The 72,089-nt window shown below is 46.3% G+C and overlaps 1 long non-coding RNA gene across 1 annotated transcript; it reads right to left on the bottom strand.

Annotated features, from left to right (window-relative positions):
• Positions 1-21,127: 21,127 nt before the first annotated feature.
• LOC147105184 (uncharacterized) lies at positions 21,128-34,076 on the bottom strand. The gene is made up of 3 exons (XR_015081700.1): positions 33,998-34,076; positions 21,879-21,970; positions 21,128-21,216 (listed from the first exon to the last, which is right to left on the bottom strand). It is a non-coding gene; the product is annotated as an uncharacterized LOC147105184 (long non-coding RNA).
• Positions 34,077-72,089: the final 38,013 nt, after the last annotated feature.

The raw sequence follows: 72,089 nt of genomic DNA on the forward strand, positions 1-72,089 counted from the left end.
TCACAATCCCTGTGCCAGTGGCCCTCCTCCCCGCACCTGTAACATGTGACCTTGTTCTTGGAGGGACGGCTCCCCTCCTGGCGCCACTCTTTCTTATATTGAGCCCCAGGTTTGACCTCGTGGACCTTACCCTTGTGCTGGGGGGGTCCCACTATTCCTACCGTTCCTATATGCTACCGTGAGCTGCCGGATTACAGTCTCTTTGGTTGCTAGGGGGTCTCAGGGGTCAAACCAAGTATCAGCCTTCGCTTTTATCTGGGGCAGGCAATTGGACACCAGGCAACAAAACCATTGGGTCTGCTGCTGCTGGTTCAGTTGTGCCCTATTTTGTCCCCCTGTACATGCGCTGTTGTAGACTGGCCACAGCCTGTCTGCAAATGCCTGTGGGGTCTCCCCTTCCTTCTGCAGTGTTTTCCCTATGCGATCGAACGGATTGCCGTCGTTCGCACCCATGGCTTCCAGTATTTCCTCCTTTAGGTCCTCAAAACCCTTCTGCCCTCTCTTAGCCTCATCTGAAAGGGTCTGATAGAGCGTACTATCTACAGAAAAAAGCAACATTTTGGCTTTCTCTTCCCCATCACAGCCGTTAGCACAGGCTGCCTGTTCTATGCCCTGGAAGTGCACTGAGGGGTCTCCCTTTTCAGAGAGCAGGGGAATATGTTTCACCAGGCCTCTGAGCTGTTGGGTATCATAGGTTACCAGATAGATATGCTGAACAGCCCCTGGGTCATTATCGTTCACGGGTGGACCGTACCTCCGTTGTCGGAGGGGGTACACTGGTCCTGGTCCCCGCCTGCCCAGCGGGACCTGCTGGCGTTCTCCTACCACCCCATTGTCCACCCCTTCTTGATGCCAGAGCTCCTCAAAACCCGGAGCTGTGGGCTGCGGTCTTGGGATCTCTAATTCCCTAGCCAGCCTTTCCCTGGGTGTTGCCTGTGTGGCGGTTGATTTGGGCTGCTGGTACTGTCTGACGGACTCCCCTTCGAACTTATGAGACATACCATCCCTTTAGTCCTCCTTAACTCCATACCCAAACTCTCTATCTTTTGGTTACATGGGGTATGATCTGCTCCACTAAACCTTTGGTCGCAGGCCAGCTTATAAGCTGCTTTTACCTCCCTAACCATTTCCTCCTGCTCTGTTACTTCTAAGGTGAGGCGGGCACTCTCTTCCCGCAGTCTCATCTCATTACTCTTTGCTTCTGTAAACTGGCACTTTAGGAACTCTATCTTGTGCCTCGCATGGCTTTTGCCCTCGCTAGCTTCTTGGGTGAGGTGTGCGTTTTCCTCCTGTAGCCTCATCTCACTGTCCCTAGCCTCTGTGACTTCCTGCACAAGGTGCTCTATCACTGCCTGGCATTTTGTGACCTCTAGTGTGAGGTGTGCATTTTCTTCCCGCACCCTCATCCCACTATCTCTGGCCTCATTCACCTCTCTTATGAGGCGTTCTACCTCCACCTGGCATTTTTCCAACTCTGACTCCTGATTCTTGCCCTCTTTAACCTCCTCCCGCACCCCCATCTCATCCTCCTTAACCCGGCCACCTATACTATAATAGGTCAGATTACACACTGCCGCTACCTTCCGCAGAACTGCCCACAGACTGAGAGCAAGAAAGGCAAGAGCTGATGCTTTCTCCAGATCCAGACCACTTATCATATCAAAAACTGCCTCCAGTCCTGCTGCGGTCGCCAATTTGTAGGGGGGCATCTTTTACCTGGTTTACGGTAATTTACCTTCCTTTACCTGGTTTACGGTAATTTACCTGGTCAAGCAGCCCTTTTTTTCCACTGCATTGAGACCAATACCAAACAACGGTTTCGAATTGCTAAACCCACCCTTCCAGTTCTGAGTGGAGGAACTTATAATTAACGATATATTAAAACGGACAAAATGGTCTGGATGTGAGAAAATCAAACTTTATTAACTAAAGAAAACTACACCACACGATCAAAGTAAATAAAGAAACTACACCACACGATCAATGTAAAATTGCTTAACAGGGGAAGGCAGATGGCAAAAATGAGGGATAAATGGCTACAATGTTAACCTTACAATCTTAGAACATTTCCCTTAAATTACCACCGCTTTACTTCTCACTAGGTTGCTTTGTTGAGGAGTCAGAAACCTGCTCACCTGTGGTCCAAAGAGTAAGAGAGAGCTCACCTGCAGTCCAAGGAAAATAAGAGAGCTATGCTTCTGAGAAGCTATCTTTATATCCTGGGAGCTCCTGCTGTTTTGGCGCTGAAAAGGTCTGTGTGCAAATTCGCGCCGAAATGTTCAAATACACAAGAGTAAGGCCATGAACTTCCTCCATTCATACATGAGACATCACGTAGTAGAGTCAATTTCAGTGAATGGATGTGTGTAATCAACCCAATTGTGCTTGCTGTCCGATGATTGGCTGATTCAAACGGGCTATTTCCCAGTGGCCAAACTGCTCCCATTGTCTGGAATGGGTTTCGAATAAAGCTTGGGGTGGTTTGAATGTGTTTTCATTCTGGGGCCGAAATGTTCCCGCCCAAATCCAAGTTCATCTGGCTAAAACAAAAGGGATCCAACTGCCCTATTGTCTGGGTAATGGGTGATTCAAACCCATTAATTCTTAAACTGTTCCTTTCTTAGTCTAAAAAAAGTCTCTTCCGCAGTTTAGGTGTGTTTCATTGTGTGTGAGGGGGTTTTGAATGGAGTTAGATTACTAGGTAAACAGAAGCCCTTTGTCCTGCGGTCACTGAAACCGCAGCCTAAGTGGATAATCCTTGTGTCAACATCCTGCAGCAGTTTCTGTAAACAAACCTCGATTGCCTCTGTAGGGAAGGGAAAACTCCCTTTTTGATTGACAGAATTTGACTGTCAATTTTGATCCTCCCCCTTTTCACAGACATCCACGAGCTGCTTCCAAGCCTCCTTTGTCCTTGGCCATGCTTTCTGACAGCCATTTTTGTAGTGTCCGTGTGTTGATAGAGACACTGAAGACAGGAGTTGGTTCATAGGTGTTTACTAAGCAAAGTCTGGGGGGGTACTAACGGATATAACACAATATACAGGCTTCTCTAGCCCGAGTGGCCATTACTGGCATTACAGCACACCTGGGGCTCTTAAAGGCACATACACTACAATTCCTCGCCTTTTAGCTAACCAGTACATCATATTTTAAGTTATTAATTACATGTTATAAGAAAAATAATATACACATTGCTGTAGTTAATTAATTATAAGTCAGTCTCTCAGGAGGCTTCCTGACTCGGTCCGGATAACGCCTCGGTGGTGTCGTAGTTTCTGGTGGTGTAGTAGGTTCTTTTGGCAAGGCTGATTCGGCTTGAATGCCAGTGTCGGGTTCATTGGGTTCCAGTATCACCGGATCGGAGGTAGATATGGGTATCTCTACTTCATCGTTAGGTGTATAGAGTTGTGGTGTAGGTTGTCCCTTTTCGGATGACTCTATGATTTGGTCAGCATGGCGCCTTATTATGCTTTCTCCGATGTCCACGGTATACATCAGTGGTCCTAGTCGTGTGCAGATAGTTCCAGGCTGCCATTTCTCGGTACGGTAGTCCCGGGCCAAAACTTGTTGACCTATCTGGAAGGTTCTAGTTGGCCTTTCATTCATGCCTTGAAACTGCCTGTTCTCCACGTCCCTTCTGATGTTGGGCTTGACCAAATCCAGCCGGCATCTTAGGTTTCTATTGAAGAACATCATGGCGGGAGTTTGGTTGGTAGCCATATGTGTTGCATTCCTGTATGCGAACAAGAAGTTATCCACCTTGTGCTGAAGTTTTATGTCTTCATTACCCATGGCCTTTATGGCCTTCTTGAAGGTCTGGACAAACCTTTCAGCAAATCCATTGGTGGCGGGATGGTATGGGGCGGACGTGTAGTGCTTAACCCCATTGTTTTTTAAGAACTTCCTGAATTCTTCGGACACAAATTGCGGTCCATTATCAGAACAGATCTGTTCCGGCAGCCCATTCCTGGCAAATATGGTCCTTAATACTGTGATGGTTTTTTCTGTGGTGGTGGAGGACATCTTTATTACCTCCGGCCACTTGGAGTGTGCATCAACCGCGATTAAGAACATTGAGTCCATAAATGGACCAGCAAAGTTGATGTGTACCCTTTGCCAGGGAGATGAGGGCCACTCCCATGGATGTAGAGTGGCTTGTGGTGGAGCGATTTGGACCTTCTGGCATCCTAGGCAGCTCTTGGTCGTTTCTTCGATGTCTCCATCGATACCTGGCCACCATACAAATGCCCTGGCTAGGTTCTTCATTTTCACTCCGCCCAGATGCCCCTCGTGAAGCTCCTTTAGCACTTTATCCTGGAGTTTGGGTGGAATCACCACTCTGGATCCACACATCAAGGTTCCTCGGCACACTGACAGCTGTTCTCTTCTTTGCGAGAATGCTGGCAACAGTGGTTCGCCATGTGCTGGCCATCCCTTCACTGTTAAATCGTAGACCCGTGAGAGAGTCGGGTCATTTCTTGTCTCCCTTTCAATGGCAGAATTTGTTACTGGTAGACATTCCACTATGGTAGAGTGGAACATCTCCACTGGGTCTACTGTAGGTGCCTCTTCTACCATTGGCAACGGTAGGCGCGATAAACCGTCAGCATTCCCATGCTGTTTTGATCCTTTGTATTCTATGTTGTATTGGTGTGCCCCTAGAAAAAAGGACCACCTTTGTAGCCTTTGCGCTGTCATAATGGGAACACCCTTTTTAGGGTTGAATATGGAGATGAGGGGTTGATGGTCAGTCAACAAGGTAAATTTTAGTCCGTGTAGGTAATGGTTGAATTTCTTCACTTCCCATACCAGGCTGAGTGCTTCCCTGTCGATTTGGGCATAGTTACGCTCAGCTGAGTTCAATGAGCGTGACGCAAAAGCTATCGGCCGTTCCGAGCCATCAGGGAATTTATGCGATAATACTGCTCCTATGCCGTAAGGGGATGCATTGCACGCCAGTCTGATTGGCAGTGATGGGTTGTAATGAGCCAAAACTTCTTCAGATGTGATTAAGTCTTTGCATTTATGGAAGGCACGTTTACAGTCTTCGTTCCATTTCCAAATTACTCCTGTTTGTAGTAGTTCATTAAGAGGGTGTAGAAGAGTTGATAAGTTCGGTAAAAATTTATGATAGTAATTTATTAATCCCAGGAACGACCTTAATTGTGAAACATTTTCAGGTGCTGGGGCTTTTATGACCGCTTCAATTTTTTCAGGTGACTTATGCAACCCTTCCTTATTTATTATGTGGCCACAATATGATATTTGATTTCGGAAAAATTCGCACTTGGGGCGATTTGCTCGTAGGCCCCGTTCTCTCAGCCTAGTGAGCACCTGCTCCAAATTGGCAAGGTGCTCGTTGTCATTTTCTCCTGTTACAAGGATGTCGTCCAGGTAGCATTGAGTACCCGGAATCCCTTGGAGGACTTGCTCCATAGCTCTTTGCCAGATAGCTGGAGCGGATGCTACTCCAAAAACTAGTCGATTGTACTGGTACAGACCTTTGTGTGTATTTATCGTGAGATATTTTTTAGAGGCCTCTTCAACCTCCATCTGTAGATATGCCTGTGCCAAGTCAATTTTGGTGAAACGTTTCCCTCCGGATAGTGAGGCGAAAATATCTTCTATCCTCGGAAGAGGATACTGTACCGTGTGAAGGACCGGGTTTACCGTCACCTTGAAGTCTCCACAGATGCAAATTTTTCGCTGTTCTTCAGATTTATCATTATTCAATGCTTTCTTCATGACTGGAACGATGGGTGTTGCCGACTCGCTCCACTCTATTTTGGATAATACGCCTGCATTTTCCAAATTCTCCAGCTCTGCCTCAACTGCTGGACGAATTGCGTATGGCACTGGTCTTGCTTTAAAAAACTTGGGAATTGCTGCATCTTCCACTTTTATTGAGGCGGTGATGCCTTTCAAGGTTCCTAGTTTCTCTTGAAACACTTCTTTGGCGTTGGCCAAGATGTCTTTTAATCGTTCAGGTATGATGTCATCATCGTTTTTTTTCTTACTGGTCACCGTCAGTGCCTGAATGGAGTGCCAGTCTAAACGTATTTTCCTGATCCATTCACGTCCTAACAGCGGTGGGCCACCATCTTGTAGAATGTATAAATACAACTTTTGTATTTCTTTGCTGTTGTATACAACAGGCACCCTTATTTTTCCTTTGGGATATACCTTCTGCCCCGTATATGTTTTTAAGATAATGGATGTGTCTTTTAAAGGTATATGCGGAAATAGCCTCTCGTAATCCCGTCGATTTATTACGGTCAGAGCTGATCCTGTATCTAGCTCCATTTTAGCTGGAGACCCTGCTATCGTGAGGGTAACCCAAATGGTCTGGTAATCATCTTTGGCAAGTACATTATGTAATTTGAGACAGCTTAGTCTCTTGTTTTCGGAGTCGCTATCGCTCTTCTGGTCTTTGGAGCTACTGTCCATCATCATTTGTACCTTTCTGTACTTTTCTTTATTGATTTTTTTTTTCCTGTCTGTGGATTTATTTTGTCCAGATCGGCATACCCGTGCAATGTGTCCAATCTTTCCGCATTGCCTGTATGCTTTGTCCTTGAACCAGCAGTCCCTCTGGTTATGGGTGTATCTGCCACAGCGATAACATCTTTCGAAACCCTGTGTCATTTCATGGGTGCCGAAGTCCTGTGTCTTTTGTTGTATCTCTGCAGCTCCTCTTGCTGCTGCTTCGTATGATACAGCCATACTGAAAGCCTTGTCCAGTGTTAAATCTTTTTCAGAAAGCAGCCTTTTTTGTGTTCCTTCACTTAAGAGACCGCAGACGAATTTGTCTCGAAGATAATCTGCTAGTCCTGCCCCGAATTGGCAGTATTTTGATAGCTTTCTTAATTCGGTGAGGTAATCAGCGTTACTTTCATTCTTGTGTTGATTTCTCTTGAAGAATTTGAATCGTTCCGCTACCAGCAGCGGTGTTGGGTTTAAGTGCTCCTGCAGGGTATCAACAATTTCTTTAAAATCCTTGTCCTTTGGTTTGGCTGGAGTTATTAAATTTCGTAACAGCCCGTATGCCTTTGCGCCCATTAGATTCAGCAGTACTGAAGCTTTTTTTTCATCTTCTATTCCATTTGCAGTGCAATATACCTCTACTCTTTCCACATATGTAGTCCAATCCTCTATTTCGCTATCAAAAGCATCAATATTGCCAGACTTAGGCATCTTAGAAAAGATATGGCGCTTCCCGCGCTTTGCTTTTTTTTCCTGCAGAACAGATATGGCGCTTCCCGCGCTTTCCCGCCGCTGCTGCCGATGACAACGCTGTTTCCCGCGGTTTTCGTTCCTTTTTTTATTTTTTATTTATTTACATTTGGAGACTCGTTCCTGCCGGACTGTCTCTCTAGGTCTGAACGCCGACCTGCTTGCCGCACCGGCCATCTCCCGAGTGCTCCCTCCCCGTCTGTTATTGCTTGCCTCCGATTTTGCTGCTTGTCCCAGCTGTAGAGCCAGCCTGACGCCCAGGAAGGATTAGCGCAGTACCTGCCACCAGCTTGGCCAGCTGGTGAAACCACAGCTTCTTTCACTTTCTTGAGTCTTCTGGACGCCCGAGGAATCGATGTCCTTGAGGTGCTGCCGAATTGCAGGTAGGTCCGTTTCCACTTCGTCGCCACTGTAGTGTCCGTGTGATTAAGTCTTTGCATTTATGGAAGGCACGTTTACAGTCTTCGTTCCATTTCCAAATTACTCCTGTTTGTAGTAGTTCATTAAGAGGGTGTAGAAGAGTTGATAAGTTCAGTAAAAATTTATGATAGTAATTTATTAATCCCAGGAACGACCTTAATTGTGAAACATTTTCAGGTGCTGGGGCTTTTATGACCGCTTCAATTTTTTCAGGTGACTTATGCAACCCTTCCTTATTTATTATGTGGCCACAATATGATATTTGATTTCGGAAAAATTCGCACTTGGGGCGATTTGCTCGTAGGCCCCGTTCTCTCAGCCTAGTGAGCACCTGCTCCAAATTGGCAAGGTGCTCGTTGTCATTTTCTCCTGTTACAAGGATGTCGTCCAGGTAGCATTGAGTACCCGGAATCCCTTGGAGGACTTGCTCCATAGCTCTTTGCCAGATAGCTGGAGCGGATGCTACTCCAAAAACTAGTCGATTGTACTGGTACAGACCTTTGTGTGTATTTATCGTGAGATATTTTTTAGAGGCCTCTTCAACCTCCATCTGTAGATATGCCTGTGCCAAGTCAATTTTGGTGAAACGTTTCCCTCCGGATAGTGAGGCGAAAATATCTTCTATCCTCGGAAGAGGATACTGTACCGTGTGAAGGACCGGGTTTACCGTCACCTTGAAGTCTCCACAGATGCAAATTTTTCGCTGTTCTTCAGATTTATCATTATTCAATGCTTTCTTCATGACTGGAACGATGGGTGTTGCCGACTCGCTCCAATCTATTTTGGATAATACGCCTGCATTTTCCAAATTCTCCAGCTCTGCCTCAACTGCTGGACGAATTGCGTATGGCACTGGTCTTGCTTTAAAAAACTTGGGAATTGCTGCATCTTCCACTTTTATTGAGGCGGTGATGCCTTTCAAGGTTCCTAGTTTCTCTTGAAACACTTCTTTGGCGTTGGCCAAGATGTCTTTTAATCGTTCAGGTATGATGTCATCATCGTTTTTTTTCTTACTGGTCACCGTCAGTGCCTGAATGGAGTGCCAGTCTAAACGTATTTTCCTGATCCATTCACGTCCTAACAGCGGTGGGCCACCATCTTGTAGAATGTATAAATACAACTTTTGTATTTCTTTGCTGTTGTATACAACAGGCACCCTTATTTTTCCTTTGGGATATACCTTCTGCCCCGTATATGTTTTTAAGATAATGGATGTGTCTTTTAAAGGTATATGCGGAAATAGCCTCTCGTAATCCCGTCGATTTATTACGGTCAGAGCTGATCCTGTATCTAGCTCCATTTTAGCTGGAGACCCTGCTATCGTGAGGGTAACCCAAATGGTCTGGTAATCATCTTTGGCAAGTACATTATGTAATTTGAGACAGCTTAGTCTCTTGTTTTCGGAGTCGCTATCGCTCTTCTGGTCTTTGGAGCTACTGTCCATCATCATTTGTACCTTTCTGTACTTTTCTTTATTGATTTTTTTTTTTCCTGTCTGTGGATTTATTTTGTCCAGATCGGCATACCCGTGCAATGTGTCCAATCTTTCCGCATTGCCTGTATGCTTTGTCCTTGAACCAGCAGTCCCTCTGGTTATGGGTGTATCTGCCACAGCGATAACATCTTTCGAAACCCTGTGTCATTTCATGGGTGCCGAAGTCCTGTGTCTTTTGTTGTATCTCTGCAGCTCCTCTTGCTGCTGCTTCGTATGATACAGCCATACTGAAAGCCTTGTCCAGTGTTAAATCTTTTTCAGAAAGCAGCCTTTTTTGTGTTCCTTCACTTAAGAGACCGCAGACGAATTTGTCTCGAAGATAATCTGCTAGTCCTGCCCCGAATTGGCAGTATTTTGATAGCTTTCTTAATTCGGTGAGGTAATCAGCGTTACTTTCATTCTTGTGTTGATTTCTCTTGAAGAATTTGAATCGTTCCGCTACCAGCAGCGGTGTTGGGTTTAAGTGCTCCTGCAGGGTATCAACAATTTCTTTAAAATCCTTGTCCTTTGGTTTGGCTGGAGTTATTAAATTTCGTAACAGCCCGTATGCCTTTGCGCCCATTAGATTCAGCAGTACTGAAGCTTTTTTTTCATCTTCTATTCCATTTGCAGTGCAATATACCTCTACTCTTTCCACATATGTAGTCCAATCCTCTATTTCGCTATCAAAAGCATCAATATTGCCAGACTTAGGCATCTTAGAAAAGATATGGCGCTTCCCGCGCTTTGCTTTTTTTTCCTGCAGAACAGATATGGCGCTTCCCGCGCTTTCCCGCCGCTGCTGCCGATGACAACGCTGTTTCCCGCGGTTTTCGTTCCTTTTTTTATTTTTTATTTATTTACATTTGGAGACTCGTTCCTGCCGGACTGTCTCTCTAGGTCTGAACGCCGACCTGCTTGCCGCACCGGCCATCTCCCGAGTGCTCCCTCCCCGTCTGTTATTGCTTGCCTCCGATTTTGCTGCTTGTCCCAGCTGTAGAGCCAGCCTGACGCCCAGGAAGGATTAGCGCAGTACCTGCCACCAGCTTGGCCAGCTGGTGAAACCACAGCTTCTTTCACTTTCTTGAGTCTTCTGGACGCCCGAGGAATCGATGTCCTTGAGGTGCTGCCGAATTGCAGGTAGGTCCGTTTCCACTTCGTCGCCACTGTAGTGTCTGTGTGATTAAGTCTTTGCATTTATGGAAGGCACGTTTACAGTCTTCGTTCCATTTCCAAATTACTCCTGTTTGTAGTAGTTCATTAAGAGGGTGTAGAAGAGTTGATAAGTTCGGTAAAAATTTATGATAGTAATTTATTAATCCCATCCTCGTCGCCACTGTAGTGTCCGTGTGTTGATAGAGACACTTAAGACAGGAGTTGGTTCATAGGTGTTTACTAAGCAAAGTCTGGGGAGGTACTAACGGATATAACACAATATACAGGCTTATATAGCCCGAGTGGCCATTACCGGCATTACAGCACACCTGGGGCTCTTAAAGGCACATACACTACAATTTTTATCCCTTTGCAATTTACACAGTTCAAAACTCATGAGTACATTTTTTAAATAAAATGTGCTGTCTTAAAGTGTGTGAATTTTTCCATGACATTCCTCGATTCCGGTGTTGTCCACGTGCTGCCCAACTCAACGCAGCCCCCCTGCAATTCTGGGTATGTTTAAAACATTGTCCAACCCAGAGGCAATTTCCACAATGTAGATTAAATATTTCCCGATCTTCGGGGACTATGGGGATTTTTGCGAACCCCTACAGGCACGAGGGGCCAAGTGGCCTATTCCTGCTCCTATTTCTTATGTTCTTATAGCAACAGAAATTGGATTAACTAGGCATGGCAGAATCACTGAGAATCACAGCATTCACACAGTCCAATCAGACTCACAGCCACAGCCCGCACATTGAAGTGATCGTCACAAAGAACTTTCACCTTCCATGTCCTCAGGATGTCGCAAAGCACTTCACAGCTAATGAATTACTTTTGAAGTGTAGTCACTGTTATTTTGTAGGCAAATGTAACAAACAGCAATGCGATGAATAGCCGGTTAATCTTTTTTACGTGGTGTTGATTGAGGGATAAGTATTGGCCATGACATTGGGAGAACTCCCCTGCTCTTCTTTGAATAGTGCCATGGGACTATTTACCCTTCACACAACTCTTTTTTTGGGGGTGGGGGGCGGGGAAAGGCCTTTTGAATACTGAGTGGCATCATAAGTTAGCACAATGTGCTAACGGTGGCATAGTGGTTAGCACTGTTGCCTCACAGCGCCAGGGACCCGGGTTCGAATCCGGCCTCGGGCGACTGTCTGTGTGGAGTTTGCACATTCTCCCCGTGTTTGCGTGGGTTTCCTCCGGGTGCTCCAATTTCCTCCCACAGTCCAAAGATGTGCGAGTTAGGTTGATTGGCTATGATAAATTGACCCTTAATGTTAGGGGGATTAAATACGTGGGGTTACGGGGATAGGGTGGGATATGTGTTGGTGTAGGGGTTACAGGGATCGGGTGGGATATGTGTCGGTGCAGGCTCGATGGGCCGAAATGGCCTCTATCTGCACTGTGGGGTTTCTGTGATCTGTGAATGTCCTTTCAATTCTGGGGCTTGTGTTTGTATCCAGCCTAGACTGAAGGGCAAAATGTTTCTTCTGGCTGTAAGGGTCCTATGTACAATGAACCCAGTTGATTGTGAGGGTAGGTGGAGCTAGCAACACTAAACTGCCCATTTTTCAGTCAATTTGACTTTTCTAATGATCGTCAACTGCCAGCTTCAGTAGCCCGGATCTCTTGCAGCTGGCAAGCAGATGAATGTAAAACTACTGGGATTTTTTATTTAGATCCGTGGCAAGGAAGGCCTATGTTTTCTTTGGTCTTCGTGCCCAACTTAAGTGCTACACTGGCTGAAGCAAAATCTTCCCCTCGAGTCTAAGCATCCCTTGGAATGACTTTGCCATTGGCACTCGGAGAGACCACTGGCACAACTTGCAAGCTAAATTTGGGAAAATTACATTCTTAGGCCATGTTCCCCAAAGGTAGCATTTAATGTGCTTAAAAAATAATATTTTGTTGCTTGTGGCTGGTATAGGGTCACACAAAGATGACTGACATGCTCATGTTGTACTCCAAATGAGATGGCATTTTTTGTCCTGGTTATCTCGGGAGGAAGATTAGTGAACAGAACACTTTTGTATTTTGTCAACATTAAACACTCTGCACTACAAAAGGGCCTTACGGCAGACTGTAACGATTGCCGGTTTGGGAAGTGAAAAGATCAACATAAGGGAGGGGGGGTGGGGTGGCAGGGTGCTCTTCTAAAGTTCGTGCTGCGACACATTGCTTGAATGAGTGAAGGTAGTTTTAGACCACATTTGGCGGAGGCGTACCTGACCTGCAAAGCACTTTTATGTAAATTCAATACTGACATAAGCCTTTCCGGACCCAGAATACAAGGAACCAATTCCTGAACAATTGCGCAGAATCGAAGATGGTTGGCAACTCCTAATGTATTGGATGAACAGAATTTTCAAAGAAAATTCAATTCTCAATAACATTTTGGACACTAAGAGAATGGGAGGGATAGGGTGGGAAAGTGGAACATAAGAATTAGGAGCAGGAGTAGGCCATAGGGCCCCTCGAGCCTGCTCCGCCATTCAATAAGATCATGGCTGATCATCGACCTCAACTCCACTTTCCCACCCAATCCCCATATCCCTTGATTCGCCCAGAGTCCAAAAATCTCTCCATCTCAGCCTCGAATATACTCAATGATTCAGCATCCACAGCCCTTTGGAGTTGAGGTAGGAGATCAGCCATGATCTCATTGAATGGCAGCGCAGGCTCAATGGGCCGTATGGCCTACTCCTCCTATTTCTTACGTTCTTATGTTCTTAAATTACAGTCATGTGTTGGAGACAGCAAGAGTTTCTAAAACATCCTATCCCTTTCATCCTAATTTAACCACTGTGAATGTGGCACCATTACAAACATACTATTGGCTTGCTGGATAGAAATGCTTTTCAAAACTACGCACACACACCAGATGTTGGAGTGAAATGATGTCACTTGACACATTTGCGAGCTGAGCTCATACCTTGCACAATCTGGGTGTTTTAAGATTGAAGTTCTAAATGCTTAGACAACATTAAATTATTTCAGACACACCCAATGAGTCATGTTTTCCAGCAGAATGCAGCTCCATTAAGATCAATTTTCACTTGCTGGGGAAGAGGCAGATGGTAAATAGGATTTTATCCTGGGAGGGGTCGCTCAGGTCTCGCTCTATTAATAAAAACAAAATAAAAGTGATGCAAATAAGCCTGCAAATTACAAAGAAAGATATGCATTTATATAGCGCCTTTCACAACCATCGGACATCCCAAAACGCTTTACAGCCAATGAAGTGCTTGTTGGAGTGTAGTTGTAGTGTATGTACCTTTAAGGGGAGAACTACTTTTTACAGCTCCTGTACACTGTAGTACTGGCAGTGACCACACCTGTATATAAACCCTGAGTAGGGATCTGTACAGTTAGTTTTAGAGTAACCCTCATCCAGTAAACACCTGTTGATTGTTCCCTGCAGTCTCTTGTCTCATTATTGAAGGAAACACAACATCAAGATACCCGGATCTAACAGTAGTCACTGTTGTAATGTAGGAAATGCGGAAGCCAATTTGAGCACAGCAAGCTCCCACAAACAGCAATGTGATAATGACCAGATAATCTGTTTTTAGTGATGTTGATTGAGGGATAAATATTGGCCAGGACACCAGGGATAACTCCCCTGCTCATCTTCGAAATAGTGCCATGGGATCTATTACGTCCACCTGAGAGAGCAGGTGGGGCCTTGGTTTTAACATCTCATCCGAAAGACGGCACCTCCGACAGTGCAGCACTCCCTCAGCACTGCCCTGGAGTGTCAGCCTAGATTTATGTGCTCAAGTCTCTGGAGAGGGACTTGAACCCACAACTTTCTGACTCAGAGTCAAGGGTGCTGCCCACTGAGCCACTGGTTGACACAAACTAGGTAATCTGAGGCAGAAGTTTCTTCCTTCTGCATTGTTGGATAAGTAACCAGGAACATTATTCAAGATCATTTTCGAAAGGGGATCTTATGATTATTGCATCAAGTTTTTAGTAAATTCTTCCGTCACTGATGGTGTGACATTGTGGAGGTTTTTCCAAGTTCAGCATGAACTTGAAGGCGACGCAACAAATTGGGTGCATGTTGAATAGCCTAACACCACCCACTGGGGTAGATTTTCATCTTTATCCCCTGGGCATTCATGGTAGGCAGCGACTGCTGCCAAAAAAGTTCCAGTTGTTGCGTGCGTGCGCAGTGTTTTATTGGTTGTTCGCTAACTGAAAAGAAAATATTGTCGCCATTACAAAGAAAACATTTCCAGAGAGAAAGGAGGGGAGGGGAGGGGGTGGTGAAAAGAGATCGCTACTGCAGAACACAGCCGCATCAGGAAAAGAAAATCTGCTTCAGCAAAACACAGCAAACATCCATTTTTGTTGGCCCAGAAATTCGGGTCGGGAGCTTCCCGCGGGTGCAAGCCCCCGACCTACACTTACCTAGCGCGCCGGCAGTTGACCTCTTGGCCTGCGTGGAATTCCTCTCTGAGGCATGTCCCAGAGGCTGGCGCGCTATGCTGGCGTGTCCCGGGGGCGTAGTTAGTGCGATGCGTCCCCTGGGATCACGTGAGCAACAGGCAGCCAATCGGAGCAGGGAATGCTCCATTCATAAGTCTTGACAGATAGACCTGTCAAAACGTATAAATGCTGAGGCTGTAAAACTGTACTTTACCTTCAAATATTTATTTTTTTAAATCACACTTTATAAATAAACTATAAATGACATTAAATACCTATTTTAAACAAAAATTTAAATTTTTGAAAAAAATAATTTTATAAAAAAACAGGGCTAAAAATAAACTTACCTTGCTTTAAAGTATTTAAAAGTAAAAAACCTGTGGAAAAAATGTTTTAATTTTAAATAATTTACCACTTACCTTTGAAATTGAAGTCCTTACGGCTGCTTTTTACATTTCTAAAATGTACAGACTTACCCGCACGTTAAAACCTGTAAAATAAAGGAAGTTCAACGCGCATGCGCAGACTCCCGCGTGCACGCGTTCGACCTCTGAACCCCTTGGTTCAGAGGATCGGAAGTGCCGGTTTCCCGCGCATGCGTAGTGCATGCAAGATTCCGGCACTTCCATCGGGTCCACGCGTGAGTACTCCGTCCGTACTCACGCGTTGGGACCTGAATTTCTGGGCCATTCATTTTCTTCTCTTATCCCTTCACACGGAGCTCACGCGCCAAACAAATAAATCTCCGCAACTCCCCCCCCTGCGAAATTATTATACATTAAAACTTAATCCACCTGCGATATTATTATTAAACCAACACGGAGCTCCACAGATTTATGCAATATTACAATATTATAATACATTAATACTTAAACCGCCGCAGGTTTTTGCACAGAATGCTTCTGCACAGCTTTAGGTTGTCGGCAGCAATCACTCTGTTCATTTTAACGGACGTAAAATCGGGCTGTGGTTGCGTGATGGGCGTCTGAACCTTGCTGCCATGAGTTACCTCAGTCAATGCTTAAAGCGCAAGCGGGGAATGACGATAATCTACCCCACTGTCTCTAGACGAAAGGCCACTCGGGCGAGATACTGGAATGCTGCTGGCATTGGTGAATTCATTCCCCAGCCCAAGTCAGGGGGAAAAACTGTATCACACACTTAGAAATAATTATACACCAATGGCGGCTCATGCACTTACATTTAGGAATACAGTAGTATCGTCCGTGGCACCTTAACAAATGACACTCCCCTTTTACACAAGTTTGAGTGGATTAAGTTTAGCAGGGTTAATTGTAATTTTTTAACAATTGAAATGATCTCATTTTATCTGTGAACCCCGATTAATCAAGAATGCATGAATTAAACACCAGGTAGGATTTAATAAACTAAAAAAAAATCGACTCATTGGTAGATTCCAACCTTTATATTATAAAGCTAAAGGGACTATTGACTTTCGTGTTAATTTTTCTAATGGGAGTACAGTCTCTCCAGTATAATAACTGATTGAAACAAGAGAGATTATTCCCTTGATCACAGGACCAATTGGCCATGTTCAGCAGAAGTGAAAACCATCCATTAATAGGTCATGTTCTAGACTTTAGCCCTTAGAGTACTGCCTGTCTTTTTTTACCTTTCAAAATACATCTCTATTCTTCAGCATATTTAACAGTTACAATAAAGAATATTCTTGCACTGAGCATTATCAGCTATCGTCACTGGACCTTGCCACAAATTGTCCTTTTGTCACTGGCTCGTTCTCAGTTTATTCACAACTTTGGCATCCTGTTCTAAGCTAAGCTGCGCTGTGAACTCCACATCTGACCCATCACCAAGACAACTTTCTTGAAATTCTGCCCCATCTCAGTCCCAATTACAATTGGATAACCCCAAAAAACGGGCACAGGGGTCACGATGCGCGATTAACTCGTGCCTGTTGTTTGAAATGCAGGCAGGATGCCAACTGCCTGCTGTCTGCTCTTTACCATGATTTCTGCGTGCAGCCAGTGCTCCCCGCGCTGTTCATTAGCTAAACACATCAGCACGGGGCCCAATATCTTGAGTGCCAAGCACTACTTAAAGCTAGCCTGCACCCCTTAAAGGGGAGGTGCATTGTGGCTGCTGAAAGTGCCGACATCATTCGGAATAGTGCTGTGCAACAATCAACAATGGCTGACCACGGGAGAGAGCGTGCACCAAAGTTTTCGGACGCTGCACTGGAGGTCTTGGTTGAAGAGATGGAATGGAGGAGAGGTGTCTTGTATCCTCGGGGGTGGGGGGGCAGGAGGCCCTCCAAGTACTTGCTCAGAAGGCTGTGGCAAGAGATAGCCGCGGAGGTCAATCCCAGAAGTATAACTCCAAGAACATGGATTCCATGCAGACAGAAGTTTAATGATCTGACACGAGTGGTCATGGTCAGTGAATGCATCTTCTAATGCCATATCCTACCAACTGTATCACTGGCCTCAGCCACTGCTCAAATCACCACACCACACCACCATCACTCACCTACCAACAATCTCTATCAATCAGGATTTATACCTAACATTCATATGCTTCACCTCACCCTCACACACTTGGCACTGTTGCATGCCTCAAACTCCCATCTCGCAGCTTCCACACACAGCCAGCTATTCAACCATGACGGCCACATCACCCAAACATATTGCACGACACTCACTGACACACTTCCCTCTCTCTTGCAGGAGAAGCTGGCGCAGAACTGGAGGCAACAGGAACTAACCAGAGGGGGAGAGGCGCGCCTGCATGTTCTAACCCCCATGGAGGAGACGGTGCTGGCCATTATGGGAAGGGCCATTGCTGAGGTCGTGGCCAGCGGCGGGGCTGAAGTGATTGAAGATGAGGGTATCCGCATACCTAATCCTCCTTCTCTCATCCCACATCTCCCTCATCCCACAATCTCTTCTGACTGAGAAGCTGCTGATGGTGTAAGCACACACTTCTTACTTTCTCCTCTCCCCTCACCACAACCTTACCATTGTCCCTTTTTCCTTTCAGATATGCAAGAACTGCAACCTGCCCAGGCAGTGGAGGGAGTGCAAGAAGACAGTAACGATGAAGACACACTGTCACTTGATTTCACAGTCGCAGCCACCCGCTCAGATACTGACACTGCGCGTAATTAGAGGATAGCATAGAGGTGGGATCTGCGCATGGTGAGATGCCAGGCACAAGTCCACTGCAGCCAGGGCAGGAGGAAAGGATAGCGCAGGCGCCAGCTTGCTGGAGGGCGAAGTTGCATACTAGTTCAATGGGTGAGGGTACAGAAGAAGGCTGGTGCGCGTAAACACCCAAATGCTTAGTGCACTGGAGCACTGGAAAGCCTGCGTTCAATGTCAAGGAGCCTGGTAACAACTTGGCACAGGGCTTTGTGCAGAGCTTGGAGCCCATTCCTTCCACGGAGTAGGTGCTACCTCCAGCAGCACACCTGTGGAACCAATCATGATGCAGCGTCTGATGGCCGATGTCTCAGCTTCCATTGCAGCACAAGCAGCTTCCACCCAATGTCTGAGTGCTGCAGTGGAAGCTCAGGCTGCTGCCATACAATCTCAGCTTGCTGCCATCATGGCTCTGGAAATCTCTGTTCAAATGGGCTTAGAGGGCATCACAGCACACCAGCAATCTGCTCTCCAACAGAGTACTAGGATTGTTGAGGCGCCGCCCCGGGAAAGTGGCAGCGGCTCCATGGAGTACGAACCTGCTGTCCTCTCAGGATGACAGCAATCGTGCTCCCACCCCTTGCCACTCCGCCAGTGCCCTTGCCGTTGCCTGTCAGCCAGCCAGCTCAGACTGCTGCAGCCCAGGCCAAGATGGTGCAGTCTGCAGCCGAGCCTTCTGGGCCTAGAGCTGCTCGAGGTCACCCTCCAAGGCCATCTGCAGTCTTCTGCACTGAAAGTCAGCAGCCTTCCACCAGCCATGCTGTAGCCATTGGGGAAGCACCTCGCAGGAGCACTAGGACAGGCAAAGGCACACAGAAGAGACACTAAGGGAATGTACAAGGCTGATTTATTTATTTTTGTATGCACTATGGCGTGATTTAATTCATAAATTTGGATTGGAATGTCTATTTTGCATTGGCTTATATTTTTGCATTGTGGAAAAGAGGATGATGTGATGGTCAGTGACAAAGGAAAGGTAAGGAGTGTGGGACTGTTGGTGAATGGGGAATTGGGGTTGAAGTAACGGATTGCTCATTAATTACTTGTTCATGTAGAAAGGGGCTGTCTAAGTTGCAGCCTCGCCTCCATCACCACCGCCTCCACCTGATAGGTGGTGGTGTAGGAATTGACGAATTCCTAACGAATAACTGAGGTCGACTCAGGAGATCAACTCAAACAGGCCTTTAATGTAAAACTAAACGAGTTCAAACAGTTTGATGAGATCGATACAGGAGAACCACGAAACAGGTCTTAACAAGATGGAGCTTCCACGAGGACTGCCTGGGCAGTCACGTGGTTTGCGACATGACGTCATTGCGTTTGCCCACGTTCTCCCGCGCTCTTAAAGGGGCCACGCCCCGTGCATACAAACACTATATACAAAACGAAGTCATGTCTAATACAATGGTACCGGCTTAGGCTGGTGTTAGAACATCGTTAAAGGGAATTATATACAGTTGCCCAGAGTCATTCAGTGGCTCCGCCACAGTGGCAAGCGCTGTTCCCTCATGATGGCAAGGTTGTGCAGCATGCACCATACCACCACAAATCTTGAAATCTGCTCAGCTGAGTGCTGCAGGGCTCCTCCAGAGCGGCACAGACAGTGGGATCATTGCTTTAGAACGCCAATGGTCTGCTCTATAAGATTTCTTGTGGTAGCATGGCTCTCTGTGTATGCCTGCTGTGCACGGGTTTGCGTAGGTTGCGGACCGGAGTCATGAGCCATGTGATCAGCGGATAACCCTTGTTGCCCAGTAGCCACCCTTTGGTTTGCCGGGGTGGTTGAACTACAGCTGGTACAGGGGACTGTTGCAGAATTAATGCATTCTTTGATTACTGCCAGGATCCCGGGCATTGACCTGCATGATGCGCTGCCTGTGGTTACACACCAGCTGCACACTGAAGGAGTGGAATCCCTTTCAGTTCAGGTACATGGCAGAGTTGACATGAGGCGCACGCAAAGCAAAGCGTGCGCAGTCAATGGTACCCTGCAACATGGGGATGTAATCCTTGCAAACCCTAGTGCTCACTCCACCTGCTTCTATCTGGCAAGAGGGAATGAGATGGAGTTGTCTCTATTTGTATAGAGAGCCTCAGTGACCTCTCTTATGTAGCAGTGCACTGCAAACTGAGAGAAGCGGCTTATATCTCCAGCAGCAGCTTAGAAAGAACCAGATGCGTAGAAGTTCAGAGCCACGGTGACCTTGACAGCCACAGGCAATGTGGTCCTGGTCCTGCTCTGAGGTTGGAGTTGTGGCTGCAGCAGGTGGCAGATTTCAGTGACGACCTCTTTAGTAAAGCACAGACGTCTCAAACATTGGTCATTGCTGAAGTTCAGGTAGGAGAATTGCTCCCTAAACACCCTCTGCATATATGGCTTTCTGTTGAGCACCCTCCTCCTCCTCCCTCTTTTAGCAGCTTGTCCTGCTCTACATGGTGTCTCTTTATTCTCCCAGTCATGCTCAATGCCACGAAGAAGGCCTTCTAGTCCACCCATGTCTGGGAGCAACTGGTCTGTGCAGAAGCCTTTTACTAACAGAGAGTTAACAGGTTATTGGCTCTCCCCTAACATTGAAAAGATTCAGCAATATACTTGTTTCAGTTTACATGAGTATGAAGATTTTCCTGCAGCTTTTAAAATCAGCACCAGTGAACTGAGGAAAATATACACCTTTAATATGAAGTCAAAAAAGTTCCGAGCTGTTCCATTGGACTGCCAGGGATGTTGTAAACTTTGCTTTGTACTGGAATGCAGTTATCCTGGAGCTGGGTTGAAGCCAAATGGTGTGAATCTACCTCTTATCTAAGTCAAGAAGGAGTTAGATATATTTCTTAAGGCTAAAGGGATCAAGGGGTATGGGGAGAAAGCAGGGACAGGGTACTGAGTTTGGATGATCAGCCATGATCTCATTGAATGGCGGAGCAGGCTCGAGGGGCCGAATGGCCTACTCCTGCTCCTATCTTCTATGTTTCTATGTTTCTATGCACCTTGGATCACAGTGTAGTTTGTGTGAGTGTGGAACCAAACTGCTTCAGGAGAACATGAACTGTGCAATATAACTTGCCCTGTTACTTGTCTGTTTAAAAAGTTAGAAAACAAATGCGAGGCAAACTCCTTGTTGTTGAAAATGATGTGGTATTTTTTTTTCAAGGTGGAGACAAAAAGACGTCAACCGCATTTAAGAGAGCCCTGTCGGATCCAACATCTGCTGTGGTGGAAACCATACATGACAGCCAACATGGCAGATCTCAGCCTGAGCTCTCGGGGCAGGGTGCTCCTGTGGACTGAGCCTCTGTTACAACTCCCTGAAATGGAAACACAACTCGTCACCTTTTGCAGCTGTTGCTGTCATGAACAACATTGTCAGCTTAAAAACATGTTCAGGGCAAGCACTATTCTTTAGGATTCGAATTGGACACCGATTGCAAAACAATCGGGTACTGCAATGCATGAGTTTGTTTCGTTCTTTTCATGTAGTTGTCATCTGTTCGTAACTCCGAAGTCATTTGATGCGTTTGTTTTTTCTATAATTCGGATCAACAATATTCACTCAATGTGTAACCTGGAATCATCAGTATATCGTCTCAAATAAAAACAGGAAATGCTGGAAATACTCAGCAGGTCAGGCAGCATCAGTGGAGAGAGAAACCGAGTTAACATTTCAGGTCGATGACCCTTTGTCAGAACTGGGAAAGGGTTATCGACCTGAAACATTAACTCTGTTTCTCTCTCCACAGATGCTGCCTGACCTGCTGAGTATATCGTCTCCTTGTATTTTAAAAAAAATAAAAGTGTTAAACTGATAGTAATTTACTAAAACTGGCTTTCCTGATTGATAAATAAAGGTACAAATCTGCCATTCTTTCAGCTTACCCATAAACACAACTACCTTCAGTAAAACATACCCCTCATAAAGTTCTTGGGTCTTTTCCAGCCTCCCCACTCTAAATCATTTTGGCTCCCATACCTTAGATCACTCTCATGGGTGGGGTCCAAATACCCGTACTTTCCAGAGTCTCTATCCTGCCCTTGAGATCCAGGTAAGCTTCTTGTGACATGCTAGAAACAACAAGAGAGAAAACCCCATCAGTTAATTATTTTTAGTTGCTAGATTTATCCTATCTATGCCTTCATCAGATCTGTCTTGTCTTCTGTGAGCAAATAGAGCAGAATTGGATAATTTTTAGTTTAAAACCATAAAGTGAATTTATTAAAACAGAAAAAATAGTGAACTGAGTAACAGATATAATAGTTAGGTACTTATAGTGGAAATCATTCCACTTAACTCAAGTGAAATAAAATCATAAAGGATCACAATTCTGAGGGGTTGATTTTCCCAATGGGGGCGCGTTGGAGGTGGGACTGCTGCTTGTCGGATTTCATAGAGTCCTAGAGATATACAGCACAGAAAGAGGCCTTTCGGCCCATCGTGTCCGCGCTGGCCATCAAGCCCTGTCTATTCTAATCCCATTTTTCAGCACTTGGTCCGTAGCCTTGTATGCTATGGCGTTTCAAGTGCTCATCTAAATGCTTCTTGAATGTTGTGAGGGTCCCTGCCTCTACCACCCTTTCAGGCAGTGAGTTCCAGATTCCAACCACCCTCTGGGTGAAAAAGTTTTTCCTCAAATCCCCACTAAACCTCCTGCCCCTTACCTTGAAACTATGCCCCCTGGTTATTGACCCCTCTACTAAGGAGAAAAGTTCCTTTCTATCTACCCTATCTATGCCCCTCATAATTTTGTACATCTCAATCAGGTCCCCCCTCAGCCTTCTCTGCTCTAAGGAAAACAAGCCCAGTCTGTTTCAGTCCCGCCTCCATCAACTTCTGGCCAATCCACACTATTTTCCCTTGATTGACCTTGTTAAGCCCGCCCAGTGGGCTCAGCAGGCCAATTAAGGGAAAGCCAGTGACAGAGAACGTCAGCGTATGATGTTTCATCTGTCAAAAATGTTTGACAGATGAATTGTCATCGTTTGACAGCTTTGAGAAGCTGTCAAACACTGACATTCTCTGTTGTTTGGTGAGTTCTTGTACTCAAGGCTCACCAAACCTATTTCCTGAGCAGAAATCAGAAGGCTGTTGCATCGGAGAATGCAGCAGCCATTCCGTCATCTCTGCCATTGAGATGCCGGAGTCTCCGGATCCCCAACGATTGAAGCCTGCAGGAAGAAACAAAGGTAAGTAAACATTTTCTATCACTTTTCACTCACCTCACATACTTACCTCTCCACACTTGCACCCATCACTCACCTCCACAGCGCACTTTTGGACCCCTCCGAGCCCCGCAGACCCTCTGCTCGCCTCGCTGACCCTGGCGGGGTTTCCCGACGTTGGGAAGCCCGCGCCTCTGTTGTAAAAATGGGGATAATCTTCTTAACTGCCTGTTAACTACCTGTTAACAGGCAGTTAAGTGGCTGTAATCCCCTTCCCGCCTCGAGGAGATGGGAACCGGCGCGTGTTGGCTACCCGCCTCCTGGGAAGATGGCACGGAGGCGGGTTGGGGGTGGGATGGGTACCCGCCCCCAGATTCTGCTATTTTCCCGGCAGTTCCGCCTCTAAACCCGCCTCCCCAGGGCTGGCAACATCGCCCCCAAGTGTCAGCATAATGCTTTGCAAATAATTTTTATACAGCATAATGTTTCTTTTCTTAAATATCATACCGCTGTGGGAGCCTTTATTAATCAAAACTATTTGCTGGAAGTTTCCATTTTTTTCCCCCTCTGAGTTCTTTCAAATTGACCATTTGCTTCTTTCAGGGATTTTCAAATTTATTTCCCTTCTCTCAGAGATTTTCACACTGACTCCCAGGTTCAAACACAACGGCCCATTTGATCAATGAGAAAAGAGTTACTGGAACTTCCTGGATTTTTAATACCTGGCTATTCAAATTATACAAACTGGACCAGTTACACAGTATTGTTAACTGCTCAAACCCGCATGCTACTAACTATCCTAACTAGTTCTACATGGTGTTAAAGTAGAAAACAGCTGAGCTTTCTATTAAAACTAACATTTGATTATTTTTCTACATAAATCAGTGCAAACAAATACCCCACAATGTAACAAAAAACAATATTAAAAAGTAAAATGCAACACTTCAAGCAGAATCCAAGTTACTGTTAAGAGGACAGGTAAGTCCATTTATACTTTTAAAACATTTCTTTGTGAAATACTGCTCGACTGCATTCAGCTGCAATAGTTATGGTCATCCTATTTTTAGAAAAACAACCAATGATTATGAAATAAAAACAGAAAATGCTGGAAACACTCAGCAGGTCAGGCAGCATCTGTGGAGAGGGAAACAGAGTTAACGGGCAGGATTTTCATTGGGCCGTGGAGGCGGGATTGGAGGCATGTGGGGGGTTAAAATCGCGAAATCGGGGGCACAAACCCATCCTGCCCCCAACCCGCCTCCATGCCAGTTTCAAAGCAGGCGGATACCCGACCTGTGCTGGGACCCGCCTCCCCGAGGCGGGAAGGGGATTAGTGCCAATTAACTGCCTGTTAATAGGTAGTTAACAGGCAGTTTTTTAGCATAATCCCTATTTTTATTCCTGAAGTGTGGGATTCCCGACGGCTCCAAACCACGCCAAGTTAGCGAGGCGGACCGTCAGGCTGAAGGGCTTGGAGGGTTCGAGATGTCCGGTGTTCAGGTGAGTGATGGGTGCATGAGTGCAGAGGTAAGTGTGTTTGGTGTGTGTAAAGTGTTTAAATAAGTTTTAATTACCTTTACTTACCTTTACAGCCTTCCTTCCTTCAGGTCTCGGGAGTCCCTCATCTCACCGGCACAGAGAGCAGAATGGCTGCGAGCTGTCAAAAGTTGCAGCCTCTGCTTTCTGTTCTGGAGAGATCTCTAAATCAGCCTGAGAGGAATTAATTAACTTATTGTACAGATTGTCAGGGCTGGATTTTCATTGAGGAGTCGGGCAGGAGGCGGGACTACAACTTTTGGGGTTGTAGTCCCGCCTCCATCGAGTTCTAGCCAACCCGCGTGATTTAGACTTGATTGACCTTGTTGAGCCTGCACAGCAGGCTCAGCAGGCCAATTAAGGGCCACCCAGCAACAGGTGATGTCACAGATTGAAATTTCATCTGTCAAGACCTTTTGAAAGATGAAATATCAGTATTTGACAGCTGTTTGAAGCTGTCAAACACTGACAATCTGTACTCCAGGTTAATTCCTTCCTCTCAGGATGATTTAGAGATCTCCCCGGAACAGAAAGCAAAGGCTGTAGATTTTGACAGCTGGCGGCCATTCTGCTTTCTGTGCCGGTGAGATGAGTGACTCCCGAGACCTGAAGGAAGGAAGGCTGTAAAGGTAAGTAAAGGTTAGTAGAACTTCTTTAAACACTTTACACACACCAAACACACTTACCTCTGCACTCATGCACCCATCACTCACCTGAACACTGGACATCTCGACCCCTCCAAGCCCTTCATCCCGACGGCCCGCCTCGCTAACTTGGCGTGGTTTGGAGCCGTCGGGAATCCCACATTTTAACAATGAAAATAGGGATTAGGCTAAAAACTGCCTGTTAACTACCTTTGAAACTGGCATGGAGGCGGGTTGGGGCGGGACCCCCGATTTCGGGGTTTTAAACCCCCACACGCCTCCAATCCTGACTCCACGGCCCAATGAAAATCCAGCCCTCAGTGTTTGACAGCTTCAAAGAGCTGTCAAACGCTGATATTTCATCTGTCAAAAGCTCTTGACAGATGAAATGTCAATCTGTGACGTCACCTGTTGCCAGGTGGCCCTTAATTGGCCTGCTGAGCCCGCTGGGTGGGCTCAACAATGTCAATCAAGTGAAAATCACATGGGTTGGCCACAACTCGATGGAGGCGGGACTACAACCCCAAAAGTTGCAGTCCCGCCTCCTACACGCCTCCAGAATCAAAATCCAGCCCAACGTCTCAGGTTGATGATCCTTCATCAGAACTGATTGTGATCCTTTACTCACTGTAATGCTCTACACAGTACATTTTATTACAACAATGCGGCATAAGAAGATTATCTGCTACACACGCACAATCACCTTATAGCACTGCACCTGTTATCCACAAGATATATTAGCAAATTAAAATGTTAAGGACCATACTCAGGAGCTCCCTGGCGTAACAGTGAGATAAACTGAGTCGCACTAAACGCAAGAAGAGGGTCTTAGCAACAAGTGTCGCCTTGCTAAGTTGCCGGTTAGTTTTCATCCATCTCGTTTTAAAATTAAGATATTTATCTTCTGGTGTTTAAGTTAGTACCTCCAGTGAACGAGCATATCAAGGAATTCAGACTCAGTGGCAGAGAGGAGTTAATGTCCCCGAGCATTCTTATTTGATAAAGATGAACTGTTCAGGCAAGAAAGCCATCTTACAAGGTTTAGAGTCTGGCACATCTCTTCACACTTACAGACAATTCTTGAAAAGTTGCTGGATTTATTTTCTCAAACTTTTGAAGATCTGAGAATTAAATATTCTTGCCCCCCCCCACCCCCCCGCCTTCCCGGTGATTACACCTGTGGCTAGATGTATATGTGTGGGGAAATACTACAGACTAAAAGAGCTGCTATAGCTGTTATTTTTAGATTTATTTAATGTGTATTTTTCCACTGATATCCAGACCCCCTTCCACTGGAATTCAATTCTGACAAATGAAAAATTAATTTAGCGAGAATGGTAATAAGCATACAATTCCATCAGAATAATGCATTGTAATTTTGATTAAATGGAACAAGAAAGATATTTAATTAGAGATTATAGTAGAAGGGATCCACCTTATCAAATAATGCAATTACAGCCTACAACATCAAAACACTCTAGTTTATTTAGAGAGATTAGTCACACCATTGTTCATAGAGCCATCCAGGAAAGGATTTATGGAAAAGTTTCAGGAATTAAATAGAAATTCCAGTATAATCAACCATCTAGGAGCCAAGTGAGGTTTAAAGTAAGCATTGGGGTAGAAATTGCGACGGAGGCGTACTTCCGGAGTACGTCTCCGACCCGCGAAACTATTCCGAAAGTACCTTCTGGCACCCAGGCAGCGGAGAGTTTCGGTCTCGGGCCTCGAGGCGGACAGCAGCGCAAAGGCCCACAGATCCCAGGGACTCAGGCCCCTAATGCTATGCAATGGAATCCCCAAATAATCATATAATTTACACACTTCTAATAAATATAAATCTACTGAATTTCAATTTTAGTCATAAGTCCCTTCGTTGCACCAACATCGCTAAAAATTTAATTTGATAAATAATTTTAAACATCTTAATCTGGGCCAATATTTGCATAAACTAATTTAAAGTGTATGTGCATCATTTTTGATTTTTAAATGTTTAATTTAAGGCTTATAGATACCCTTACGTTGATGAAAGCAGGCCCTACGCCTGCTTTTACCAGCCGTAAGAGTTTTGTGGGCAGTTGTTGGGCAAATATATCAGCAATACAGTGTTCCCATGTGGTTTGGATGATCTGTAAAGGCGTACCTTGACAGATCGCAAGTTCTGGATTTAGCGCATGGGCAAGTGCATGCGGAAACCCGGAAGTTGCTGTGGCTTTGAAATGGAGACCGCAATTTCAGTGCAATTAAGTTTAAGCAAGATGTGTGATTTGAGGAAAGTGTACTTGTACTGCATCATTCAGTAATCTGTCAGAGGCTAACAAAACTTCCACTGTATATGACTCCATAGCTATAACAGATGAATGTAGAAAGAATAAATTCTTAATTAAAAAAAAACACAAATTCTTGGGAGATCATACTCAGAGCTCAGGGTCAAAGTTTTACACTTTGACTATAGTTCTTCCTGATAGCTCTTAAATTTACTTTTCACTCACTTTTATTTATTCCTTCTGGCTCTGTTTACTTGTCTTATTTTGAATGATCAATCTGGTCACTAAACAGATACACTATCACTAGAGAGGGCACAGATAAGAGCAACAGGACTGATCCCAAGCATAAAGGGGATAAACTATGAGAACAGAAATAACAACAGAAAATGCTGGGAACACTCAGCAGGTCAGGCAGCATCCATGGAGAAAGAAACAGAGTCAACGGGTCAAGGTCCTCTGACTCTGTTTCTCTCTCCTCGCTGCTGCCTGACCTGCTGAGTGTTCCCAGCATTTTCTGTTGTTACTTCAGATTTCCAGCATCTGCGGTATTTTGCTATTGTAACTATGAGAACAGGACTGTTTATATTCTTGACAATGTGCTTCCCTCGCTCCCTTTGATGACGTCATTGACTGAACAACCAGTCAGCAAGCCGCCTTCGGGACGAGCAATTTTAACCAACCGGCCCCTGTCCAGCGGTCTCTTTCTGCCCGATTCGGGCGGGCAGCTGGCCGACAGAATGTAAGTGAGGCCCCGGAGTTAAAACAGCCCAGGCCTCAAACTGATGACGCCAGGCGTGCCTAACGCTCACCCCACTGAAACCCACTAGCGGTTAATATCCTCTCCCGCTCTCACCAAATATCATGTTAACAAAATGTCGATGACTGACTCTAATATGAAAACCTGTGCAAAAGATTGGAAAAACAATTGAAAAAATAATAAATCTGAGGGCACTGACCCTCCTTCTCCCAGCAGCACCTCCACCATTTCCACTAATTCAGTGGAGAATAGCCACTGCAGGTTTTATCCTGCAGATGTTTACTTGAGAAATGGTGTCCATTTGAGGAGCCAATATTTAATTTGGCTTTTATCCGAGGAAACGAGACCTCGAGTTTGATGATTTACTCCTTGCAGCCAGACTATACAATATACTCTTGGTTGCATTACACCCGCCCCTGACCCAGGGCACCAAGTCCTGTTCAGGCTCACGGGGCCAGAACTGAACTGTTGACACAGAAGACTTCGCTCTTTTTCAAATGAAGTGAATATGGAGGAAGACATGGAAATATCTCAGCCACCTGACAGCTTTACGGCTGATGTGCACGTTTTCAGAGCGTTGTAAATCAGATGGTGATTTAAATTTACGATGCTCATTTCAGTATTGTTTACTGACCTGGTTAGGTTCAACAGACCCAACCCGAGCCAAATTAAAGCAAGTAAATCATGTAATCAATATCAACCATTCTCAACGTCTCCACTCAAATAATAAGCATGAAGTACAGACTTTATACTTGAAATCTTTAATTGCACCTGATAGTTTCAATTAAAATATTAACCTGCTACATTAAAACCTACAAGTTTCTGAAACTCTCATTGGACGTGGATTTAAAATAACCATCAATCTCCTTTTTAAATCATTTGTATTTTTTAAAACAATCTCTATTTCTTTTGTTTGAAAGATTGTGGGACAATTTCCAAACTTTGAACACTTTAGGATCAACTCAATAGCCTAGGAACACACGACCTCCTAAGCCCCGAATATGGAGGCCAGAAAGCGCACGCGCATTACGAGCCAGAAGTGCGCCGCCCGCCATATTGGTAAAGGCTAAAAGGTCAGCGCGCAGCGCCCACGCCTGAATCATGGGTTAAGACTTTGCATATGCCTGTTTGAGGCCCCCACTGCAAGACTGGTTTGCCTTGAGGCAGCCGGAGCTAACGCTGGCTGCACTCAGGAAAACCAGATCTACATGAGGCTTAAGAGGCCGCAACCAACGAACCTCCCGATCCCACATTGAAAGAATGCTGCTGTTGCTGACCACCTACCCACCCCCCCACCACTGCGATTGCTGCTGCTGCTCCCACCCCATCCCCGGCCACCTCCTGACCCATTCATGATCCAGCCGCCCCCCTTCCTCACTTACCCGAGGGCCACTGCTCCCAATGCAGCAGGCCCGATCTTCAATCCCTCTTTGCCGGTGCGCTGCCTGTTACTGCCCGCAGTTTGCCAGCTCGATGGGAATGAGGGCTGAGGCCCAATGTCGGGGGCACCTCCCGAATTTCTAGGCCAATTACACTTCTCTGCAGAGTAGTGTCATGATATGCTTTGTATTTAAGTTTCTCTCTCTCACCTGGCAGCTGTCCTTATCCTGCCAGTACACTTCACACCTAATCTCAGCTGCCTTTTGTCTCCACGGGCCCATTACCATCTCATCTGGCTTCTAATACCTTTTATTGTCTCCTTTTCTTCTTTTGTTCGATCGCAACTTTGCCTTTGATCTTTTTATTTTCTTTCCAGTTTTGAAGAAGGGTTTCAACCCGAAACGTCAACTCAAATTTCTCTCCACGGATGTTGCCTGACCTGCTGAGTTTTTCCAGCATTCCCTGTTGTTATAATGAAAAAGTGAGTCTAGTATGATTTTTCTTCATCCTCTGTTGTGCAAGAACTTTCAAATTAAAAAAAAAGTTCATAATAGGCTAAAATGATTCTATTGTAGCGGTTCGTGTAGATCGCCACTAAATAAGAGAGTTTGGCTTCGACAAACTATTAACAAGTTGTTTATTTACAGGAACAGGCTAATTACAGCAGGTAAGATAGCAGGTAAGATGGCTGACTGTAGGAGCACCGTGGTGTAGGTCTTATCCCAGTGGGGACTCCACGAGGACTGAGTTCGCAGTCCTGTGGGGAGCGTGATGACGTCATCGCGTTTGTGTTGTGACGTCATCACGTTGCTCGCGTTTCCCGCGCTTAGGGCGTCACGTGATGCGCGTCGTTGCGTCGCTGGCCGTTGAGGCCGAGGTCGCGAGGCCGGGCTGTGCCGGTGCTTGCCGCGGGAGCGGAAGATCGCGTCGCTCCCGTCGGCTGGCCGTTGAGGCCGAAGACGCTAGGCCGGGCTGTGTCGGTGCTTGCCGCGGGAGCGGAAGATCGCGTCGCTCCCGTCGGCTGGCCGTTGAGGCCGAAGACGCTAGGCTGGGCTGTGCCGGCGCACGCACATCACCTTGTACGTGACGTGACGTCAGCGCACTAGGGCGCGTCTTAAAGGAACAATGGCCCCAACAGGTAAGTTAAAAGGGCAACGGCCCCAAAACGTAAGTTAAACATAAAGTAAGGTAAGTTAAAGGGAATTATGTGTCTCTATGTAAGGTACAACCGGTGGTACCGCCACATGGGCCCCCCCAGAATTCGCTTTAACGAAAGTCCAAGGATGAGATGGTCTGACGAGCTGGTGGTCACGGCGGTCGTGCTGTCTCGACTTGGTAGGTGAGGTATGAAGATGCTGCTCGTGAGTGGATCCTTACGCGCGTCGTGGCAAATAAAACGTATCCGTCAGGTGAAGGACCGTGGAGACGTGCGAAACAGCAGGCCTTGTCAGAGTGATGGGCAGGTTGGGCGGACGCGGGCGATGTCTCCGTTGATGGGTGGGCGAAACCTTCGGGAGGCTGGAACGCACGGAACGGTGCGTGCCATAGCGCTACGACGTGAACACAACAGAGGGTGAAGAGTTGCTGCGTTGACCAGTGATCGGTGAGGCTAGCAACTTTCATGTGGCTGATCGCGGCCGCAGGATGCCCGTTGGACCCGTCCTCGATGTGTGCAGCTTCAGTAGACGTTTGCGTTTGTTAAAGGGAAAACTGGAGAAAGGGCGGCAACAGTCCAGGTTGTTGTTGCTTTCAGGAGGGGTTAACTCTGCCTGGAGGGCGGCAACACTTGTAACAGTTGTAGATTTAGGAGAAAACAGCCGGGAGGGCAGCACGCTTTTGTTCACGCCGAATCGTGTAGTAGGTAACACAACCAGCAAGCTGAAGGGCTGGTGCGCCGTCGGCGGAGAAGGAGTCGTCGGTATTCATGAGGGATGAGTTCTCGTGGTTCGCGAGGGATGGGTCCTCGTGCGCGAGGAGTGCGTCCTCGTGTTTTGCGGGTGTGAGTCCTCGTGGTATCCCCGCGGGGCACGCTCCGATCTTGTGGGCCCGAATATGCTGTACTCCGCGCTTGGAGAGATGTATACTTGCCGTTGCTTTGGATGTAGAGGCGGACGATCCGTGTGGCGGTAGAAGAGTCGAATACGGAGACTGTGAGCACGTGCGTGGTCTGTGCCACATCGATGTTCGCGGCGAACAGGGCTTCTTCCTTCATAAAGCACGAGGGAGACCGTGGCTCCCTAGATTGCGGTAGCGACAGCAGAATGGCTGATGCTTCCATAGCGTGCTTCGTTTGTGAAAGACGTTCACAAACCCACCAATTGTAGCGCTGGTGGATGACGGTTGCCGTTGGTCGTGCTCTACCTCTGTGAAATCATTCGTGAAAAATGGGCTCACCTCCAAGCTGCGCTTCCTTTGCGAAGACGTTCGCAAAGACGGGGTCGCTTTTGGTGGAATCGGTGTTAGGCGGTTGCTGTTCCGTGGTTGTTCGTCGGTTGTACGTTGGTCGTCTTGTGGGAAGACGAGGGTCAGGCTGCGCGTTGCTACCGTGAAAATCGTTCACGGATACGGGTTCACCAATTGTAGCGTAGGAATTGATGAGCTCCCGTACTCACGTCGTGGGGTCACCAATGTAGCGGTTCGTGTAGATCGCCACTAAATAAGAGAGTTTGACTTCGACGAACTATTAACAAGCTGTTTATTTACAGGAACAGGCTAATTACAGCAGGTAAGATAGCAGGTAAGATGGCTGACTGTAGGAGCACCGTGGTGTAGGTCTTGTCCTAGCGGGGACTCCATGAGGACTGAGTTCGCAGTCCTGTGGGGAGCGTGATGACGTCATCGCGTTTGTGTTGTGACGTCATCACGTTGTTCGCGTTTCCCGCGCTTAGGGCGTCACGTGATGCGCGTCGTTGCGTCGCTGGCCGTTGAGGCCGAGGTCGCGAGGCCGGGCTGTGCTGGTGCTTGCCGCGGGAGCGGAAGGTCGTGTCGCTCCCGTCGGATGGCCGTTGAGGCCGAAGACGCTAGGCCGGGCTGTGCTGGTGCTTGCCGCGGGAGCGGAAGATTACGTCGCTCCCGTCGGCTGGCCGTTGAGGCCGAAGACTCTAGGCCTGTGCCGGCGCATGCACATCACGTTGTACGTGACGTGACGTCAGCGCACTAGGGCGCATCTTAAAGGGGCAATGGCCCCAACAGGTAAGTTAAAAGGGCAACGGCCCCAAAAGGTAAGTTAAACATACAGTAAGGTAAGTTAAAGGGAATTATGTGTCTCTATGTAAGGTACAACCGGTGGTACCGCCACACTATTTTATTTCCCTGCAGGTAGAAATAAATACTTCTGCACCTAAAATGTTAACTTGATCCTTTCTCTTTTTCAGATGCTGATATATTTCTTTTTTTATTTCATCCTATATTTATTTACTCATCTGCATAGGTGGCAGATAGCATGGATTTAGTTATGCACAGTACTCATGCATCTGAATTCTGATGTATGCAAGTTCCTGTAGGATACAAGTTTCTTCCCCTGATTCTTAGGGTATTTTATATTCGACCATCAAAGAGATTCGGTTAGAGGCAACCTTTTTTGGCTATCTTGAGTTCTTGCATGTGAGGGAGGGGTGGGTGGGTGGAGGGGGGAGGGCACTGCATAATAGGGTATAGATTTCAGTACAGGACTCATCATCATTTGACATTAGGGCACGACCATTCATTCCAATGCAGCCTGGGACTGACTCCTAACTAAAATGTGCAATAGCTAAAAATGTGAAAAAGGGGTTGGCTGGAAATCACGCAAGTAACATTTACTGGTGCACTTGCACCCCCTTGTGGAAGTATAAAGCACACCCACCTATTTTGAAACAGGCACTTTTCCTCATTCAAAACTGGGTCGAAATTGGAATTCTCTACCTAACACAATCACGGGAGCACTACCGTCCCAAGGACTGCGACAGCTCAAGAAAGCCCCGCCGACCACCTTCTCATGGCAACTCGGGATGGGCAATCAAAGCCGCTTTGCCAGCATCACCCACATTCCAATAAACAAATCCATAAAAAAATTAGGCCGACTAGTTAGAATTTCAATCTTGCAATTGGCTTTTGGAAAAACATATTTGTGTTCCAGGTTTTGTGGTCAAAACCAAGGGACCCTGATCGGAGCCTGGCAGACAGCTGATGCAAGTGATCATGCATCTTGCACGAGTTACAATTACCAGCTACAGCTGTTTTACAATCTCAGGCCTATGCGCAAAGTTAGCATCTGAACAGCTAAGCTGAGGTTGTTTCTGTTATCTTGTACCTTGTTAAAAGCTGTTCAACTTTAATTTTTTTTTCCAGTTCTAATGAAGCCTCATACCTGGAATGTTAACTTGTCTGTTGCTCCTACAGATGCTGCACAGGTTGTCCCAGGTACATAAGAACATAAGATGTAGGAGCAGGAGTAGGTCCTTTGGCCCCTCGAGCCTGCTCCGCCATTCAATAAAATCATGGCTGATCTGATCTTGGCCTCAACTCCACTTCCCTGCCCACTCCCCATAACCCTTGACTCCCTTATCGTTCAAACTTCTGTCTATCAGAATGGTAATTGTGTGGTTTTACAATATTCTCAGATGCTGACTAGATCTTTTCTATCGGTGCCATTTAATTCCTGCGATTTCCTTGTATTTTAGTTTTATTTGACGAGATATAGCTTTCTGAACACCTATACATGCAAATGAAGCAGGGGAAATGAAGGGCAATAGAAACATTTCCAAGCTGTTTCCTTTGTATTTTTACTTGTTATCAATGCAAGTCTTATTCTTTCTATTTAAAAAGAAAGTAATTTAATGTCGGAGACTGGTAGCTGCATTATGGAATCTATGTTTACACTGCTTAATTACTGCCTGGGTAGAACTCCAATTCATCTGCCCAGGAGAGAGTTCTGCATATGGTTACAAACTCAACACCCCTTCCAAACAACTTGCATTTATATAGCGTCTTTACATAGAAACATAGAAGATAGGAGCAGGAGTAGGCCATTCGGCCCCTCGAGCCTGCTCCGCCATTCAATGCGATCATGGCTGATCATCCAAATTCAGTACCCTGTTCCTGCCTTCTCCCCATATCCCTTGATCCCTTTAGCCTTAAGAAATATATCTAACTCCTTCTTGAATATATTTAATGAATTGGCCTCAACTGCCTTCTGTGGTAGAGAATTCCATAGTTTCACCACTCTCTGGGTGAAGAAATTCCTCATTTCTGTCCTAAATGGCTTACTCCTTATCCTTAGACTGGGACCCCTGGTTCTGGACTCCTCGGCCATCCTTCCTGCACCTAGTCTGTCCAGTCCTGTCAGAATTTTATAAGTTTCAATGAGATCCCCTCTCATTCTTCTAAACTCCAGCGAGTATAAACCCAATCGACCCAATCTCTCCTCATACGTCATGAAATGTCCAAAGGCATGCCACAGAGGTGAAAATGAACACTCAGCAGGAGAATTGCAGGGGGTGTGGTGGATGACCAAAGGCATGGTGAAAGTGGTAGGGTTTGAGGAGGCTCTTGAAGGAGGGGAGAAAGATAGTTAGACTTCAGGGTTTAAGGGAAGCTTTCCAGAGTACAGGACTAAAGAAAGAAAGGCTTGCATTTCTACAGTGCCTTTCACAACTACCAGACGTCTCAAAGTGCTTTACAGCCAATTAAGTACTTTTGAAGTGGAGTCACTGTTGCAATGTGGGAAACGCGGCAGCCAATTTGCACACAGCAAGGTCCCACAAACAGCAATGTGATAATGACCAGAGAGTCTGTTTTTGTTATGTTGGTTGAGGGATAAATATTGGCCAGGACACCGGGGATAACTCCCCTGCTCTTCTTCAAAATAGTGCCATGGGATCTTTTATGTCCACCTGAGAGAGCAGACGGGACCTCGGCTTAACGTCTCATCTGAAAAACGGCACCTCCGACAGTGCAGCGTTCCCTCAGCACTGCACTGGAGTGTCAGCCTAGATTTATGTGCTCAAGTCCCTGGAGTGGGACTTGAACCCACAACGTTCTGACTCAGAGGCGAGTGTGCTACCCACTGAGCCACAGCTGACACCAAAAGTATTTGAGGTCCCACCGAGATTAAGAGGAATGAAGACTCTGTGACCAGAGGTAAAGAAAGAAAGACTTACATTTATATAGCACCTTTCACGATCTCAGGATGTCCTAAAGCGCTTTACAGCCAATTAACTACTTTTGAAGTGTAGTCACTGTTGTAATTTAGGAAATGCGGCAGCCAATTTGCGCACAGCAAGCTCCCACAAACGGCATTGTGATAATGACCAGATGATCTGTTTTTTTTTAAATGGTGTTGATTGAGGGATAAATATTGGCTAGGACATTTTGAAATTTGAATTTTGAAACTAATGCCAGCTGTGTATTTTAACCAATAATACAGTGGTTGCTTTTTTGTACAATTAAACAAAATCATGCACTTTTCCCCCCCAAAAAACCTCGCCCATTATACCATTTGTGATGGAATTTAGTTGTGGGTGTGGGGGGTTGTGGGAGTTAAATGGGATCTGTAACAAAGAGGAAATTGGGAGAAAAAAAACAGCTCAGGTAGAGTGGAGATGGAGGGGAGGCAAAGGAGGCTAGAGTTGGAAGAGTAGGGCAGCACACTTTCACATAGCACTGGAGGAACTGGTAGAGTTAGGGAAAGATGGAGGGGTGTAGACAAGGACAAGCATTTTGAATTTGATGCACTGGAGGATGGGAAGCCAATGGAGATGGCGACCGGGAAACGGGAATTAATGTTGAATAAGGTGTGGGTGGCAGAGGTGTGACAGGTTCAGAGAGGGTGGAGCTTGGGAGGCTGGCGAGAGGGCCTTGGAGTATTGGAGCCTAGAGATGATGAAGGTGTGGTATCTTGAGGTGGCCATAGATGGAGACGGACACCGGTTAACTCCGTAACATGGTTTAATCAACACTTGCACATAAAAGCTTCTGCCATGAGGCAGCAAAAACAAAGAGTACAACCAGTACAGATCAGACTTAACTCAGGAGACCAATTGCCACAGCACCACCTGGTGGATCAGGTTACTCATAACCTCCCAGGTTACTACACTCCTCCTCCCTTAAGATTGCCGTATGCAATTCTTAAACAATAACACTTACTAGGTACTACGTTCTAATTAACCAGTATGCTCTAACCATGGTTAACCCCTGACTAACTTAATAGGTTTGTATAAGTCTTTCTGGTTGCTTGCGAATCCTTTGTGAACGTCTTAATTCCACTTGTGGTGGATTCTCAGATTCATTCGCACTTGATATTGGAGTAGTCTCTGATGTTGGTTTTACTCTGTCCCGCTGTGGCCTGGCAGTGCCAGTATCCACTGGCACCTTATAAGCCGTGCTGGGTCCTGGAACAGCCTCCTCTACTGCCCTTTGTTCCATCTGAGGCAGTTCCCCCTGCTGCCGGCTGAAAAGCTGATCCACATGCCGACAAACCCCTCGACCATCCCCTAGTAACACGGAGTATGACACAGGTCCTGTAATGTCCTGGATTAGTCCTGGTATCCATTTAGGTCAATAGCCGAAGTTCCGGGTGTACACAGAGTCCCCTATGGCGAAATGGTGAGCTTTAGTATGTTTGTCATGGTACGCTTTTTGGTTTGTTTGTTTTGTCTCAACCTTGCTTTTGAGATCTGGGTGTATCAGGTCTAACGTGCACCGCAACTTTCTCCCCATCATCAACTCAGCCGGAGAAAGCCCCGTGGTAGCTTGGGGTGTTATACGATAACTAAACAAGGCTCTATTGAGCTTGGTCTCCAGGGTGTCACCTGAGCTCTTCCTCATGAGCTCCTTAAAAGTCTGCACGGCTCGCTCGGCTAACTCATTTGCGGCTGGGTGATATGGAGCCAAGGTGACATGTGTGATTCCATTCCTTACCATGAATTCTTTGCTCCCTTCACTAACAAAACACTGTGCATTGTCGGATACAATCATTTCTGGAATACCATGCGTGCTGAAGCTGTTCCTGAGACAATTCAGTGTGGCATCAGCCATTGCAGAGCTCACTGGATAAACGTCGATCCACTTTGAGTGAGCGTCTACCAGCACCAAAAACATTTTGCCCCTAAAAGGTCCCGCATAGTCTATGTGAATTCTCCTCCAGGGTTTGCTGGGCCACTCCCAGGGATGGAGTGGTGCCCCAGCAGGTGCTTTCCTCTGTTCCTGACATATAGTGCATGACTTTACCTTTGACTCAATTTCAGCATCCAAGTTAGGCCACCACAGGTAGCTCCTAGCCAGTCCTTTCATTCTAGTCATTCCTGGGTGCGATTGATGCAACTGTTCCATCAAAGTAGAGCGTCCCCGCTCTGATACTATGATGCGTGCTCCCCATAGCACACGTCCATCTTGGACACTGAGCTCGTGCTGTCTCTGTCTGTACGGCGCAAAATCTGGTCCCTCGCAGTGATCTGGCCAGCCTTTCAACACATACTCACGGACCCTTGACAGAACGGGGTCCTTGGCTGTCCAGCCCTGGATTTGCACTGAAGTCATCAGGGGACTGATCTCCTGATCCAGCATCAGGACGTGCTCCTCAGGGGAAGTACTGCGAGGAGATTTTGAGAGGGGCAGGCGGCTGAGAGCATCCGCGTTCCCGTTTTCCTTGCTGGCTCTGTACGTGATCACATATTCATAGGCTTTTAGTATTACTGCCCATCTCATTATTCTCTGTGATGCCATTTGAGGCACCGCTTTCATCTCATTCAGTAAGCTAATAAGAGGCTTGTGGTCAGTACTGATTACAAACTTCCTCCCATATATGTACTTATGGAATTTCTTTACTCCAAATATAATGGCTAACCCCTCTTTATCAAGCTGTGAATAGTTCTTTTCCGCAGCTGTGAGCGTGCATGAAACAAACCCGATGGGCCTTTCCGCTCCATCTGGCATGCGGTGGGCCAACACTGCCCCCACTCCATAGGGTGATGCGTCGCAGGACATTATCAGCTCCTTCTTCTCATCGTAATGCACCAACACCCTGCTGGACTGAAGTAGCTCCTTTGACTGCTGAAACGCTTTCGCTTGCTCTGGCCCCCAACGCCATGGCTCCTCCTTTCTCAGCAGTTTGTGCAGGGGTGCCAGCAGCATCGATAAGTTTGGAAGAAACCGGTTATAATAATTCAGGAGTCCTAGATAGGCTTTCAGTTCAGTCACTGAGGTGGGTGCAGGTGCATCCTGCACTGCCCGCACTTTCCCTGGTAATGGATGGAAGCCTGTGGCATCTACCCGATGTCCCAGGAATGTAACTTCCTTCTCCATGAAACTACACTTATTCCGTTTCAGGCATAGCCCCGCCTCTTCCAGCCGCTGTAGCACTTTGTCCAGTGTTTTTAAGTGATCCTGATCGTCACTTCCTGTTAGCAGAATATCATCTAAGTACACGGCCACCTTTGGAATGCCCTGCAGAATGCCCTCCATAGTCCGTTGGAATATTGCTGGGCTAGAACTGACACCAAATGGTAACCTGGCATACGTGAACAGCCCCTTGTGCGTGTTCACCGTGACAAACTTTTTTGATTCTTCATCTAGCAATATCTGCTGATACGCATGACTCATGTTCAGTTTGCTGAATCTTTCTCCCCCAGCGAGCGATGTTAACATGTCCTCCATTCTCGGAATGGGGTACTGTTCCAGTGATGATACTCTGTTCACTGTTAACTTATAGTCACCACACACCCTTACGTTACCGTCGGGCTTCAATACCGGGACTATTGGTGCCGCCCAGTCTGAAAATTTCACTGGTTCTATTACTTTGTCCCTTAGCAGGCAATCTAGTTCCGCCTCAACCTTGGTTTTCATTGCAAAAGGTACCAACCTTGGTTTAAAGAAACGAGGTGTGGCATCACTGGCTACATGAATCTTGGCTGTGGCTCCCCTTAAGGTGCCCACTTCATCCTTGAACACTAACTCATGCTTCATCAGCACTTCTTGCAGCGCCTCTGTACTGTCCTCCATTTTATTCATTGCCTGCCAGTACACACTCAACTCACTGATCCACCCTCGCCCTAACAGGTTTGGCCCTGACCCTGCTACCACTACCACCGTAAGCTCTTTGGTGACTCCTTTGTGTTCCACTTGTACTTCGGCCGCCCCCAAAATGTCCACCTTCTGTCCTGTGTAGGTTTTGAGACTAATGGGGCATGTACCTAGCTCTGGTACTTTTGCTTCCCCCCATAGCTTGGTGTACTCAGTCTGCGACATTATGGTTACACTACATCCGGTGTCAATCTCAAACTTTACTTGACCTCCGTTCACTATCAAATACTGAGTGAGAGGGGGTACGTTGGGCCTTGAAGTGTCTATACTGTATACAGTGAAAACCTACTCACTAGACTCTTCCTCCTCTTGTATGTAATTTGCCCGCTTTGTGTACTTCTCCCTCCCCCCTTTTGCATGCTTTGCCCCTTTAGCACTGCTTCTCTCACTCACTGCCCTTTTACAGACTTTCTTTAAGTGCCCTATTTTTCCACAATTGTGGCACTTTGCCTTTGCAAACCTGCAATCCTTTGCATAATGGCTCATCCCGCCACATCGGTAGCAATCCCCAACCCCGACTGGTGGACTTTTCACGCCAGCTTCCATCTTGAAAACAGCTCCCCCCACTGGTTTACTCCATTTCTCCTTGCTCGTACTGTTTGGCCTAGAAATTGAGTGCCCTTAGCGCCGATTTTGCGGCGCTAGAGGGCCTAGCGCTGCATTTGGCGCCGGCGCCGAAATTGCCTGGGGCCCTTACGCCGCGGTAGACCGGTAGCGCTGCGCCGGCACCGATGACGTCATCGGTGTGCGCAGCGTCCCGGTTGCCATGCCGACGGGCCCCAGCGCCGAAATTCAGTTGCGGCCGCCTCGCCCGTGACAGCCGCAACTAAGACTCTGGCAACAGAGTCTTACAAGTCTTTGCGCCGGCGCATTAAAGGCCCCGCGGCGGCCGGCCGCTTTCCCGCCGGCCGCCTGGCCGCAGCTCCCTCCCCGGACTTCCCCCCGCCCCCCCCCGGAACAGAAGCAAGCCCGGCACTTGTCCGAGGTGCCGGGCTCATTTTTTAAAAGATTTTCGCGGGCCGCGATCGGGTGCAGGCAGCTCCTCCTTAAGGGAAGGAGGAGGCCTGCACTTCCCGAGCCTGCCGCACCGCATCGGGTGCCGCAGCGCCGGAATTGCGGCGCGAAACGGCAGTTAGCGCCGATTTACCGCCGCTAAGACCCTTCAGTAGCGCCGGCAGCCGTTTGGGCGCGGCCCTGCTGAATTTTTGGCGCGCGCAGGGGGACTTAGCACCGGCACTAACTTCCGGCGCTAAAGCCCTGGCTAAGCCAAAACTCAATTTCTAGGCCTTTAAGTCCTTAATGTCCTTGTTAGCCATCTCCATGGCTTGTGCTTTTTTAAGTGCCGTCTCAAACGTTAATCCTTCTTCTGACAGCAACCTTTGCTGTATACTGTCGTCGTTAACTCCGCATACTAGTCTGTCCCTTAACATGGCTGTGAGCGCATTTCCAAAATTACAGTCCTGTGCGAGCTTCCGAAGCTCCTCCACATACTCAGTAACGCTTTCTTCCGGCCTCCTAATCCTCGAATTGAATTTCCATCTCTGTACTATTTCACTAGGTTTCGGATTGAAATGATTCTTTAGTAGACTCACCAACTCGTCAAAAGATTTTTCTCCTGGCCGCTCCGGGCTCAGCAGATTCCTCATCCGTGTATAGGTTTGCGCTCCCACACAACTCAGTAAAATGGCCCTTTTCTTTTCAGCACTGTCCACCTCGTTTGCCATAAAGAAATGGCTCAGTATTTCAATATACTCCTCCCAAGACTGCGACTTGCTGTTAAAAGGTGCCACGGAGCCTACCGTTCGTGCCATCCTTGGAGTCCGGTCACTTCAGCCAAAAAATCAAACTCTGTTTCGACTCCCGCGGCCTAGCCTCGTGCTTTTCCGACTAGTTTGCTAACCAACCCGAGCACCTCTTCCGAATACTCTAAAACTTTTCCGTCCTTTATTCTCATCACCATATGTGGTATCTTGAGGTGGCCATAGATGGAGACGGACACCGGTTAACTCCGTAACATGGTTTAATCAACACTTGTACATAAAAGCTTCTGCCATGAGGCAGCAAAAACAAAGAGTACAACCAGTACAGATCAGACTTAACTCAGGAGACCAATTGCCACAGCACCACCTGGTGGATCAGGTTACTCATAACCTCCCAGGTTACTACAGAAGGCATGGCTGATGGTTGCAGTGGGTCTGAGCATGAGGTAAAGGGAGAGGAGGGTGATGTAGAGGTGGAAATAGGCAGTCCAGCTAGTGGCTCAAATGTATAATTTGAAGCTCAGCACAGGATTAAACAAGGCTGTTCACCCCAGCAGTTTAAATTTAAATGTTCGTACAGCGTAGATTCAAGCATCTGCACTTTGCAAACATTTTAATTAAACCAGGATAGGTTATATTCCATGGAGTTATACACCATGCGGCGTCAAACCCAAATACCTTGAGGCTGCCCCCTCTAGGGAATCTCACATCACTTCTTATCAGAATCAGGATTCTGAATTTATCCTGTAATTTTAGTATCGCAGTGAAGTGGAAACCACTTTGCAGCTAGGCTAAATTTGCAGCTTAAATCAACCATAATCTAATGATAACGTAAAAACTCACTGTTCACTTGTATCTTTTCTTTTCTCGGTCTTGTCGCTGCTTTCTCACAGCTGTTCTTGCTGTAGTCTGGGTTTCCCTTTCATGTTATTTTTTCTTCTGCGATATTGCTGCAACAAGAACTGCCTGCAGCTCCTTCCCTGCGGCAGAACTTCTGAATACTTCAGCCTGAGCTCTTTCTTCAAACCTCTCATTTAATTCCAGGAGGGATTGAAAGCCAACTATAAAACAAAAATCTGAGCCGTATCATTCTGGCACATGTGTATGGTCGAATTCCAAACCATCTCTCGTTTGCTTCCATTCCCCACTGCATCCAATTATTCTGCAAATCGCAGACCATTACACTGCATCCCTGTTGCATATCATGCGATGATTTGGCACTAATGGGGGTGAAATGTACCCAGCTTCCCTTGTGTTGCAGAAAATCCTCTGTAATCATCTCATTGTAAATGATGCCAGGGATGGCCAACTATAGTTACGAGGAGAGACTTGAGATACTAGGATTATTTCCGCTGGATGGCTAAGAGATCTAATAGGGATTTTTATCAAGAAATTTGACATGTAGGATGATGTCAACTTAAAATGGTGGTTAAGAGAGTGTGGAGCTGGGTTAGAAGAAATGTCTTCACACATTGGCTGTTGGAGCATGTCATGTTTTGGCACAGGGAATGGTTGAGATGGAGACCATTGCATTTTTTCAATCGCTCCACCATTGGCTGTCGTGCCTTCAGCTGCCTCGGCTCTAAGCTCTGGAATTCTCTCCTTAAACGTCTCCACCTCTCTCTCCTCCTTTAAGACACTCCTTAAAACCTATCTCTTTGACCAAGCTTTAGATAATCTGTCCTAATATCTTCTTATGAGCCTCAGTGTCAAACTTTGATTGATAACGCTCTTATGATGCACTTTGGGATGTTTTACTACGTTAAATGCGCTGAATAAATGCAAGTTGTAGTTGTTGTTGGAAACTGGATAAATATTTGAAGTAGAGAAAGATACATAGCTTTGGGGAAACAGCAAGGCAGAGGGATTAATTCTGGATTGCTCCAGTAATGAGCTGGCACAGTCCAGTTGTCGTGAAAGGTGCTATATAAATGCAAGTCTTTCTTTCTTTCTTTAGTCCTGTACTCTAGAAAGCTTCCCTTAATCCCTTTGGGGTGAATTTTTCAGGGGTCAGCGGGCGCGCTTGGTGGCGGGTCAGGTGGGAAAAAAATTCTTTGACATCGGGTAGCGAACCCGCCTCCCCGCTAGTTTCCCAGATGTCGGGTCTGTCATCGCTGAACAGACCCAACAGCAAGTGGTGGGGGAGGCAATTTAGATGATTAAGAGCTTGTTAACAGGCACTTAAAAACTATTTTAAGCTCACCTTTAAATTTTAAGAGGTCGCCCACGGGTTCCCCGCTGCTTGGGATCACGTCAGGTAAGGAGGTCAGGTGTTGTGTCACCATGGGATTATTTCTTAACTTGACAGCTGCAAATGGTCTATAAAAGCTCCCATTTCACAGCTGTTCACTTTCCAAGGTCAAAAGCTGTTGCGAACTGCATTTGGAAGACAGATTGAGGTTTATGTAGCCTGTAAGTATTTGGAGCAAACTCTGTATCCAGTGTCACCTCATTGGAACAACCTCTCTCACCATTGAAAGATCACTTCTGTCATCTCAACTTCACCTGCCATCTATTCCATCAGCATCGGTGCCCTTGAAACTGTCTCACCTTGGTCCTCAGAATCCCACCACAATTAGCCCAAACACCAGCAGCACCAGACACACCAGTAGCACCAACAACAACACCAACCTTCTCCGCAATCAACTGATGCTGCACAGGACAGAGGGCATCAGCACCTGAGCACATTGCTGGCTGGGAGGCCAGTGATGGCCTCACCATGGCCAGATTTACTTCACTTGACGCTGTACACCCTGGCTTTCACATGATGCGCCAGGTTGGCACCACCCCACACCAACACCATAAAGCATCCCTACAAAATGCCCAAGCCATTCCTTTCACACTCATCACCATTGCGGGGGGTGCTGTTATGTCTCACCATTCACTGCTACTCACTAAGCCACTTCCAAAGGTGCATACTAATCTGTCCAAGAACGCAAAGTGTTGAAAATAAAGGTTTCAATGTTTGACACCACATTAACAGAAACTTTACATAAACATTAGCTAAAACACCCAAGTGCCTACCCTTGTGTGTTATTAGTTGGTATGATTGGACTAGGATGAGGGTGAGTGTGAGGGATGGCTAATGAGATGGGGAAGTGATAATGTAGATAGAGAGGGTGGGCGGAGGTGCAAGGTAAGTTGGTGTGAGTAAGGATGTGCAGGAGTAGGGTAGGGAAGGCAGAGTGATTGGGGATGTGATGAGTGACACAGCAGGATGAGGTTGAGAGTGGCTTTGCAGTAACGTTTCGTGATCTACTGAGATCATTGAAAGGTTTGCGCCACTGCAGCCTGGTCCTCCTAACGACATCTCTGCTTGTGTCCTCCTGTACAATGTGCAACCAGGCTGCATTGGTCTCCTGGGGAGGTCTCTTCCGCCCATGGGAAGGGAAGAGAACCTCCCTGCATGCTGTGACTCCCTCCATAAGCAGATGGAGGGAGTCATGGGAGAGCCTGGGTGCAGCCGTGTACCTCTGTGCAGTGCTTGTCAGTGTTTGCAGCACCTCAATGCTGTAGAACACTGACAGCACAAACGTCAAAATCAATTAGCGCATGGTCCCTTTAAGGAAACCAGCTGATGACGCGTCATCAAATGATGTCATCAGACCTGCTTCCTTCAATTGGCCGGGAAATGCGCTGGGCGGGCTTAACAAGCCCGATCAGCGTAAGATCACTTTGGACAGCGGGCTGGAGCCAGCAGCGAAGCCGGGACCCACCACCGAGACCGGCCACACCGGACCCGCCAAGGTAAGGGAAATCGCGGCCTTTAAATTTGCTGCGCCGCTGCGCATGCGCCGCTTCTTTTCCAATGGCAGCAGCTGGTGAGCGTCCTGCACGGGATCTCCTGACTGGTGCAAGAAAAGCAAGACTTGCGTTTATACAGCACTTTTCACAATCTCAGGATGTCCCAAAGTGCTTTACGGCCAATGAAGTACTTTTGAAGTGTAGTCACTGTTGTTTTGCAGGAAACGCGGCAGCCAATTTGCGCACAGCAAACTCCCACAAACAGCAATGTGATAATTGACATAAATCGTGCCATTCATGTAGAAATGACTTATGAAATATACTGGGCGGCCTGCTGGTGGCACTGTCCAGGGAGAATATAAATACTCGGGCACAGGCCCAGCTTGCTCAGGGACATTTTGTAAACAGGAACTAGTGAAGGATAACTAGACTTCCATGTTGTGAAACAGTCGATTAAAGCCTTGTTTAATACTCTGACCAAGTGCCTAGTAATTTTCTTATGTCAATAATGACCAGATAATCTGTTTTAGTGCTGTTGGTTGAAAGATAAATATTGGCCAGGACACTGGGGAGAACTCCCCTGCTCTTTTTCAAAATGATGCCATGGGATCTTTTACGTCCACCTGAGAGAGCAGACGGGGGCCTCGGTTTAATGTCTCATCTGAAAGACGGCACCTCCAACAGTGCAGCACTCCCTCAGCACTGCACTGGTGTGTCAGCCTAGATTTATGTGCTCAAGTCTCTGAAGTGGGACTTGAACCCACAACCTTCTGACCCAGAGGCGAGGGTGCTACCCACTGAGTCACAGTTGGTTGTAGGAAGTTAGGGGGAACATTGGGCACAAACACAATGGGCTGAATGGCCTCTTTATGTGCTGTATGCTTGTATAGTTCTGCGGTGCTACAGAAAATTCAAAATGGCCCTGTAGAAAAGATGTCGGGCTCACATGCCTGTCACTATTTGAGTTGCTGACGGTTCAATTACGCATACCACAATCCCCTTCAAAGTCAAATAAAAGAGCAGGACCCATTACGTTGTGTGTGTTCGCTTAATAAATTAAACCTAAAACTGCAGAAAGTGCCAGAGGACCAATCCACACTGACAGAAAGTTAAACCTTCCTGAAAGCTCACTGAATATATCAGTCCAACACAGCAAGTTTGGATTATAACTCAAGAATGCTTTCTCCGTGCCTTTTTTTATGATCTTGCATGAAGTTCTTTCCTTTTATCTGCCCTGCTGGATTTCCCCACTCTTTTGGTCGATATACTCCAGAGTATTCTGCATTTGAATTTGTGATATTGTAATTTGTGAAGATCTAATAAAAAAAATGCTTGAGGAAGTCATGCAAATGAATATTTCATGATTGTGTTTTCCAAAATGAACCTTTCTAACACGGGAGACATTTACAGTTCAGTGTATTATGGACAACTGAATGAAAAACAAAATTGTTTGTCTCATTTTAGATTTGACTCTCACAACTATCTTGATTACACTTCCTCCCACCCTGCTTCCTGTAAGGACTCTATTCCATTCTCCCAGTTTTTCCATCTCTGTCGCATCTGCTCTGACGATGCCACTTTCCATACCAGTGCTTCCGATATGCCTTCCTTTATCCTCAACCGAGGATTCCCCTCTACCGTGGTTGACACGGCCCGCGACCGTGTCTGTTCCATTTCCTGCACTTCTGTTCTCACCCCTGCCCCTCCCTCCCTGAACTACGATAGGGTTCTCCTTGTCCTCACCTTTCACCCCACCAGCCCCCAAATTCAACGGATCATCCTCCGTCATTTCTGTCACCTCCAGCTTGATCCCACCACCAAACGCATTCCAAAGGGACCGTTCACTCCGCGGCACTCTGGTCCACTCCTCTATCACCCCCAACACCTACTCCCCTTCCAACAGCACCTTCTCATGCAAGTGCAGGATATGCAACACCTGCCCTTTTACCTCCTCCAATTCCCACCATCTAGGGCCCCAAACACTCATTCCAGGTGAAACAGTGATTTATCTGTGCTGCTTTCAATTTAGTATACTGTATTTGCTGCTCACTATGCAGTCTCCTCTACATTGGGGAGACCAAACGTAGATTGGGTGACCGCTTTGTGGAACACCTCCGTTCAGTCTGCAAGCGTGACCCCGAGCTTCCGACTGTCTGTCACTTTAATTCTCCGGACAACTCCCACTCTGACCTCTCTGTCCTCGGCCTCCTACACTGTTCCAATGAAGCTGAAGGTAAGCTCGAGGAACCTTGCTTACAACCTTGCAGACTCAACATTGAGTTCAACAATTTTAGATCATAACCTCTGACCCCAATTTTTCAGACAGCAGCTGTTGCTGGTGATTCTGATATTCCCATTTACACCTCCTCTAGACCCATCTTTTGTTTCTTAACTTGTCCCATTACCATCTCCTTTCGTCTTGCACCACCATCCCTTTTGTCATTTAATCCCTCCTGCCTTCCACCCTATCACAGACCTTCCCTTTGGTTCTTTCCTCCCCTCCCCCTTTCCCTGCCCCTACACTTGCTTAAAATCTGTTACATCTCCAACTTTTTCCAGTTATGAAGAAAGGTCGTCGACCTGAAACGTTAACTCGGTTTCTTTCTCCACAGATGCTGACTGACCTGCTGAGTATTTCCAACATTTTCTGTTTTTAAATCATTTTAGAGGTTCAAACAAGCCCATTCTGGAATGTAAAATTTAGACTGATTTTAATCATCATTTTATGAAACAATTTAAATCACAAAGCCTCCACAGAACTCATAGAAGATGCAGGCCACACTAAAGACAATGGAAGGATCTAGCTTTGTACATTTTTCGGAGTGATGTAAACTAAGTAAACTGCTGTTGTCCTCAAAAGGTTAAGCCCTGTTCAGGTGACTCTCACTAATTTCAGCCCCAAGCACAAAATATCCTTAATTCATCCAACATTACAAGGCAGTGCGGGGCTGAAATAGAGGTACTGCGAAGAACACATACATTTTTTCCTCTGGCCTATAGGTGTCTCTCACACCAAGTATATGTGAAGATTTACTAAGTTGCTTTTTCACACCGACATTGCAAGAGATTTTTTCAGTTCGTTTTGTTTGTCAAAAAAGTGTCTCTGAATATATCGCATTAAGTTCTGATGGCTGGATAGTAGGTTTGAAATAAGTGCAAATCAAACAGGAGAGAATTTAAAGTTATTTGAAGGTTTCAACATAAGGCCCAGAAGAAGGGCCACTGCGATCTAAGAATAATGCCTGTTGATGTTGAAAGAGAAATTACAGTTGAAAGTATTTGTTTTTGAATCTGACTTGGCCTATCCAATGAAAGTACAGGTAATGATTTTATATTTTTACTGACTTTTCCTGATCTGTGGCCTTGCATATCTTCTTGTTCCAGATGTTGACCTTGTTTGTGTCCTCAGTACCTTATACATTGGCCCTGAATCTGCGGGCGGGGGCTTCCCGCGGGGAATAGCTTCTGATCCGCAAATAAAATCCGCGCCTACCTGGGGCTCCCCGGGAGGTACGGAGACTCGCGGTCCTGGGGCTCCCCGGGAGGTATGGAGACTCGCGGTCCTGGGGCTCCCCGGGAGGTACCTGCGGGTAGAGGCCCACGTACCTCAGGGCGCAGGCGGTTCGCAAGTGCTCCTGGGATCACGTGGGCCGGCCCAAAGAATGACAGAAGGGAATCTCCATTCATACTTAGGGGGATTCCGTATGTACGGAAACCCCATAAGTATGAATGGGAATACCCCAAAAATATATCTACACATCAAATAAATAAAAAAAAGCCATTACATATCTAAAATTAATTAAAATGGCATTTAATTAAATGTTTGAAACAAAAATTAAATTTTTTGAAAAATACTTTTACATGTTTTGAAGGGGCTAAAAATAAACTTACCTTATTTAACAAGTTTTTAAATGTATAAATTATTGATAACATTTTATTTTTCTGTTTTTTTTTAGAACACTTACATTGGTAAAAACAAGCCTTACGCCTGCTTTTACCAAGTGTAAGAAGTTCACGGGCATTCGCTGGGCAGTAGTTGAGCAAATAGCCCAACTCTCTGCCCGCAGATGCCCTTTTCCTGGGGAGTCATGCGATCTGTCAAGAAACCAGATCGCAAGTTCCGGGTTTTAGCGCCTGCGTGTCGCCTGCCTGAACCCGGACCTCGTACGCACCCGTAGGGGCCGCAAAATACAGGCCAATATCTTTTAAAGTTTCTAAAGATTGCACGTGTCATCGGCAATTGTCCGGTAAAACTCATCGGGGATGAAATTGGTCGCGTGCAGTGGTGGAAAGCGGTCGATAGCGAATCGGCAGCCAGTTTTACACCCCGCCTGATTTTATTTTCCGTTGACTGCTGATTCACTATCGCCGAAGGCCAATTTCACTCCCATCGCTTTTCCTTCATCTTGTAGGATGAATTTTCAAATGCCCCATTGGATTCAACATTTGTGATAAATTACATAGAATTAACAGCACAGAAACAGGTCATTCGGCCCAACTGGTCCATGCCAGTGTTTATGCTCCCTACGAGTCTCCTTCCACCCTCCTTCATCTCACCCTATCAGCATATTCTTCTATTACTTTCTCCCTCATGTACTTACCTAGCTTCCCCTTAAAGGCATCTATGGAACTTGCCTCAACTATTCCCTGTGGTAGCGAGTTCCACATTCTTACCACTCTTTGAATAAGGAAGTTTCGCCTGAATTTTTTATTGGATTTATAAGTGACTATCTTATATTTATGGCCCCCAGTTTTGGATTTCCCCACAAGTAGAAACACTGGCCCCGATATTCAATGGGGTGGGGTTTCGGAACGGGGGGTGGGGGGAAGGAGATGTGCTCGGGGGACCCGGGAGTGCAGGTTTCCTCAAACATTGTGGAGTTTTAACTTCAGAGAGTGCATGTTTATTTTTTTAAAACAGATTCCCCGCCAGAAGCCAGCCTGATTGACAAACTTGGCTGCCTGTCAGGCAGGGAAGGCTCCAGAAAAGAACACAGCCGATGATCAGGTAAGTTTTGTGGTTGTTGGGGGTAGAGAACGTGGTGGGTGGGTGGGTAGAGCGAGGTTGGGGGAGGGTCGGGGTGATTGCGGGGGTCGAAGATCGCGGGGGTCGGGGAGAGATCAAAGGGGTGCGGAGACCGGGGGTAGAGAGGTTGGGGGGGAGGGTGGATCGGTGGGGGGGGAGATGGGGAAATTGGTGATAGGGAGAGATTGTGGAGGTGGGGAGTGTTTACAGGGTAATGTTGATGGGCCCGGAGAAAACACTCCTGCTCCTCTTGACCCACAAACAGTGCTGTAAAGGCACTCACCTGGTGGATCCAATCCAGCCCTTCTCGTCTCCTGTTTTACCTGCCGGGTTTCCCAAAGCCCGGGAAGCCTGGCCAACGTGGGTTAAAAATAGAAACCCTGTAAAAATGGAAGCACGCAGCCACCTTAAAAGGTTTCAATGACCGACCCTCCTCCTGGGAGCAGATTGGTCACCCGCCTCTCATCCCGCCTCCGTTAAAAGCAGAAGTGGGCGAGTTCGAGGTTGGTTGGGTTCCTATTTCAGATTTTTTAACATTATAACCTCCCACCCAACCCAAACCCACCCATTTTGGGGGGTTAAAATTACCCCCATCATCTCTACGTACACCCTGTCGGACCCCTTCATAATTTTAAAGACCTCTATTAGGTCACCCCTCAGCCTTTTTTTTCTAGAGAAAAGAGCCCCAGCCTGTTCAGTTTTTCCTGATAGTTATGATTCAGTATCAATGAGAATCTGAGTGGAGGCTCTAATTAATTGTGCTAGGATGGATTATTTACATGTTTACCCCACAGGAACATTTAAAATCACAATTCCTTTCAAAGGGAACCATCTTGATCATTGAGAAGGTGAGCTAGAACAATTATGCAATATTTTTATTGGAATGACATTTTTTGTGGCATAATTACTCATTTTTGATGCACATTGTGCCACCGTATAAAATCTTTGGCAAATAAACAAAGGTTTTTGAAGTCTGTCCCTTTAAGTCTTCTTGCAGACCTGCTTTGCATACCAGGATCATTTGTCTTTTTTTGTAGCTTATTTTAATACACATTTCAAACTGCATCATTTGGGATAGAGCTCACTTAATTTCAATGGAACACTATTACTCAGTTGTTGGCACAATGAATATGGATGTTGTGGACTATTGATGATGCAGCGCAGAACTTGACCCCCCTGTTTGAAGGTGGGTACAGGAGAGTTGCCCTAATTGTGACTCCAGAGCACCTTCCTCAGGAGGCAACATTCATGGCAGGAAGTGGCTGCCAGATCGCAAAACAAACGTGGAAGGAAATGGCACACTTTGAGCAAGTGGGAAAGGTCAGCCTACCCAACGGTTCCATTACAGGTGAACTTGTTGCATATTTACTGCTGCTGAGCTATGCCAAAACCTCACACCACTTTAAGACTCTTCCACTACTATACACACATACCCGTAGGGCACATACAACTGGCAGGCTCGAGGGGCCAAATGACCTACATCTGCTCCTACGTCTTATGTTCTTATGCTCTATGTTATTATGACAGCTTTGGTATACACACATCTGCAAAGCACTTCACACATTAAAAGCACTCTAATGCAACATGGCTGCATGACACATGTGGTTGCTAAATAACACCAAGGAAGGTCTGCAGTTTCTACGCATGTCAATCACTGTGCATGTGCTCTTTGAACTTACGACGTCAAAACTACTTCTCTGTTTGAACAAGATGGCACCTAATACAAGGAGGAAAACTTGAACAGAAGGAGGGCTCAGAAGCCTCGTGTCCCTTGGATGAAGCGACCATGGACAACCTTGCCTATAACAAGCTGCCAGGAGAGGCATCAACGCCAGATTCATCAGCCGCACTCACAAGGCAGTTCAGAATGTCACCCGAGCACAACGCAATGTCATCCACACTCTCAAGACTAACCGCAACATTGTCATCAAACCAGCAGACAAAGGAGGAGCCATCGTCATACAGAACAGAACGGACTATTGCAAAGAAGCATACCGACAACTGGACAACCAGGAACACTACAGACAGTTACCCGCAGATCCGACCAATGAACACACCCGCCAACTCAACAGACTGATCAAGACCTTCGATCCAGACCTTCAAAGCATCCTACGCGCTCTCATCCCACGTACTCCCCGCGTGGGAGACTTCTACTGCCTCCCAAAGATACACAAAGCCAACACACCCGGACGTCCTATCGTATCAGGCAATGGAACCCTGTGTGAGAACCTCTCTGGATACTCAACACCAACAACAGCCAATCTCCAGACGCCATCCTACAACTCATCCGCTTCATCCTTGACCGCAATGTCTTCACCTTCGACAACCAGTTCTTTACCCAAACACACGGAACAGCCAAGGGGACCAAATTCGCACCCCAATACGCCAACATCTTCATGCACAAGTTCGAGCAAGACTTCTTCACTGCACAGGACATCCAACCAACGCTATACACCAGATACATTGACGAAATTTTCTTCCTATAGACCCACGGCGAAGAATCACTGAAAAGACTACATGATAACATCAACAAGTTCCATCCCACCATCAAACTCACCATAGACTACTCCTCAGAATCGGTTTCATTCTTGGACACACGAATCTCCATCAAAGGCGGACACCTCAGCACTTCACTCTACCGCAAGCCCACGGACAACCTCACGATGCTCCACTTCTCCAGCTTCCACCCTAACCACGTTAAAGAAGCCATCCCCTGTGGACAAGCCCTGCGAATACACAGGATCTGCTCAGACGAGGAGGAACGCGATGGACACCTACAGACGCTGAAAGACGCCCTCGTAAGAACGGGATATGATGCTCGACTTGTCGATCGACAGTTCCGACGGGCCACAGCAAAAAATCGCATAGACCTCCTCAGAAGACAAACACGGGACACAACCACAGAGTACCCTTCGTCGTCCAGTACTTCCCCGGAGCGGAGAAACTACGCCATGTTCTTCGTAGCCTTCAACATGTCATCGATGACGACGAACACTTCACTAAGGCTGTAGTGTATGTACTTTGCAGAAGGAACTATATTCTGCAGCCCCTGTATACTGCAGTACCAGTAGTGACCACCCCTGTATATAAGCCTGTGTAGTAACTTTTGCATAGTAGTTCCAGTTTGTCTCCACTCAGTAAAGACCTGTTATAACCAGCTCCTGCAGTCCGTGTCTCAATTACACATGGACATAATAAAGGCCATCCCCACGCCTCCACTACTCGCCTTCAAACAGCCGCCTAACCTCAAACAGACCATCGTTCGCAGCAAATTACCCAGCTTTCAGGAGAACAGCGACCACGACACCACACAACCCTGCCACGGCAACCTCTGCAAGACATGCCAGATCATCAACACAGATACCATCATCACACGTGAGGACACCACCCACCAGGTACATGGTACATACTCACGTGACTCGGCCAACGTTGTCTACCTCATACGTTGCAGGAAAGGATGCCCTCCGGTACATCGGCGAGACCATGCAGACACTGCGACAACGGATGAACGGACACCGCGCAACAATCACCAGGCAGGAGTGTTCCCTCCCAGTCGGGGAACACTTCAGCAGTCAAGGACATTCAGCCTCCGATCTTCGGGTAAGCATTCTCCAAGGTGGCCTTCGAGACACATGACAACGCAAAATCGTAGAGCAGAAACTGATAGCCAAGTTCCGCACTCATGAGGACGGCCTCAACTGGGATCTTGGGTTCATGTCACGCTACATGTAACCCCACCTGACGTAGGGTCATCCAGACTCGAGTCGTCGTTAGCTTGTTCTCTCTACACAGATGCGGCTGGACCTGCTGTGATTTCTAGCAAAAAAAATGTTTTTTAGTCTGTTTTTTGTTTTTCATACAGACCCCAGTATCTGCAACATTTGGCCCCTTGTGACCCCACCTCATTGTTCTTTGATGTAATGTTTTCCTGACTGACCTGTTTGGACACCATTCACACCTTTGATTGCTGTGATTATCTCTCTGCCGAGGTGTGATAAATGGCAGTTAGAAAGATTACCTGTAATCATCTGACATTATTCTCTGACTATATAACGTCTCTCCACTTCACCTGACGAAGGAGCAGCGCTCCGAAAGCTTGTGATTTCAAATAAAACTGTTGGACTATAACCTGGTGTCGTGTGTCTTCTTACATGGGTAAGAGGAGGTGAAGTTACATGCCTTCTCCAAGCTATGGGCTAGTACCATCCAGTTCTCATTTCTTGTCCAACTTCTCACTCCCATTGTACCCGCAACCAACGTACAGAGTTAAAGCTTGTTTTATGAGATCTGTTGGCGGCAGCATTGGAACATTGGTCATTATTCTGCCATTGTAGGCCTGAAACAGCAGTCTGCCAGCACTGCCAGTGGACCAGAATAAGACAGCATCCTGGCGTCATTCTCACCAACCTTTGCAAGCTACACACATTCCAGGGAATGCAGTTAATGAACTGGAGGTTACAGTGCTGGGTGAGTCACAGTGCACAAGTGAGGAGGAACAAGTGTTCATGCCAGAGAAAAAAGAAAGACTTGCATTTATATAGCGCCTTTCACGACCACTGGACGTCTCAAAGCACTTTACAGCCAATGAAGTACTTTTGAAGTGTATTCACCTTTGTAATATGGGAAACACGGCAGCCAATTTGCGCACAGCAATGTCCCACAAACAGCAATGTGCTAATGACCAGATAATCTGTTTTTGTTATGTTGGTTGAGGGATAAATCTGGACCAGGACACCAGGGATAACTCCCCTACTCTTCTTCGAAATAGTTGCCATGGGATCTTTTAGGTTCACCTGAGAGAGCAGACGGGGCCTCGGTTTAACGTCTCATCCGAAAGACGGCACCTCCGACAGTGCGGCACTCCCTCAACACTGCACTGGAGTGTCAGCCTAGTTTTATGTGCTCAAGTCCCTGGAGTGGGACTTGAACCCACAACCTTCTGACTCAGAGGCGAGTGAGCCACAGCTGACATTGTAACAAAGGAGCAGTAACATGTGCCAAGATGGAAACATGGATGTCATCAGAAAACCCCTGTACTTTGTGAAATTCAGAAATGCGGTGCTACTGGGACCTTACAGTGATGATGATATGAAATGTGCACTCCAGCATATAATTGTGAGCTGAAGGAATCACAAATCACGTCACTCCTAATTTTCCTGTACAATTAGTACAAATGACTCAAAATTCACCTTAATGTGCCCAAATCACTGCCTGAAAACTATGATCTGTAGGAAACCCAAAACAGTATATTAGAATAATAACACCATATCATAGATTTTCTGGTTGGTTGGTGCAGGAGCAGAACATTTTTTTTATTAATTCTTGTGAGACAGGCATCGTTAGCAAGGCTGGCATTTATTGCCCATCCCTTGTTGCCATTGAGAAGGTGGTGGTGAGCCGCCTTCTTGAACTGCTGCAGTCCATGTAGCGAAGGTACTCCCATGTGGCACAGCACTGTCATGACTTCCCCTGTGAATTGCCACCTCGGCATGTGCTGCTCCTCTGACAAATCAAGGTATGTGCGACTTAGCTGTGGATGCAGGTATGAGAGCACTGGTGGGTACTGAGCGCATCTGGTGCAGCCTGCTATCCTGCCATTGGTCGTCGTCTTCTTCCTCCAAAAGGCACAAGTAAAGGAGAACTCCAATGGAGAAACCCATTATGGTCAATGCAAAAACCAATTGGTAGTTCCTCAACAGTTAACACAAAGGCTCCTGACTCTGTCTATGGATGATGCTGCCAAGGAGCTATATGTGGATGATGCTGCCAAGGAGCTATATGTGGATGAGGAAGAGGAGGGGGCTAAGGATACATCCACCAAAGTGGGAAGAGGGGAAAAGAAAAACAAGAAAAAAATACAGAAATAGCCTTTTAAGGCTCCTTCCCATTTTCATATGGTACTCTTTAGATCCAGTAGTGAGTTTGTCAGATTGTTAGGCTATTGTTGAAATGTTTCTCTTGTGATTTTTGTTGTTTTCCAGTTGCCACTGAGACATTTGAAAAGCCTGTGGTTATTGCTCTAGTGCTGCCTTTTTTAACTCCTGTTGCCACGGTGACACAATAGATTTCTGATGTGAATGCCCCTTTATCCTTGCTTTTTGGAAGAAGGAAAGGAGGCCCAACAGGGGGATCTTCTGCAGGTCAAGCTGCACCTGAGCTATTCTGCAGCCAACCACAAGTACCCCAGGCAGTGGCACTACAAAATTATGAGGGGCATAGATAGGGTAGATAGAAAGGAACTTTTCCCCTTAGTAGAGGGGTCAATAACCAGGGGGCATGGTTTCAAGGTAAGGGGCAGGAGGTTTAGAGGGGACTTGAGGAAAAACTTTTTCACCCAGAGGGTGGTTGTAATCTGGAACTCACTGCCTGAAAGGGTGGTAGAGGCAGGAACCCTCACAACATTCAAGAAGGATTTAGATGAGCACTTGAAATGCCATAGCATACAAGGCTATGGACCAAGCGCTGGAAAATGGGATTAGAATAGACAGGGCTTGATGGCTGGCGCAGACACGATGGGCCAAAGGGCCTATTTCTGTGCTGTATAACTCTATGACTCTATGGCACATATACGTTCACTTGTTCAGGGAGCAGTGCCTGTGGAAACTTTGATTTATCAGAGAAGGCATGATGGAGTTATGCCATAGGGTGCAAGCAGGCCTTCAGCCAAACTCCAACGCATAAAGGCTTTGGGGAGTCAGGAGGTGAGACACTCGCCGTGAACACCTAGCCTCTGACCTGCTCTTGTTGTCACAGTATTTATGTAGCTGGTCCAGTTAAGTTTCTGGTCAATGGTGACCCCCCCAGGATGTTGATGTTGGGGTTTTGGCGATGGTAATGCCATTGAATGTCAAGGGGCGATGGTTAGACTCTCGCTTGTTGGAGATAGTCATTGCCTGGCACTTGTGTGGTGTGAATGTTACTTCCCCTTTATGACAATATGTGAAGATTTTCCTCTTAACCCTAATCTGGTGTTTCATCTAGGTGCTACCACAGTGGCAGGAGTTTGTGGGGTAGCCAATTACTGTGCATCAATAAGAGGCTCTTGGGATTGAGCTGGCCCTTGCCTCAATGTAGCTGAGTCCTCAGATAGACCTGCTGCAAGTTGTAGCAGGGCGACTACTGCACTTCCAGCCTGGGACCTTGTGTTTCTGACCTGACCTGTGCAGGTGTCAGAGGGAGTTAGCAAGAGGTGCCAGTAATGTTGGCACACAGAGACAGCACCATCATCTGTGCCGAAGAATGCCGTGTCCCTACTACTGGCCACTATCTCAACACAGCCACTATCTCACCACAGCCACTGATTGGCATGACAATAGTCCAAATGACACCAATGTGATTAGTGAAGCCCTCACTCAGGGTTTCCTGTAACCAATTATCAATCCAGTTGAGGCTGGGAGAAATAGCCCGTACCATTCTGGAACCATAGGCTTCTATGGCTACAGTCTGAGTATCAGTTGGAGAAGTCCTGATGTCCACAAAGCCTTTGTTATGCAGAAATGTGCTGTAGATGTCTCTGGAGTTGCCATTGCTTCATGGTAGACTGCACTATTGCAAAGTAATTTGCACAGTATTGCAGATGTGGATCGAGGAATGTTCTCCTGATATCTGCAGCACACTGTTTGGCCTGGGGCCCCGTGTCTGCACCAATGCTTGGTCTTCAGAAAGCATCTTAATTTACAAGCAGGACCCGTGAGATCCCCAGGCTCATTATCTGAGGTATAACACAATCAGGCAGCAAGTTCCTCCTCCTCCTCCTCCTGTGCCATCACTGATCATTAGTGCTCATTATCTAAATTCCCAGGATGGGTATATCTAAACTGGGAGGCAGAGAGTAAGTGACACTTTATTAAAATTAGGCTCAACCAGAAAGTTGGCCAGGGTCAGTGTACTATGGGCAGGGGGTGGGGAACACACCAACCATAGAGAAAGATTTCCTCTGCATGGCATGTGAAGCAAAATCATGAATGTGTCTTTATAAATGAAGTTATAATTTCACTACACATAGGACACAAACAAAGCCTTACCCCACGATGTGGGGGTCTGGGGGCACAAACTCACATCCTACAATTCCATTACCCAATACTTTAATACTTGCTGAGGGTCTTAAATAGTTAATGCATGAACAGAACATTCACTTAAATAGGACAGAAGGAAAATGGAATGGAAAAATGGAATATACCAATTGAGACCCATCACAGCCAATGATTTACAATTGCTAAAATATTTAGTGGTCTCAATATTTGTTCCTAATCTCAGCATTGGAGATTTCTCCTCGATTTATTTGTACACTGAACACGAGGCCAAATGTGTATATAAATGATTTATGATCTTGCTTTGCTACACTGCCCCATCATTACCGCGCCAGGAGCACTAACCCTAGCCAGCTGGCGTTTTAGCACTGAAATTCTTTTTGCTGGTTTCCAAATAGAAATGTGTTTGCTGTTCATGATGTCTGCAAAAATATGTTTTATCTTTCAACATTCTGGAATATAATAAGTGAAATAAACATTGTCTTCAAAAATACTAGTGGATCTTCGGTGGAATTGCTCATGGTGAGACAGGGGGATACACTCTTCAGTAAATTGAACACACAAAGCTCGTACAGCAACTGTCCCTTCGAAACACCCCCTCCCTCACAAACAGCATTTTGCTCTCTTGCTTATCTCTCCCTTTTCAACAGGGTGTCTCTCCTCTTCCCTCCCCTCACAAATTCTCTTTCTCCAGTCAACAATGAACGGAGGGAACAGAAATTACTCAGAGTTGAAGGCGCCATGGATCTGTTATGGAGATCTTCCTCTCTTGTAAGGGAAACTCTGTATTCCACACTGCACAAGAGGGGTATCACTCAATCTAATATTCCAAATGATTCATTTGTTTCAAAATATTTAATCTAAATTTACAATTTTTAAAATGATCTGTGATGAGGACTGCTGTAAGCATGGAGAGCATTGTAGCATTCCTCAATACATTATGGGAGCTGAGTGGTCACAATTTTGATTCCCCTCAATGGAAATGAAGAATTACAGTCTATTTATACAGTATTACAGAAGCTTCAGGAAATAGTTCTACAATATTAGATTTGGACCACTGGTGCTGTAGGAATGTACCATTTATGCACGTACCAAAAGAAGGCCAAGAAAAGACCATTAGGCCCATCCAGTAGGTGATACAACCCCGCACACTGTCCTCCCAACCCCTTTCCCTGTAATGCTGCCACCAAGGAGATGCAAATAACCAGAGGGAAAAAAAAATATTGGCTTGGACCTTGCTGGAAAATAACGGCGAGCAAATCGACCAACAAGTCAGGGAATTAAGAGATAAGTCGTGAGTTGCGAATCGCCAGAACTTGCTGGTGGCTTTACGCCATGCTTCCCACAAACACCATCCCGCCCTTAGCGTCCCCGTTATTTTTAAGAACTTGCTGGATTTGCATATTAAATTTCCATTAAATTCACCATATAAAGTTAGGGCTGGTAATTAACAATGTAAGTACCCTTTTAACGTGATAAATGTTACGGCAATGCCAATCAACCTCTCTAGATCAGCAACTGAACAATTTAAACTGTAGAGTCTCATTTCTTCAGGTGGTAAATTGTTGTTAGAGATTTTTTTAAATTCTAATTTTTAATTATTTTTTACTTTTCCTTTCTGTCTTTTTTTTCCTCTCTCTCTTAATCCAATCTTTCTTTCCCTGCTTTATTTCTTTTTCTGTACCTGACTTGACTCTAATTCACCCTCCTTCTCTGTCATTCCTCTGTTTCTATCTCAATCCTTCAATCTCATTGGTTAAGGAGACAGACTGCTGGTCCTGCTGTTCACTGAGGTCTCAGATGCCCAGGGGCCTCGCCGCACTGTTATCAGCTCGCACTTCCAGCAAGTTACGGTGCAAAAAGTATTTGAGCTGAAGGGTGCAGAGAAAAGTCTAACTAATGGCCTGCTCCAGCAAGATCCAACGCCTTGTGCTCAATTCAGGAACTGAAGTGGGAGAAAGAAGGTGGCAGTTTCTACCACAGCCAGTTTTGCAGTTTGCAGTTATGTAGAGTGTAGTGGTACTTTCCCCAGTGGCTGTAGAAAGCTTTGGTGGTGATCAGCCTGAGCCATTCAGCTCCCAGACCATTTACAAAATGAAGTATCTGTATTCACATCTGTCACCAAGCCTGTGTTCCGTTTATACAGTATTGTGGTGTTGAGGAATACACAGAGACCACAGGGTGGGTTTTCCTTTATGGGTGCAAACTGGGCACCCACAGGCGCAGTGCACCTCAGGTGTGAGGAAGCCTGTGAGGGAGCAGGTACAATATACAAATATTTTCTTGCCCTGGGGCATTTGCTTGGTTTGATTTACTATTGGTGCAGGCCAACCCCCTGGCTAGTCCTTCCATCGCAACACTGGGGAGGAATGCAGACGGCAGCTGAGCGCTTGGCTACCACCGTCGAGGCCTACCAGCTGCTACTGGAGAGCAACAGCAGGCAGGCCCAAGGCCTTTAAATCATCCTGAAGGAGAAGGGTTTAAAAAACATTTGAAACTTGCTTCTGACCTGCCCCCAGCACACCCGACAATCCTTTCGTCCTCAGGGGTCCCAAGGCAGCTCCAGCACCAAGTTTCTTCAGGTGCCCCCTCCACTGAGGTGCCACTACCAGCCAAATGAGGCGGGAGGCCAGGAGTGACCCTTTGGCTCCATTAACAGGGGACAGCAGGACCTACACTTACTCCAAGTGCAGACTCACCGGCATCGCTTGGGAAAGCTCCAGGGATATTCCAGGCCAGCATGGAGGAAGGGGGCTGGGGGAGGGTTAGGAGGCTTGACTAACTCATCTCCATCCTGTTTCACTGTGCCTGGGGAACACTGAAAATCTACCCTCACTTCTTTTAAAAATCAACCTTTTTAAGACCTTCTTTAGGGGCAGTACTGCCTTCTTTGTACTTTGGCTGCTGACAGGAGACATGGTATCAGTGGAAAAAACAATCCAAGCACACCATAAGATTTATCAGTGCATCCAAACTTAAAGTAGAATTTCTTACAGCAGACAAACTAACTGTTAAAAACAGAATGCAGGCACTTTACAGAAACCCACTGCTACAATATTCTGTTTTTTATTTCCATATTGCACAGCCACATTAAAATATAAAGCCTAAGCCCATGAGTCAATGCTGCAATTCATTTTATTTTAAGACGGTCTACAGATGTCCTTCCCCATCCTTTTTGTGGAGGTGGTGCTGTAATCCCTGGAGCAAGTGTCGGGTTAGAAGCAGTCCCATTACCATCTCGCCGTAGGTTCATGCAATAAATTCCATCATCTGTGTCCACAATCATCCTGAAGGAGAAGGGTTTTTACACGTTGGATTAGGTTATTGGAAAGTGGGAAAGCATGGTGAGAAGTTGAACTAAAATCAGCAAATCAAATTCTCCATTGCGCTACACTGAACATGGCTTTATGGAGAAGATTGAAGATTTATCTTTCTTGGTATGATCACAGCCAATTATCCTTTCTGCCAATATTTTCCATTAAATAGCTTTTCACACCCACTGCACTGGTGAATTTAAATTAATGTTGGTAATAAAAACGTGAACTTTCTGGGGACAAAAGTGGTATTAGTAAGGTAAGGTGAAGCTCCAATTTACTGTCAGAGTGCTGGGATGTGGGTGCGTTTGCACAATGTACTGATACACCACGGAGTTGCTGATCTCAGCTGTGCCACTAGGGGGAGGCACAGGCCAACAGTGAGATACTTCCTCAAAGGGAGTCAAGAAGGGAGACAATCTGGGCCATTATAAGGCAGCCACCAGTGGCTGCTTATAGAGCGGCAGGAGAGATGCAATCAGGTTGCTCTTCCACCAGCTCAGCTAAGGAATAAGAACATAAGAAATAGGAGCAGCAGTAGGCCATTCGGCCACTCGAGCCTGCTCCGCCATTCAATAAGATCATGGCTGATCTTCTACCTCAACTCCACTTTCCTGCACTATCCCCATATCCCTTGATTTCCTTAATATCCAAAAATCTATCGATCTCTGTCTTGAATATACTCAATGACTGAGCCTCCACAGCCCTCTGGGGTAGAGAATTCCAAAGATTCAGCACCCTCTGAGTGAAGAAATTTCTCCTCATCTCAGTCCCAAATGGCCGACCCCTTATTCTAAGACTGTGGCCCCTGGCTCTAGACTTCCCAGCCAGAGGAAACATCCTCCCTGCATCTACCCTGTCAAGCCCTGTAAGGATTTTGTATGTTTCAATGAGGTCACCTCTCATTTTTCTAAACTCTAGAGAATATAGGCCTAGTCTACTCAATCTCTCCTCATAGGACAATCTCCCCATCCCAGGAATCAGTCTGGTTAACCTTTGTCGCACTCCCTCTATAGCAAGTATATCCTTCCTTAGGTAAGGAGACCAAAACTGTATACAATACTCCAGGTGTGGTCTTACCAGGGCCCTATATAATTGCAGTAAGACGTCTTTAGTCTTATACTCAAATCCTCTTCTAATAAAGGCCAACATACCATTTGCTTTCTTAATTACTTGCTGTACCTGCATATTAACTTTCAGTGATTCATGTACAATGACGCCCAGGTCCCTCTGAACACCAACATTTCGCAAATTCTCACCATTAAAAAAATACTCTGCTTTTCTATTTTTCCTACCAAAGTGGATAACTTCACATTTCTCCACATTATATTTCATTTCCCACGTTCTTGCCCACTCACTTAGCCTGTTTATATCCCCTTGAAGCCTCTTTGCATCCTCCTCACAACTTACATTCCCACCTTACTTTGTATCATCTGCAAACTTGGATATAATATATTTGGTCCCCTCATCCAAATAATTGATATAGGTTGTGAATAGCTGAGGCCCAAGCACTGATCCTTGCGGTACTCCACTAGTTACAGCCTGCCAACCCGAAAATGATCCATTTATTCCTACTCTCTGTTTTCTGTCCATTAACCAATCCTCAATCCATGCTAGTATATTACCCCAATCCCATGAGCCCTAATTTTGTTTAATAACCTCTTGCGTGGCACCTTATCGAATGCCTTATGAAAATCCAAATACACCACATCCACTGGTTCCCCCTTATCAATTCTGCCAGTTAGAACTTCAAAAAACTCCAACAGATTCGTCAAACATAATTTCCCTTTCATAAATCCGTGTTGACTCTGCCCAATCCTATTATTATTTTCAAAATGCCCTGTTACCACGTCCTTAATAATAGATTCTAGCATTTTCCCTACTACTGATGTCAGGCTAACTGGTTTGTGATTCCCCGTTTTCTCTCTCCCTCCTTTCTTAAATAGTGGGGTTACATTTGCTACCTTCCAATCCACAGGAACCGTTCTAGAATCAATGGAATTTTGGAAGATGACAACTAACGCATCCATTATCTCTATAGCCACCTCTTTCAAAACCCTAGGATGTAGGCCATCGGGTCCAGGGGATTTATCAGCTTTCAGTCCCATTAATTTCTCCAGTACTATGTTTTTACTAATTTCTTTCAGTTCCTCATTCTCGCTAGACCCTTAGTTCTCCACTATTTCCGAGAGGTTTTTTGCATCTTCTACCGTGAAGACAGTCATGCACAATTTTATTTTGACAGTTGATCTGTCAGTGTTTGACAACATTGAGGTGCTGCAAACACTGCACAAAGGTGAACACTTGCTCCGGGCTCTCTAATGACTCCCTCCATATGCTTATGGAGGGAGTCACAGCACGCAGGGAGGTTCTCTTCCCTTCCAAGGGTGGAAGAGACCTCCCCAGGACACTAACTCACCTTGCACCTCCACCCTCTCTATCTACTTTATCACTTCCCCATCTCACTAGCCACCCCTCATACTCACCCTCATCCTACTGCAAGCATACCAACTAACAACACACAAGGGTGGGCACTTGAGAGGTTTAGTCAATGTTCATGTGAAGTTTCTGGTAATGTGTTGTCATATAGTGTAATATCTTTTTCCAAAAGTGCCCCTTATTGGACAGATCTGAGCGCACATTGAGAAGTGTCTTACTGAGTTCCAGGGATTGTTCAGTCATAACTTCCCCCCCAAACCCCCACTATAGTGATGTGTGTGCATGGAATGGTGTGGACATTAAAGGGATGCTTCACGGTGCTGGTGTGGGATGGTATCAACCTGGCGCATCATGTGGCAGCCAGGGTTAACAGCATCAAGTGAAGTAAATCTGGCCATGGTGATGCCATCGCTGGCCTCCCGGCCAGCAATTTTGTCAGGGGCTGATCCCCTGTGTCCAGTGCAGCATCAGGTGGGTGAAGAGGAGGTTGGCACTCCTGGTGCTGGTGCTGCTGTGTGGTGGTGCTGGCTGTGGTGTTGCCATAGCTGCTCTTCCTCTGAATCTGACGACCAGGATGAGGGGATATAAATGATTCCCATCCCATTGCTACAGCTTTCAGTTGAGGCAAGAAGCTTGCAAGCGCACTCTCAAAGTGGTCTGAAATTATTCCAATCAGGTACCACTGCAAATGGGTGTCAGCTTGAACAGTCAGTCACAAGGTCATTAGATTTGCAAAATCTTATCCCAAACCTCCAGCAACAAAGTTGTTGCATTTGAACATCAGCCATGTTACAGGAGCACTTTTAAAGTGCTCCACCAATGACAACAAATCATGTCCTCCAGCAACTCGTCTCCTTGCAGCTGGCCTGTTTCTGACAAGACGGGAAACAGGAGCCAGAAGCACGAAAATGGGAAACCACTATAAAACTGCCTTAACTACTTGTCCCACCGGTTCCAGTCGCTCAATTTGGGAGTGACTGACCCGACACTCACGGAAATTTCGTGGGGGCGGGATGGAGGCGGGCTGGCAGTCTGAAGCCATTTTTTCTGATTTTCGCTGCCCACCCGCCCCCAAATCCACCTCCTCAGGGCTATTAAAATCGAGCCCCAGGTATTTGTAATTTCTTTATTCCCCATTATAATTTCTCCTGTCTCAGCCTGTAAGGGACCCACATTTACTTTCGCTAATCTTTTCCTTTTTACATACCTATAGAAGCTTTTACAATCTGTTTTTATGTCTCTCGCTAGTTTACTCTCATATTCTATTTTCCCTTTCTTTCTCAATTTCTTGGTCCTCCTTTGTTGAATTCTAAAATCCTCCCAATCCCCAGGCTTACTACTCTTTCTGGCAACATTATAAGCCTTTTCCTTTGATCTAATATTATCTTTAACTTCTCTTGTTAGCCATGGTTGAACCACTTCTCCTGTGGGGCTTTTGTGCCTTAAGGAATGTATATTTGTTGTAAATTATGTATTAATTCTTTAAATACTGCACAGTCCACAGAGATCAAAGGAAAGACAGAAAAAAATAAAACAAAAAGGCCCTGAATTTCCATGGGATTCTTCCAATCTCCCGCTGTAACTTCAACGGGAGATCGACAGAAACTCTGGAAAACAATTTTAAACATTTGCACCATTTCTCTCGGGGTTCCACCAATCTTGCACCAGGGAAACCTCCAGAAATTCCAGGCCCAAATTGTGAAAGAAACAAAAAAAGTAATAAAATAAATAAATCAAATTTCTGACTGCCAAATAAACTGCAACTGCAGTTGAATCTCGTCATAGTCTTTCAACAAATTTCATATATTGACAATTACTTTCCCAGCTCCAGCAAAATGTCCATTCTAATCAATAGAGTTCAAAGTTCAGTCTGGTGACCCCTGATAAACTAATTGTGCAATGGGAACGTTTCATTCAAGGTACAAAACAAAGCTTATTGTATAAAGTTATTAGTAAAATGCTGACACAATTGCAGGAACACCTGGCTTTTATGTACAAATTGTAAGGTGAACAAATGGTCGCATATCAATCATGGCACACCTGCAATAATGATCATTTTTAACTTTTGAAACAGAAGCTATTCATTTAAAGAACAGATGGTTTATTAACAGGGCACATGCACATACTGCATTGAGAAATTTATGCCTCACAAGAAACAATGGCAAGACATATACCCATTAACTGCAATCGTCCATCATGCTCTGGGTACTTGGCTGCACAGTATGGTAGGGTAGTGTGCACCTTCTCTGCTCCGGGGCTGCTCTCTCCTCTGCCAGTGTGTTTTACTCATCAGTTATGAATATCATAGAATCATACAGCACAGAAGGAGGCCATTCGACCCATTGTGCCTGTGCCGGCTCTTTGAAAGAGCTATCCAATTAGTCCCACTCCCCTGCTTGTTCCTCATAGCCCTATAGTGGGGACATAAGATGGAAAAAGGTTTCCTGGTCCATCAATCCAACCCCACCCCACCCAGACATGGTGTAGCCTCATACACCATTTACCCACCCCCGAGTCACACAATCTCACGAAAAACCAAACCCAGAGGCCGCACCTTCAAATTACTGCTACACCAAGCTCTCCTGCAGAAAACCCCTCTATACTATTTGTTTCTCTCACTGCTGTGTTAATACTTCAACATTGTCCTGTTCTTTATGGTCAGTAATACGAGGTCTGAGGTGGAGTTAGCTCCATAGCTATGCAGATTTCTGTAGATTGGAGCTAATCTACAGAACAAACAGGAAACTGTTCAACCTCTGTCGCCTCCAGTCCAGATCCAAGGTCGTCCCATCCTCTGTCATCGAATTACAGTATGCAGACGACGCTTGCGTCTGCGCTCACTCAGAGGTCGAACTCCAAACCATCGTCAACACCTTCACTAAAGTGTACGAGAGCATGGGCTTTACACTAAACATCCGTAAGACAAAGGTCCTCTACCAAACTGCCCCCGCCACAGTACTGCCCCCCGATTATCATATCCATGACGAGGCCTTGGAAAATGTGCACCACTTTCCATACCTCGGGAGCCTACTGTCAACAAGGGCAGACGTCGATGATGAAGTCCAACACCGCCTTCAGTTTGCCAGTGCAGCCTTGGGTCGCCTGAGGAAGAGAGTGTGTGAAGACCAGGACCTCAAACCCAGCACCAAGCTCATGGTCTACAGAGCAGTAGTGATGCCCGCCCTCCTGTATGCTTCAGTGACATGGACCAGGTACAGCAGGCACCTCAAAGCACTGGAGAGGTACCACTAACGCTGCCTCCACAAGATCCTGCAAATCCAATGGCAGGATAGGCGCACCAATGTCAGTGTTCCCGCTCAGGCCAACATCCCCAGCATCGAAGCTTTGACCACGCTCGATCAGCTCCGATGGACGGGCCACATCATCTGCATGCCCGATATGAGACTCCCAAAGCAAGCGCTCTACTTGGAGCTCCAACACGGCAAGAGAGCCCCAGGTGGGCAGAGGAAATGCTTCGAGGACACCCTCAAAGCCTCCTTGAAAAAGTGCAACATTCCCACCGACACCTGGGAATCCCTGGCCCAAGACCGCATAAAGTGGAGGAGAAGCATCTGGGAAGGCGCCGAACACCTCGAGTCTCTTCGCCGGGAGCCAGCAGAAGCCAAGCGCAAACAGCGGAAGGAGTGCACGTCAACCCAAGAACCTCACCCACCCGTCCCTTCAACCACCGTCTGCCCCACCTGTGGCAGAGGCTGTAGGTCCCGCATTGGACTCATCAGTCACCTGAGAACTCATTTTTAGTGTGGAAGCAAGTCATCCTCGGTTCCGAGGGATTGCCTAAGAAGATAGCTATGCAATTTTGCACAAGTTGTTCATGACTAGTAATTAACAAGTTAAATTGGTCTTTTTCGCTAATAACCCTTGTTTGCAGGGGTAGTAGTGCTCAAAGCGGCAAGAAACTGGAAAGAGTCTCCCTTGGCTCTTTCTCTCGACGTTGCACCACTATTCGCTTTTTCATTACATTTATTGGCCAGAAGAATGTCAGGCCCTTTGTGATGCGGCAGCAAATACAAAATGAACAAATCTCAAGTCAAGTCATATCAAACCACAGTAGGACAAGGCTGAACAAAGCATGGGTCACTTTAGGGGACATAGAAGGCCCAGGTTCTGAAAGTAATGTTATTTGTAGAGAGATAATTTTGCAAGAGACCCAGGGCACATTTTAACTTGGCCTCTCAACTTGGTTTAAGATTTACTCAGCAATCCCCCAGGATCAAATAATGGGAGCAAACAATTGCATTTGCCTAAAAGATACCATTTTACAGCCATCAAAAATGAATTATACAGAATCTAAGCTATTAATAAATTCAATAAGCCAACCCTTGAATACAATTCAATCTCTTAGTGTTGTAACATCTGTATCCGATGAGCACTGAATTTCCTTCACTCTTTTCAAAATATATTCATTTCTGTCACACATCAGTAAGAATGATTTTCTGTATAATTTCTAATCTTAAATGTTAGAGGAAAGTGCAGCCCTATGAGACACAGAAGCAGAAAAAGTCACTCCGACTTTAAAAAAAAACAATTTCTGCTGCCTTTTTTTACCTTTAAAAATCTCGAAGCAATGCATTAAATAAGAAATGCCTGTCCAGTCCAACACTGCACAAGTGACAATCCTAAGGCCATTCCCACCCCCATTTATATAAAGAAATAGATTCTGAAATTAAAAAAGGATGTTCACATCAGACACGATTATTTGCAACGGATTGGAAAAAGGGATGAGCCTTGCTCTTTGCTACTCTTGAATTCTTGGAGTTTATCCAGTGTTGTTCCTAGTTACTGGCTACAGGGCACCTCACTTGGTTAATGTATCTGAAAATGTAAGCAATGTAAAACAGCTGTAGGAGCACAGTGCTGCATTGCATTGGGGTGGCACACTGCAGCTTTGCACCTGAGATCCCCTGTAGTTAGACCCCCATTCCCCCTCCCCCATTCTCTGCTGAGCGTGAGCAGGAGGCACGGAACAGAAACTAAGCGCTTTCCTGTAATGAGGCAGAAAGGGAAGATTGCCAGGCTAGTTACCACAAGCTGGTTGCAGACTCAGAAGTATATTCACACAAGCTTGGGAACAGGTTGCCTGAACAATGTGAATATACATCAGGGATGCAGAAGAAAGGAGATAAACACATATACTTTTCTTCCCCCATTTAAATGAGAAAAGAAAAACCGTTGCCCCTCTCCTGATACATGCTGGGGCAGAATTCCATACACCCCTTCAATACCTCATCCAAATGAGCTTTCTTCATTGTGATTCTATGCAGTGAGTATCAGCAGGCAACTGAACTAAGGAGGGGAGAAGCATTACAATGAAACCCTAAAATAAAAACAGAAAATGCTCAGCATGTCAGGGCACCATCCGTGGAGAAAGCAACAAGAGTTAACGTTTCAGGTCGATGACCCTTCGTCAGAACTGGAAAAAGTTGGAGATGGAACAGGTTTTACAATGAAACCCTATCCTGTCTTCACCTGATGTCTGTACATGTGCATTCCAAGCCAGGTCACTGGATAGTGGTCACAAACGGGAACTTGAGTGGACTTTTCCTCCTCCTTCATCCAGGGTCCTGAGGCTGAGATTCCATTTCACCCAGGGACTAAGTCTGGAACGTTTCTGGTCTGGAAGCAGCATCACATCTTCAGTGCGTCTCAGAGATGCCGTAATTGTGACCATCTTCAAGAAAGGTGACAAGTCCGACTGCGGTAATTACAGAGGAGTTTCCCTGCTGTCTGCCACAGGGAAAGTCATCGCAAGAATCCTCCTCAATCGCCTTCTCCCAGTGGCCGAAGAGCTCCTTCCAGAGTTGCAATGTGGATTCCACCCACTAAGGGGCACAATGGACATGGTCTTCAACGCACATCAATTACAAGAGAAATGCAGGGAACAGCACCAACCGCTGTACATGGCCTTCTTTGATCTCACAAAGGCGTTCGACACTGTCAACCGTGAGGGATTATGGAGTGTCCTCCTCAAATTTGGCTGCCCTCAAAAGTTTGTCACCATCCTCCGCATGCTTCACGATGACATGCAAGCCGTGATCCTGAACAACGGTTCCACCACAGACCCAATTCACGTACGAACCGGAGTCAAACAAGACTGTGTCATCGCACCACCGCTCTTCTCGATCTTCTTTGCTGCAATGCTCCATCTCACCCTCAGTAAGCTCCCCGCTGGAGTGGAGCTAATTTACAGAACAAACGGGAAACTGTTCAACCTCCGTCGCCTCCAGTCCAGATCCAAGGTCGTCCCATCCTCTGTCGCCGAATTACTGTATGCAGACGACGCTTGCGTCTGCGGTCACTCGGAGGTCGAACTCCAAACCATCGTCAACACCTTCACCGAAGCGTATGAGAGCATGGGCCTTACACTAAACATCTGTAAGACAAAGGTCCTCTACCAACCTGCCCCCGCCACACAGTACTGCCCCCCGATTATCAAAATTCACGACAAGGCCTTGGACAACGTGGACCACTTTCCATACCTCGGGAGCCTACTGTCAACAAGGGCAGACATCGACGACAAAGTCCAATACCACCTTCAGTGTGCCAGTGCAGCCTTCGGTCGCCTGAGGAAGAGAGTGTTTGAAGACCAGGACCTCAAACCCGGCACTAAGCTCATGGTCTACAGAGCAGCAGTGATACCCGCCCTGCTGTATGCCTCAGAGACATGGACCATGAACAGCAGCCACCCCCAAGACCGCACAAAGTGGAGGAGAAGCATCCGGGAAGGCGCCGAACACCTTCGCCGGGAGCAAGCGGAAGCCAAGCGCAGGCAGCGCAAGAAGCGCAGGCAGCGCAAGGAGCGCACGTCAACCCAAGCACCCCACCCACCCGCCCCTTCAACCACCGTCTGCCCCACCTGTGGCAGAGACTGTAGGTCTCGCATTGGACTCATCAGTCACCTGAGAACTCATTTTTAATGTGGAAGCAAGTCATCCTCGGTTCCGAGGGACTGCCTAAGAAGAAGAAGATTTGCCCGACTGTGCTTTGACAAATATATTCTTAAATGGTAGAAAGAAATAAAGGAAACGTAGAACAGCTTTAGAGTCAGGGGTTTGAATCGTACACTTGACTGGCATGCACTCTTGCTCAGCTCCCGGTTGACAGTTTAGATGGAGCACTGCGCAGTCACAGAGCGCAGGCTGTGGGGAGAGGAGAGGCGGAAGGAAAGGAAATGCTAGCAAGGTCTGTCCCTCTCTTCAGAAGCACAGATCACAGAGCAGCATTGACAGTAGCCAAGGAGATATCTGCCTCCCAGGCTGTCTCACCCTCCTGACCACACAAGGAGCTCAACAGTGTGAGGTAGGCAAAGCGGGAGGTAAAAGGAAAAAATACATTTGTCTGTATTAAATTATAAAATCGTAAGAATTGTTTCTTTAAAATAACATTTTAATGCTTAAAGAAACTATTACTTTATTAGTGAAACTAATCCCTTAAAAAAAAAAAAAATTTCAGCCTGCAACCCTAAGTGGAAGCCACAACTGCTGAAGGCAGGTCCAGATTATTTCTTGTCTTCCACAACTGTATTACAGAGAAGACTGCAATTGGATTTTATCTCCACAATCTAGGAACAGATTGATTTTCATTCACTCTCCCTGACCTATCACTTGCTCGTGTAGTTCAACTACACCAGTCCCCTCAAAATTTACCATACTTCCCCCTCCCACCCCCCCATTTCCTGTCCTCTGGTAATTATTTTGGAATTTAAGGAGTAATCTATCACTAATCCCTTTTGAAGGAATTGAACCGCAGATTTATAAAACACCCCTGTAAAACCAGCTGGTGTTTTACTGCTCTAAATCCTTTCAGTAGATTTACAAGATGTAAATTTAAACCTATGTGAAAGGGAGCACTCTCCGAAATTAAAGCGAGCATTGGCTTGCTGCTGGTCTGCAAGTGACGAGGTTTCCATTTTCTGTTTGTTCGCAGAATCTCTTTCAGCCCCTGAGCACTGAGGGAGTGTGTCTGGATCCAGCTACTATACATGACAAAGCTTAGCATTTTACAGCAAAGAGAAAAATGGCATTAACCCTCTAACTGCGCCAAAGCA

Source organism: Somniosus microcephalus, chromosome 18 (genome assembly GCF_052327205.1).
Source record: "Somniosus microcephalus isolate GS21.2 chromosome 18, FLI_Smic_1.0, whole genome shotgun sequence".
NCBI lineage: Eukaryota > Metazoa > Chordata > Chondrichthyes > Squaliformes > Somniosidae > Somniosus > Somniosus microcephalus.